This window comes from Phallusia mammillata, chromosome 1 (genome assembly GCF_965637545.1).
Source record: "Phallusia mammillata chromosome 1, kaPhaMamm4.hap1.1, whole genome shotgun sequence".
In the NCBI taxonomy this organism is placed as follows: Eukaryota; Metazoa; Chordata; class Ascidiacea; order Phlebobranchia; family Ascidiidae; genus Phallusia; species Phallusia mammillata.
Window position 1 is genome coordinate 18,013,946 of NC_137252.1, and position 70,145 is coordinate 18,084,090.

General features: G+C 37.3%; 7 protein-coding genes across 8 annotated transcripts; 4 read left to right on the plus strand and 3 right to left on the minus strand.

Annotated features, from left to right (window-relative positions):
- Window positions 1–1,360: 1,360 nt before the first annotated feature.
- LOC145208206 (IgGFc-binding protein-like) lies at window positions 1,361–22,132 on the minus strand. Its single transcript, XM_080078893.1, has 42 exons — window positions 21,930–22,132; window positions 21,367–21,563; window positions 20,840–21,096; window positions 20,391–20,579; window positions 20,021–20,159; window positions 19,845–19,935; window positions 19,401–19,556; window positions 18,880–19,021; window positions 18,628–18,739; window positions 18,367–18,461; window positions 17,439–17,623; window positions 13,653–13,781; window positions 13,491–13,576; window positions 13,153–13,318; window positions 12,718–12,892; window positions 12,259–12,404; window positions 11,990–12,097; window positions 11,248–11,419; window positions 10,880–11,000; window positions 10,155–10,290; window positions 9,823–9,952; window positions 9,557–9,664; window positions 9,273–9,364; window positions 8,692–8,836; window positions 8,059–8,324; window positions 7,710–7,874; window positions 7,377–7,549; window positions 7,048–7,189; window positions 6,686–6,849; window positions 6,480–6,601; window positions 6,151–6,287; window positions 5,779–5,873; window positions 5,418–5,577; window positions 5,022–5,143; window positions 4,568–4,729; window positions 4,035–4,450; window positions 3,871–3,968; window positions 3,517–3,655; window positions 3,235–3,357; window positions 2,982–3,149; window positions 2,365–2,527; window positions 1,361–1,836 (listed from the first exon to the last, which is right to left on the minus strand). Exons 1-42 carry the CDS (start codon window positions 21,993–21,995, stop codon window positions 1,722–1,724), a joined length of 6,273 nt encoding a protein of 2,090 aa, XP_079935019.1. The 5' UTR covers window positions 21,996–22,132; the 3' UTR covers window positions 1,361–1,721.
- An 8,023-nt stretch (window positions 22,133–30,155) lies between these two features.
- On the plus strand, window positions 30,156–32,786 carry LOC145206897 (tubulin gamma-1 chain). The gene is made up of 3 exons (XM_080078554.1): window positions 30,156–31,076; window positions 31,255–31,531; window positions 31,892–32,786. The coding sequence occupies exons 1-3, from the start codon at window positions 30,241–30,243 to the stop codon at window positions 32,177–32,179; spliced, it is 1,401 nt and encodes a 466-aa protein (XP_079934680.1). The 5' UTR covers window positions 30,156–30,240; the 3' UTR covers window positions 32,180–32,786.
- A 408-nt stretch (window positions 32,787–33,194) lies between these two features.
- Window positions 33,195–42,309, plus strand: LOC145238133 (uncharacterized). Of its 2 annotated transcripts, none has more exons than XM_080101209.1 (19): window positions 33,195–33,409; window positions 33,647–34,285; window positions 34,750–34,947; window positions 35,009–35,140; window positions 35,256–35,440; window positions 35,682–35,868; window positions 36,165–36,323; window positions 36,414–36,644; window positions 36,756–37,036; window positions 37,373–37,516; window positions 37,629–37,848; window positions 37,994–38,089; window positions 38,209–38,330; window positions 38,481–38,650; window positions 38,966–39,219; window positions 39,667–39,777; window positions 40,024–40,203; window positions 40,313–40,482; window positions 40,754–42,309. In XM_080101209.1, exons 2-19 carry the CDS (start codon window positions 33,677–33,679, stop codon window positions 42,129–42,131), a joined length of 4,827 nt encoding a protein of 1,608 aa, XP_079957335.1. In that variant the 5' UTR covers window positions 33,195–33,409; window positions 33,647–33,676; the 3' UTR covers window positions 42,132–42,309. The 2 variants fall into 2 exon arrangements, with proteins under 2 accessions (XP_079957335.1, XP_079957343.1); XM_080101217.1 differs by having other exon boundaries at window positions 33,212–33,409; window positions 38,999–39,219.
- Window positions 42,310–44,074: 1,765 nt separating this feature from the next.
- LOC145203721 (cysteine desulfurase-like) lies at window positions 44,075–51,518 on the minus strand. The gene is made up of 9 exons (XM_080076001.1): window positions 51,210–51,518; window positions 50,875–51,027; window positions 50,301–50,383; window positions 50,117–50,225; window positions 49,139–49,306; window positions 47,482–47,640; window positions 45,662–45,851; window positions 44,962–45,127; window positions 44,075–44,643 (listed from the first exon to the last, which is right to left on the minus strand). The coding sequence occupies exons 1-9, from the start codon at window positions 51,381–51,383 to the stop codon at window positions 44,490–44,492; spliced, it is 1,356 nt and encodes a 451-aa protein (XP_079932127.1). The 5' UTR covers window positions 51,384–51,518; the 3' UTR covers window positions 44,075–44,489.
- A 2,086-nt stretch (window positions 51,519–53,604) lies between these two features.
- Window positions 53,605–54,099, plus strand: LOC145204104 (gamma-glutamylcyclotransferase-like). Its single transcript, XM_080076571.1, has one exon. The coding sequence runs from the start codon at window positions 53,605–53,607 to the stop codon at window positions 54,097–54,099; it is 495 nt and encodes a 164-aa protein (XP_079932697.1).
- A 152-nt stretch (window positions 54,100–54,251) lies between these two features.
- LOC145203700 (transcriptional adapter 2-beta-like) lies at window positions 54,252–57,640 on the minus strand. Its single transcript, XM_080075979.1, has 10 exons — window positions 57,438–57,640; window positions 56,916–57,037; window positions 56,709–56,768; window positions 56,408–56,651; window positions 56,025–56,183; window positions 55,826–55,964; window positions 55,570–55,721; window positions 55,304–55,411; window positions 55,045–55,184; window positions 54,252–54,458 (listed from the first exon to the last, which is right to left on the minus strand). Exons 1-10 carry the CDS (start codon window positions 57,490–57,492, stop codon window positions 54,342–54,344), a joined length of 1,296 nt encoding a protein of 431 aa, XP_079932105.1. The 5' UTR covers window positions 57,493–57,640; the 3' UTR covers window positions 54,252–54,341.
- A 6,706-nt stretch (window positions 57,641–64,346) lies between these two features.
- On the plus strand, window positions 64,347–67,765 carry LOC145208254 (uncharacterized). The gene is made up of 2 exons (XM_080078895.1): window positions 64,347–66,784; window positions 67,094–67,765. The coding sequence occupies exons 1-2, from the start codon at window positions 66,660–66,662 to the stop codon at window positions 67,485–67,487; spliced, it is 519 nt and encodes a 172-aa protein (XP_079935021.1). The 5' UTR covers window positions 64,347–66,659; the 3' UTR covers window positions 67,488–67,765.
- Window positions 67,766–70,145: the final 2,380 nt, after the last annotated feature.

Consider the following 70,145-nt stretch of genomic DNA (forward strand, 5'->3'; position numbering starts at 1 on the left):
GTAAAGCGTTTTATTGGTGTCTGTTGTTGGTTGCTGGTTGACATTTAATATGTATATGACTAAAGTTTTGCCGAGATACAAACAATAAAACATTCCTCAGCATTGTGACTTTTGTTTCTTATGGACATTCAAATTTTCTGGCTCATATGACATGACCTCATTTTGCCCCCTCCATGGGGCAAAATGGGAAAAAAAAGGACTTTTTTTGTTTTTAATTTTCTAACTTTCTACAATTAATTTTTTTTTGAATTTGTTGTTTTGTGTAGTAGATGAACTGTTTAAGATGTTGTGCAAGTTTGGTTGAAATATTCCCAGTGTTTATGACGTCACAACACTTCCCGCTTAAGTGGCCCGTTTTGCCCCGCTCTCCCCTATATAGGCCTGTGCCAAGAATCCAAATGTCATTTTTTGTGTTATATAATAGTTTAAGCTCTTGTGCCAGCTAATTTAAATATCAACAAAACATGCAGCTTTTAAAAAAGCTTGCAGATCATTAAGCAGTTATATTCGTGCAGGTAACGATTAAACCACATGAAGTCCCATTAAGCATTAAGAAATAAGTGCCCCGTAGCCTATTCAGCGTGAAGAATTAGATAGCCTACACGTGTAAATTATGTCATCCTGCCGCACTAAAAAAACTTATAGGACTGTTGGTCGAATATATAGGTACTTTAGCAGATGGTTACCTTTCAGTTCTTAGTCGCTATTAAAAACTGATTAAACTTCCCATAGGCACCAAACACCGCTATGCCTGGCACATGCTTCATACGTTTGTCAAGCGTTATTTGCTTTTGAGAAACTATTCTGAACTTCTACGTAAAAAACAAAGGTTTTTCCCAAGCTTAAACTCCCAAGATCTGGGAGAAAATCCTGTCAAGTGGCGCAAAAGAGCATTTGCAAATATCTAAAATGCAATTTGTGTAAAAAATGCTGACGGTTAGGGCTATTAGGGTTGGATTGAAGATTTATGATAATAACTTAGTAACAAAATTAAACTTAAAACCCTGATCGTTATGTTAAATTAGTCCCCAATCCTATCCCACATTTCTACTGTGAGTTCTTGTGTCAGTCGCAGTTTGACAAGTTTGTTTTAGTTTTGTGATTGTTTCATTAAATATAAAATAAGTTAGTTTTTGTATAGTTTGCACCGTTATAGTAAATTTTAAACATTTGCTTTTTGAAGTTTTTTAACATGTATTTAGGAATAGTGACGTCATTATTTTTACATTGTTGTGATTACAGATCAGTAGCCTACACACTTAACATTTTGCTAAAGTAGAGTAAGACATTATAGCTAATATTTGCAACATGTTTACATCTTTTCATAACCACAAGAATTAACTATATTTAATTTTATTGTTGTAAGTTAGTTACGGCATAATTAGCAAGTATGACACAAAGCGACACAAAATAAAGCATCCAAAAATCGACTTGTTTAATGAGGTTGCAAAAATGCAGGTAAAAGGTAGCTGTATTCCTTTGGATCCAGTATACATGCCTATCACACAAACGAAAACAATAATAAGGGACTTGTATGTTTAACGCCCATTAAAAACCGACATTTAGCAGTTTGGCACATTTACATTTGCATAGATATAAGTGCGGTAGTTTGAAGATTAGGTTGTTACAGGTTTTTGTGCTTTGGGGACGCAACAACAGCAAATATAGTTTGTCGAATACATATATAGACTACATGTGTTTCAGTTTTCGAACAACTCGACTTAAACCTCGCAGAGGAATCTCACAGCAAAATCCGGGCAGAGTGAACCTTCTGGTTGTTTTGAGTTGTCGCACAGGACACCTTCGCTGGCTGAGTTAAGGCTCAAGTTCAATGGTCTGAAACATAAACACGTGTTGTAAGTTAGATTGTAGAGAAATCGTAAAATTAATGTTGTGTACTCAAAACTGTCGTTTCCTATTCAATTTTGTGTTATTGTGTTGCAAAAAAGCAGGCTAAACAGCTTAACTTGCTAAACTTAAACAAAACGGGACACGACAGAACGTAGCTCGGCGATGTACCAAAGGTTATCTAAACAGAAAATTTTCGCTCTGACCAGATTTTATGCCGCTGGAAAAATGGTATAAGAGTTTATTAGTCAGGCAAGTTTACAGATTAAAGATGCAACTTGTTGCTTGGATTAAATGAAACAACAGCGATAACACAACCTATACACTTAAAAAGAAGCACATGTTAGTTTTTGTCTGTTTAAAGGGTTGTCGTTTTACCTACTTTTCTGGGTTTAATAGTTTGCTAATACAGTCCGAAACCAACTTTCTAAATTCAATTTGCTGTAATTTGATTTTTGGTGTTTTAACAATGTTTTTAAACTTTAAAGTAATGCTAATTTTGTTTAAAAATCTTACCCAGTGATGGGGGCGCGAAGAAACACCACAGTTCTGTCCACAGCAATAGGGTTCGCGCAAACTACGTCAGGATGCATGTAGCGAATCCTCTCCAAACTCTCATCATCACCACAACCAGTCGCGTTGTCAGTGTCAATCCATTCAGTCCAGGCCACGTTACACACTGCGTGGAGGACAACTCAAATGATTGATTGTTTGCTATTAGCCTCTTGCATTAGTAATTGTGACATTTTTTTGGAATAAGACTAATAGGTCTACGTTAGACCAAGCGTGTTCAAAAGATGTCAGACTGCCGCAAAACTTGCTTGTCTAACTAATTTTACTACCTCAAAATACTCTTCTTAAATATTTAGGTTTATAAGGAGGTCACATTGATCACTGTACATTTGGGGGGAACATTCAACTTTCGTTCCTTTGTGTCTTATTTTGTCTAATTAACAATCCGTCACTATTATTATCAATGTTTGTTTGTCACAAAAAAGTTCCCACTATACGTAGAGAAAAGTTGTCTGGACTCTCATGTTTACAGATTTTTGGGAAAGGTGAATGGGCAAAAAACACGAAACCTTTGGTGTTTTGCCATCCAATGTTGTCGAATTTTTATTTGTTCAACTTACTGGATCTACTTTCGCCAGGAAACGTGAATCCATGTGGGAGATCAGCACTCGATGCACATTTACCGGATTTCCAATCCGCAAACACCTTGGTCCACTCGTATTGGTAATATTGGCGCCATTCTATGTAGCTTTCTCTCCATTCGGTAAGTATTGTCGAGCATGATGATGCTAAAATACATACACACAGGATTGACGGATTTATAGGAACAAATGTAGTAGTAAAATGCTTTTTCTTTGCAAATATTTAACTTACTGGCTTTAAGACAGGTCTTTCCATCTTCAGCAAGTCCGTATCCAATAAAACAACTGCAAACCGCTGTGCCATTCACTGATGTACAGTTTTGACTACAGCCGCCGTTGTCGTACTTGCATATGTCTGTTTTAAAAAAGACTTTTATGAAAATGCCGAAATAACAAAAAAAACATTTTGACTCTTGTTATTTCTTTATGTTTTGAAAAACATCATTACTTTAACCAAATGTTGTTTTCGGTTTAGCAACATATATATTCTGCTGATCCTCTTAATAAAACCTACTAGTTGAGTGGCAAGCCCATGCTCCTTCTCGCAGGCCACAATACTGATCACTTCTGCACGGTTCTTCCTCGCAGTCCCATTCTCCATTGCGGCACTGACATTTGTACTTACAAAGTTCATCAACTTGACATTCTCCGTGCTGCCACCGTAAAAAACACATAAATTTCGTTTGAGGCTAATATAAACAAGTTAAAATAGGTAATATACTTGCGCACAAGAGCATTATGGCAGACAATAATTTAACGTTTTGTTTGTATCAGAGTAATTTAAAGGTATTGCTGCATTTGTAAATGTCAGCTAAACCAGTTTTTATCGAGAGTTTATGAGAAGAAAAACAAGTTTGATTTGATTTACCTTAAAATATAGACCTGTTGTTGGTGACAAACATCCACACTGGTTCGATTTAACACATTCTCCTGCGCTGTAGATGTAACCCTCGTCGCAAACACAAGCTGAAAAAGATAAATGATTTGGAGAACCAACGGTACATAAAAGTGGATCAAAAACTTTGCACTTACATTCAGTGTCAGGTCCGGTGACAAACTGTGATACTGCCATGCATTCTGAACCGTCTCTGTCACTGCATGTTGGCTGGCACAAGGTACTGTACTCTTCATAATGCGAATTAGCAGGGCAAGCAAGCCTGATACCACTCCAAGGGCGAACGCCCACCGGAAACAAACCACCGCGGATCACGCATTCCGTCACAAATCCAACAACTGTGCTTTCTAGACTGTCAATAAAATGACCACCTCCACAACGCCCTCCGTTGCACAACGTGTTTACACACGCCCTCTGGTGGGCAATCAAATCAACATGTTCCCGGCATTCGCTAAAAATGTCGCTGGTGAGCACGCCGCATCCATGTGAGCCGTGGAAGAAATCGTAAGCCCTCTCGTTCTTACATACAAATTCCCTGGTTCCACCGCGACATCTTAGAAAAAGTGTTTACGTTATTTCTGTTTATTTGCTGACTTTTTAGGTTAAGATAACAATTTATTTAGTTAGCAATTACCACCTTAACAGCATTTACAATTTGCCGAAAACTTACTCCTCCTCATATCCGTATCTCCAGGCATCGCCAAACTGAACGACATCGACTGCTGGTGTACTGTGTTCGTCAATAATGAAATCATTGTCGGGATTGCTGTCGAAAGTTCCGCACAAACCACCAGTTCGTCCTCGCAGCTGTCCGTTCACGGTAATCAAGATTCTTAAAAAAAAACATTATAATAAACCTGGTTTATCAACCACAAACAAATCCTCTTCGGATCATTTTTTAGTTTAGAAAACAAACAAGGCAAATGTGTACCGCTGAATCACTATATCAGGGTTTCTTATTAAGACTTAAAGCCCTATTGTAGCGCTGTTGCATGCCCAACGCACATTTAAATATTGTTTAAAGTGTTGATGTTTATAATATATGAACATATGAGTCGTAATTAGGACCTTGCTACCAAAACTAACTTAACAATAAGTTTTGGACAAACTAAAAAATCGCCTACCCTCCATGTACGCTCATACGCAGTGTGAGGCCGAACTCAAAATAGAGTGTGAGGAAATTGCTTTGTGAGATCACCTTCACTCCTTTGTAGTAACTTCCCGGATAAACAATCAGTCCATTGAACTGTGTAGAATAAAGTAGTAATAATAATAAGCAAAGGCTTTATTGGGTAAGCAGTGTAATTTTGAAATCACTTTTTACAAAATTTATGCACATTTATTTTAATACATAATTTACATTTTCTGTGCAGGCTTCTTTGAGTACTGCTTTAATGTATGTCAACTTATAACTGGTTAAAACTCTAAACCTACATAAAGCATTTTTTGTGCGAAAATGTACTCACATCTTTTTTAATAAACTTTCAACGAAACGAAGGTAGGTTAACTACGAAATTTACCTTGGCGTATTGCCACTGTGAATGAAGTTCGACCTCCAACGGGTATTCTCCTAGAGCCGAAAGTTTAGCCCAGTAACCGCTTCTGCCACATGGCAACTCCACGTTGCGGTTCACCAAAACGCCAAAGGATGGCCAGCTGTCACCTTCACCTCCCCTTGCGCTGCATAGAAACCAAGCAGTCAAATAAAAGTAGATTTAATGGATCGTCGTTTCATGGGATTTCAACTGATTTTTTGGTCTTTATGTCTTTATTTTTAAAAAGTTTTGATTAAAAAATAATTTGGATATTCGACCAAAACTGCTACCAAGTATAACCAGCAGAAAATAAATTATTTAAAATATTACGATGAATGAACCTTACCCGAGAGCAAGGTAAGTGCACGTTCCGTCAAAGTTGTACTGGCGGCGGTCGAAGGTGGAAACGTAAGAGGAACCCCATACTAAGCACTCTGCACTCTAAAAAATATATTCACCCATGAATAACTGTGCTTTACCGACTTCAAACATAAATGTGACGTTTTTATGTTTAGCAGCCTTTTTGAATTATCGTATACCTATACCATTGTAAGTAGGCTACATGGCTTTACTTTAAAGGTGTTTTTAAGTTTTGTTTTCTAGCTTTTTTGCACTGTTCTTTATTTTGGTAGTAACTTAAATTGCAGTGTAATCTCAATACACGGGTTACTTCAATAGCACTTCAAATAAACGACTACTCCGGAACATTTAAACGTACCGGTACAAGGCATTGGTAGCTTTCACCGACAGCCAAGCATTCTTCTTCTTCACCGCAACTGTATTCACCACATTCCCACCTGTTGGGACCGGTACATGCACAACGGAACGTACATGAGTTATCTGACTCCACAAATCCTGCAAAATTTTATTGTTTTATAACGTCACTAAAATTATAGATGACTTTCCGTCCAACATTTGGTTGGATTTTGCTTATTTTACCATTTAGAAAGTCACACCTTTTTGCCTCTTGCGTTTTGTTACTACTCGTATTAGTGTAATTGTATCGAAATTCGATAAGAACCAGTAAAAGTTTTGTATTCGTAATACCTTGTGGAACGAAGGGACGGTCATCAGGGTAACAACCACATGATTCCTGACGCACACAAGCTCCATTTTCCCACAAATGCCCAAGGTTGCAAACACATCCATCCACCACTGGTTCATCACACCTGAATTCGAGTTTCAGTTTAACTTGGTCTTTTCTACTGCTGCTTCACATTTACCAACAATTTGCTTAAATTTATTTCACTTACACGGTCGAGGCAAAAGGATTGGCGCAGGTGTTCGGGCAGCCGGACGTGCAGATTTCAAAATGAGAGTTCTCTGGACATACTGGTACCGGTATTTCGGCATCGGTTCTCGCATCGCACAGAGGAACTTCCGCCTCACGGCATTGGTCCAACACCCGCATAAATATCTAGAAAAGGACACTTTTATATTGTACCTCGTAAAAAATAGGCGACTCAACAATAAATAAAGAAAAAAAGATAAAAAATCTTAAAAGTCTTTGGTTGTTTTGACGTTTGTGAAATGTGACAATGGGCGTCTTACAAAATTACGAGCAAAATCGCAAAAAAGAGGTAATTAAAACAACTAGTAAAAAACAGCAACTTACAGACTCGATGATTGAGTCGTCACCACCATTTGCACAAACATCGTATATGCAATCAGCATACACTGTAGCAAGATCGACCGCACCATCACAACCAGCAAACACTGTAGACACTGTTGTGTCGAAAACAGAACAGACCGTTGCGCTGCGGAAAAGCATGTTTAACGATCAGCAAGTAGAATCCTTGTTTCTACAGTTTAAACATTTTAAGTAGCTACTACTTGTGACTCTGATGTAGCGACTTTAACTCTATTTATTGGGATTGTTTTTGTATTTCATCAAAGACGGAACATCAAGTTCAAGTTCAACAGAACTAAAATCCCACAACTTACTAGGTTGCGGCATCTTCAGGCGGGCAAACAAAGGGATCTGGTGGTACTGGAGTATCACAATCTCCAACTTGGTAACTCTGACCAAACATATTCACGTCCGTTACCAAAGTTCCGTTGGAGGCTTTGAAGTCATCATCCAACACACCGTTGTAATCTCCACACAACCCACTGGCCTGTTAACAAAAACCAACAAGTAAATAAATAAACATTTTTTCTGTCCATGTTTCTAAACGTTTTCTTTTCAAATGTTGACTGAGAGCTGCAGTATGTTAAGGTATAAATTATAGAACGTAATTTGTAGAATTATAAAAATATCAAAACCAAGCTACGTACGCGTCCAGAGAAAGCTCCAGGAACACGGACTCGAACGTCGCCACCATTAAACTTTACTCTCCAACTTCCCACCCTCAAAACAAGGTATCCACCATTTGTGGTGATCCTCATGTTTCCAACTGTTCTATCTCTCGTGACAAATGTCGTGTTAAAGAGCCCGGATACCTTAAAAACGTAATAATTAGGAACAGGGTTAAAATGTTGTCTGTTCATATATTGTTATAAAGTTATATTATATTGCAGAATTAAGCTTGGCAATGTTTGAATACCGATATTTTGTATCGCTTTGACCATAAAAGAGGTCAGAAATGTCATGATTTTTTATCTGTGGTGTATGTTTTAGTTTTACCGTGGCAACGACGCCGCTGTCGGTACGTGACATCACCACAGTGACATCATATCCGTTGAGGACGAAGGAAACTTCAACATATTGGAGCCAAGAAACATGAGTGACACCGTTTCGAAACTCGTTTTGTGTCAATACACTCAGTTGATGTCCGGTGTCTGGATGAACTCCACTGAACAATAAATACTTGCAAGCTCCTTGGAAGTCGTAAAGTTTTCCGTCAAAGGTTCGGTAATGAGGATCGCCATGTGCTTGGCACTCCGCGGAATCTAAAATTAAATGTTGCATGCTATTACAAAGTTGGTGAAATTTGATGCCAGTTGACTGCAAACGCTTAAAAGGAGCAACGTGAATATCAATAGAAAATGAGTTTTCTACCTCGTGCCCCTGGAACAAAATGATTTTAAACCGGTGAACTTAAAGCTGCAGACATCGGTTACCGAATCCCGACGATCACTACGTTAATTTTGACTCTATTTGCATAACATACGATAGTCACATGGGTCATCACATATATCTCAAATAGAATAGTTGCTTCATTGCGTTACTTCTTATTTTCAGAGATTTTAAAGTAGTTGTTTGTACATACTCTAGATTTGTAGTGTGTATGTACTAAAAACATTAAGAGTTAACAACCTGTTGGCACGCATCCGAGCTGGTTAGTAGCAGGGTCGACATCACACACTTCACCCGTGCCGCACGTTGATGCCGTACACGTCAGTACTCCACTGGCACACGAGCAATACTCCTCGCATCCAGGAGTGTAGAATGAAGCTCCGCTCTGTTGGGTGCATAAATAATACCGATGGGGTTAAATTGGATGTGTTGGTTGAGACACAGTTGTAAATCGGGCTTTATCGGTCGGGTTTGGACGTTTTTTTAACAAACGGGCTTAATTCGGCATTCACATTCTTTGACAAATAAAATTACTCAGCTTACTTACTAGTAGCTGGACAACCTAAAGCCCAACATCCCTAAAATGTCGTGTTTAAGCCATTGACTATGATTGTCCATTGTGTATGTTTTCTTTAATAAATTGGGCCTCAAACTGTCGGGCCTAAACGGTCCTTTCTAAAACGTTTCGGGTTTGGATTTAAACTTCGGGCCCGCTTAGAACGTTGAATTGAGACAATGGCAATTACCACATATCATTTAACTTAACAAATTTAGGGATTCAACTGTAACTGAAAACATTTCAACATACTCCTATTTCCTACCTCATAATATCTTCCTTCCGTGCCGCACCCGCACTCAGTAAGTGGGACGCATTTTTCACCGGATAAAACGAATCCCTCGTTACACACACAACCTGAAGCACGGAATTATTATTATAAACACTAACAACTTTTTCCAAAATCTAAAGGTGACGGGCTACTTAAGATGAACATAAATTCATAACTGAAGCGTCTATGCAAACCAGCGATCACGGCACACCTAGTTAATAGTTAGACCCAAAAATTATTTAAAGCAAAACTTGTTTACATAACATCCAAATTAATACCTGATCTGGGTGGTAAAGTACAACGGGCGGCTTGGTTTGGATTGAGGCAAGTGTCTGTACAACCTGGTCCTTCGTGTTCATAGTGTGAGTTTGCTGGGCAGTCGACGGCTAAGAAACGAATGTTTTCATTTTCATTTTCACATTTTTATTACAGCATGATCTTTTGCATTAACATTTTTCACGCTTTAGTAGTAAGCTTAGTTAATAATTTTAATTAAACCCTTGAAAACTAAATAGCCCTTTTTTGTTTTGTACACTGGACTTACGGATGTCAAGAACATCTCTCCAATCGCAGACTGTGTAACCTGCTCCTTGACATCTCTCAGCATATTGGGAAACAGCTTCTTCAATTGCTGTTAGCTCGCCCAAAGTGATACACATGTCGAAAACGCAGTTCTAAAGGAGAGAAAGACCATTTTCGTTTATCACTTTGGGACGGGAAATACAAAATCCTAAATTTGAACAAGCTGGTTGAACGCTTATTATGTTCTCATAAAATGCCTTGTTTTTTCTTGTTATACTACAATGGATTGCATTACTGTGATTAAAATCCGTTTCAATAGGAATTATGTGACATTTTCATGAACTGCCCACTGACCTGTACGAGATCGGGAACTGAGAGTTCTCTTCTGCATTCCTCAAAACACTCGTTTTCAGTAATGCCACAAAGTGCTCTGTATTCATCAATGGCCGCACATTCACCTATGCCATCGTCATCGTTGCCATCTTTACAACTAACAGCAAGGAAGAACATGTTAAAGTGGAAAATAGGTTGGTTATGTGAACAAATAACATCACTGTATCGGTAAGTGTTTAAACCTACGTCCAATTAAGGCCTTTCAAATATACCTTTCAAATCGTGTATTAATGGTTTAAAACCCTTTAAAGTTTCGCATTTCAACGAAACATTGGATTTGCCAACACTGTTTTAAAACGTTGTTGGACTTAACCTAATGCCAAACAGGCCTAAAACGTCATGTTTAAGCCTTGTTTCTTATTGTCCATTTTTGTATGTCTTCTTTATTATATTCTGCATACCCGTTCTCTTATTTGGAGGCTTTCATGTACAGATCTGTCAATCAAACTTTTTAGTCTAAATACGGGCTTCTCAAAAACGATTAGGGTGGGGTTTGGCCTCAAATTTTGGGCCCGCCTACAGCAGTGGAGCGACATTGTAAAAAATATTGTGAAAAATGAAGGTAATCATGTAATGTCAAAATTTAGTTTCTAAAATCAGTCACACTTCACAATACATAACGTTACAAAGTTTATTGCAATAGAATACAATATTTAAGAATATTTAATATGTGTGTAATAGCTTACCCAATCGCATTGCCTCCGACCTTAAAGCTGTTGCCAACATCAACCGCCGACGCTATTATACTGGAGTTTGTGGCAAGGACCAGATCGTCACTGGTGTCGCCGTTCATGTTTCCACAGAGACCTGAACACAGATCATAAGAATCATAGTTTATAAAAAAAAAAAATCATAAGAATCATAGCAGAGAGTATTGCTGTAAAAAATTTAGTTTTGTTTTTTACAGTTTTTAGAACATATTTTGAAGGTTGTAAATCATGCGGATCTGAGTAGTTTATGTGACAAAGCACCTCTCAATGCGTTATTGAATGAAGGAAGGAAGTAACGTGGTAATAAAAATTTACCAAAACTTTGTAACATTTAACATACGCACCAGTTAGCCGACCAGCATATGAACCAGAGAGTGTGACGAAGAAGTTGTACCTTCCGTTGTAAAGTATCGCCAACCCGAAGGAGGTAGTCAGCTGTATATTTCCACCCACCCTTTCAAGAGTTAAACCTTGACTGGGCAGACTAAATGGTGCGTTGATCTCGATCCCGTTAAACTATACAAGCCGGGAACATATGGTTAGATATTGAGTTTATGACATTCTAGAACAGTGGTTCTCAAACTGTTTCATTATTTTTTTCAAAACGGCCCCTTCGCCATTATATCGAGGGCTCGCGGTCCCTAAGTCTGAATGTTTATTTTAGAAAAGCGAAAGTTGATTGCAGGATTTTAGCTAGGTATGCAAAATTGCGCATAACAATGATCCAAATACAGCATGTGACATCACAGACAAAAAAAACATTACGATTGTGCGCGAACAGTTTCATTTTTGTTAGTTGCGATGCAATAAAGGCTATTGTTTAACAATGGAGACATTCGATTCTCAATTCTATTTTGATTTAAACTATTCAGTGGCACAAACTTACGCTAAAACATATTATAGAATTATAGAAGAATTACTTTAACCTTTTCGCGGTCCCCCCAAAATTGCCTCACGGACCCCTAAAGCCTAAAGGACCGCGGACCACAGTTCTAGAATGTAGAACTTTGCGTCTTGCACATTTTAGGTATAGGAAGACTTACGCATCAATTGATTGGTGAGTATCACTGCGCAAAAGTTTCTTACCGTCAATCGCCTTCCCTGCAGAAACTGGATTGTGTCGTTACCAATTTTGAAAAATGCTCGTTTAAACCAGGAAACTCTGGTGTCTCCTCCCAGATGTTGGTTTTCAATCTGCAAACATTTGGCAGAAATGTTTTGAGATTGTTGAGGATTTAGCAAAGAATATATAATAGATAGTGTTACTGTATAAACATGAATATATAAAAAACATTTGGAAGCACTATAAGCCCTTCCAACTTTATGAAAAGAATAATAGGAAGATTTTGCTTTACCAAAATGGAGAAAGGTTGCAAACTGCCGTAGCCGACATCAAATGTTGTTTCAACCAGTGTGTAGATACACGTTCCCATAAAGTCGTAAGGCAGCCCGTCAAAAGTTACAAAATGGGGGTCGCCTGTAGCCTGGCATGTTTGAGATCCTAGTAATAACATCATATGTGTTTGTTTTTTTTAAAAGAAAAAAATATCTAATAATGTCATGATTCGCGTTGGTAATCAACACAGTTTTTTGTATTGTAACTCCACACGGCATGTACAATTTTTCACCAAAGCAATAAGGCGGAGGTTAGGTCATTTTGTTAAAATTGGACATATTACCCGGACTGTACGATAATAATCTGTCAAAAACTGTTTTTAATCACAACAAACCAGTGATGTTAGATGTAGGTCGGGAAAAAATCATCCATTATAGGTTGGTAGTTAGCCTATTTCCAAATCTCAGGGTCGACTTACCAACATTTCGACATCCGAGAACAGACACTGACCAGACTCCAGTTTCTAAGCATTCACTGTTTTCCTCCGTGTCGAGGATGAATTCTGGGGCGCATTGCACAGTACAGACTGACCCAACGTTGTTGGAGGACGTGCAAGTGACTGTGCTACCTTCACCTGACGGCAACCTGGGGCACTGCGAAACAAGGTTCTCACGTTTTGTATTCAGTTGAACTAAGTTAAAATACATGCTTTGGTGGTATGGTCGCATTACCGTCCCCGACTACTTAATTTTTCCACAGTTGATTTGTGTCTGTGTTTTATCTTAAACCAAATATTTTGAAACAAAGTATAAGTTAAAAATTTAGGTTAAATGCTTTCAACAATTTCTAACTACTAAACACATCAATAAAACCTCGTCATGATAATTAAATGTTTTTACAAATAAAAACTTACCCTGACGCCAGAATCGCGAACCAGAATGTTAAAGCTCGTGAAAACAAATTCGCTGCTGCCAGATGGCGTTGCTGTCAAGGTGGCACGACTTAGTGAACCTGGTGTAGCGTCAGAAGGTATTGTGACTGTGATCACCAATCTGATTGTTGTAGTGTTGGCAGGAACTCTGTGCATAGCATAGAAATGCATGTTAGGTAACATAAAATTTGGATTATATTTTTTAAAACCAGCTATTTTTCAATTTAAATGCTGTTAAGAAATGTTGTGTTGTATTGTGTGCTCCTTTTTAACACATTTTGTGCTTGGGTCACAATCCCACAGCTACTTGAAATACTCACGAAATTATAGTTGTGGCATATAGTAAAGGATCCGATAGATCGAAAACAAAACTCGTTCCCAAATCGGAAGTAAGCAGTGCTGTCACCTGAACATCAAAATATAAAGATCGTACTAAACTTCTCGAAGCGTAATTGTTCATATTCTGCATCGTTATGTCTCACCGTAAAAGTCTCTCCTGCGTCAAGAGTTAGATCGCTGATTTTTTCAAGATCAATGTTGGCCACTAGGGGTGATACAGCGCAAGGATCGACGCGGACAAATTTGTATCCATCATTCACACCGTTCAGAACCTAAAATAAAAACGACATGTTTAAAATACGAGTGCATGAGTCATTGCTTAGGATTTTTCTTTATATTATTGCGTTATAGGGCAACTCTATATAAGCCGCCCGAACTTTTTATGACGGAACTGTTTTATGTAAAGCAAGGATTGTTAAATGCATAAAACAGCGGAAGTCGTAATAATTGTTACCGACCCGGCGTGCTAATAATATAATAAATGTGGTCTACTGAGCTTGAATTAAATCTTGGACAAAAATCTTCTAAGGCGTGGTGCAAACTAAAGGTCGATATGTTTTATTGCTTTTAAAAAGTTATTTAGCGTGTAAGAAAACGCCTCTTCGGCACCCTATCGCCCTTCCTGTTGGCATTGACGAGCATTTGCGCGTATCTCGCTATCCCTCCTCGTTGATACTTAATTGAGGCATTACTTCGTTGTGGACTTGTTTTTCTTTTGTTAAAAGTTATTTTGACTTAGCATTGCGTGTGAGGTTGTTGCATGGCAACTAGGGAGTCTAAACATCCATTTAAGGCTCGCAAAACAACTGCAATTCTAAGAAATGTATTCCCGACTCCTGTTAAGGTGGGCTAGGTCACGCCGCTGCGACGTTAGAAAGAAACTTGTGCAAGGGTAAAAAGTGACGATGATTTTAGAAACTCAACTACATAAAAATCAGTTTCTCGAATACTATTGCTTTGCCGAGATTTTTATAATATAGCATTTTTTACATCAACACTGTTTTCAAACCGTATAGGAAAGTTTTATTTTGATTGTCGTGCAAAATATTTTTCTGGTGATAATTTTATACTTCGCTGCAAAACGAACCTAAGATAATTAATTGTGTATCGCCATAAATGATAATAACATTTATTTCAAATTTCATATCTTATTTCATTTCGGAGATACAATTATTTGTTGCGCACATGCCATATTGCTATTTAAATTTAGCGACATGGCCTTTGCGGGAGTTGGAACTAAATTATATTGTTGTCTCTCTTTTAGCCTGCACACATTTTATGTATAAATTTCTGATTCCTATACGACAAAACTACATAAGGCGTTTGTGCTCCCAAAACGGTTTCAAGTTGTCCGTAACAGAGTTGGTCTCTTGATCGCCCACACACAGTACATGCATGAGTTAAAATGCGAAGTCACTGCTGACTATTACTGCCAAATGAAGCTACTTTTGGGTGCAAAATGACGGCTGTTAGTAGATCGAAGACTCGTAACAAACTTTAAAAACAAGAACGATTTGAAACAAGTATTCCTAGGCATTCAAAATGACTAAGTTTCTTAAAAAAGGTTCGGTAAGTCTATCACCCAACCAAAATCACAGCAAAAAGTGGAATTGTGTATCGAAAAGAAAACACTAACTGCAACATATTTGAAACGTGCGAAACCTTATTTTGGGGTTAAAGTCGACAAAAAACTGGAAAATTTATCCGCGTTGCGCGCCACACCCGATTTACTAAAACGCCCACCCGCTCTCACGTTCACGATGTTTAACTTGTCGCGGTCATTGCATCTCACTGGGACAAGAGGGCTTTCTGACTGAAAGGCAATCTTATTACCCCTGTGGTATCCTGACAGACGTGTCAAGGCCCTGTTGAATGAGTGGCGACGTCCTGAAGTAAAAAATGGCGTTTCCTAGAGCTATTGTTACGCATCAAAGTTATCGGGTTGCTTGAACCGGGCATGTCGGTCTTGCGAAACCATCGTTTGCGATTTGTCTATAGGTGTTGCGTCACAGAGGCGGCGAATGTTTTGTTGCCTTTAAAAGTTGTTGTCCATTTTGACCGCTTTGGGGATCAAACAGGGGTAATGACAACTTTATTATTCGAAAAACACCATTTTATAAAATAAAGTTGTGAAAAATGTGTGGCTGGTTTTAATGTTGGCTATAACCGTGTCGATAAACGCTGATGTACTTCGACAGCGTTCTATGCAGTAAGTCAAATTTCCATCGTAACATGTCGTATCAATCAACAACGGTTGCTAATCCCACAACTTTTGTTGAAAGCTGGTTTGTCCACATCACGAAAACATGAACGCCAAAGTATAACATTTTTGAACTTTGGCATTTCCGCATTCTCCGACACTGCTGTTTTTGTAAAAGACAGACAGTGTGTCGCGACGAATTGGTGTAACTTCCTAATGCGCACATATGGTTAAAATCGTCACCGTTCTGGGAAGCTACATGACCCCATTCAAGCGAGTTGGTTGGTAAATATTTGGGTATTTGTTTTATATTTAATAAGCTGGTACAAGTGAGGTTAAAGGCGCAACAATACTCGAATTTTAAAATACGAAGTTCCATGTTAATATCGCAGGAAAACAATATTTTTTGGATGTTTATCGGCAGCGCATTAAGGGACTATTTTAAAATAATCGCAAGGTAAACTAAGGTGGTCAAACTTAAAAGCGGCATTACATAATTGGAGAGTATCTCTTTACATTGGCAGATAATTTTTGTTGTTAATTTCCTTCAACAATACCATTTCACTTATTCCGTGACTGTCTCGCATTTGGATGAAGACTCTACGATTTTAGATGTAAGCAAACCTTACTTTCAAACGATAATGGTGCGGTTGTGCTTTTTTACCACTTGATTTTAATGTGAATTTGAACAAATAACACTAAAAATAGATTAACATTCGTGGCTAACATTTGTGGTTAAAGCGTTTTTTTTTGTGTTTCACGTTATTGTGTGTTCAACGGTGTATTTTGTTGTAGACTTATATGCGCTTCGTATGACTTCACGGCCACACCTCAGCCAGAATGTGAGCAATGCTTTTTTGTGTGGGGGAATTCGCGCACGAGCGAACGTGCAAGGCAGAACGTAATCGCAACCTTCTCACTTTCAACCCCAAAAAGCGTTTTGGATGGTAGAACAAAAGAAACCCACGCATCCATCAGTGATACGGATCATGCCAAAGCAATTTTTTTACCCCGGAGCTTTAAATGTTAAGTGCGTGGATTTAGATTGCCGGGATGATGCTGCGACGAATTTTTAATTTCAGGTGCAGGTGGATTTTCATGCTTGTTTCGTTATGGAAAGACTACCAATTTCGCATTGGTTATAGTTTTATATGAAAGAACAACAAATACTATTCTTGTTTGCCCAATCGTTAATGTAACTCCATCTAAAAGTGTTCACTGAGGCAGAGTTGTAAGTCGGGGCCGGGCATTTGGGGTCGGGTTTGAACATGGGTTCGGGCCTTGTTCGGGATTGTTTTAACAAACTGCCTTCATTCGGACCTGACTTTACATTCTATGTCAATATTTTTTAAATATCAATTTCCTAGCTAAGTAGCTATATAGTTGCTGGATATTACCTAATGCCCAACAGCCCCTAAACTGGCTCAAAAACTGTTCGAATTACCACTCTGCACTGAGGTATGCGTGGTCCGATGACTTTTTGTCGTGTTTTCTTTGTGGTTGGGGGACGGGGTTATAGTGTTTGTGATGCAAAAATTTCGTTAGTTTTGGGCTAAAAAGAAGTTGCCACTTGCAATGTGTGTCAAAGTCGATATATATTATTTGTTTACAATACATTGCAACACGAAAAACACGGATTGATTTAGGTGTACTGAAAGCTTCAGTTACTAAGTGGTGTGTCAAAGTGTTTCACAGAGGAGATAGGTATATTTTTTCTATTGAAACTTACGATAAAGAAGCGATCTTCGGGAAGTATGAACGAGTCCGTGGTACGAAATTCATCAATGCTTGCTCCGCATTGGTTCATTTCGCGAGTCAAGATCTCAGTCCCATTGGTTGTGACAAGAGTGACCGAAGTCAAACTGGCGCTCTCGACATCTCCGAACATGTGAGCGAAAATGTGAGCCGGCGTTCCTGTGTGAAAACATGCAATTTACATTTCACTTCGATTGCCACTCTGACTTTGACCTTTTCTTTATGAGAACAACATATACGCATCTGTTTATAAGTCTTGTACTTTTCCGGTGAGCAGCAGTAATAAGTTTATTGTGTTTTTTTGAGTTCGTGTGCGTTACCACCGCCGGAACGATAATGTTATCAAAACATACCTACAAAAGGCAGATATGAGTCATTTATCTTACACGTCCAACCGACAAAGTAATTGATTTACCTAAGCACGAAATCAAAGTTTATGTTGTTTTGACCCCTTCGCATGTAAATTGACGAGTATTTATATAACGTTGGCAGCCTTTGTTACTGGTACATTATTAATCGACGCAACAGGCGTTACTGCGCATTTGAAGCGATCCGCGTCCGTTGCACTTACGCATTGTTGTTGATACGTTAGCTAAATATTGGCACACCCTGTGGTAGGATTTAGCTTCTAGCAAACGTGCTAACAAATCGACTGCCAGCGCAGAAAAGCACGATCGTACGCTTCGTGGTTATGAAGCTGTTGAAATGTTGCGAACAGGCTCTCGGGTCTTACCGTGGCACTTATTTTGTATTTGGCCTTCAGGCAACAATTATTTTGACACTAATTTTTCAACATTCAATTAATTTAAATCGGAATAAGAAAAATCGGAAAATCATCAGAACATTGTTTAAGTTCAAAATCAAAATCGAAAACAAACATGTCACTTAAGCGTGAAACCTACCTGCTTTCGGTTGTGTTCTGTGTTGAAGTTCGCCATCGACCTCTTCAAAAAGGGTGGGAATCGCTCCAAAGATACTTAGTGCTGAGATTTCAACACTGTATGCAATCAAATCAAGGGTTTGGGTACATAAACGAGATTTTTATTATTGAAAGTATGGAAACATTGTAAAATTCCAAACACGTTCAAGTAAAATTCCAAAAACGTTTAAGCCTATTAGACTGTAATCTTTTTACACCGTTTATTGTTTTTCACATTTCCTACCTATAGTCAACTACCGATCCAAGTACAAGTGTATATTGGCCAGGTTCCGTATTATTCAGACGATATATCTCCAAACCATTGGCTGTTGCCACTTCCTCCACAGCAAAGACAGCTGAATATATACAATCACATATAAGTCATAACAAACATAGATTCGAAAGTACCTCTACAATAAATGTGAAACCATTCACAACGAATGACTTTTATAATGTCATCTGATATACATATTTTGATAGCACAACATTCGCCTACTGCCTGTTGCATTTCTTTCAACTCTGTCGAAGGTGAAAGAACCAGCTGCACCGGAGAGGAGAATGGTAACAGTGTCGATGTTTGCGTCGACATAGAATTTCACGTAGTTCTCAGTGCGATCCACAGCGTTATAAAGAATGATCTAAATTGTTTAAAAAAACTTGTTACAATTCTGAACAACTGAAATAAATATTGTTGCAATTCACAGATAGGCTTTCAAACAATTGGGCTGGACTAACACGCGTCTAAGGGGCATGTCAAGCATTATAGTACCAGGGAACTTTAAAGACATAAGAATTTTTCACAAAACGTTTTTCTTAAATTTTATCTATTTGTTAAATTTTCCTTTTATCAAGTTGTTTTGTTATTTTTCAGTTTATTAACTATTGTCAATGACGTTTGTATTACTATCTGGTTCTACCCCTGTAGGCGACACAAAGAGTCAAGAAGTGCCACGCTTATGATTTTTTACCACAACAAGAATAGTTCAACACCAAACGTTGAAATGTTGATGCACTTACCCGTCCTTGCGTGGTGAGGGTGGTAAAAATTTCGGTGACAGTATCAAAATCATCTTTACTTGTCACCGTTACCAAACCTCCAGATGCGCTCGCAATCCTTTGATAGAGTACGAAGCCGCTTGGGCCTGGTAGATTACTCGTGATTAACGAAACAACCTGTTGCAAGAAAACATATAAAAGTGCATTATATCTATAATTGCACCAACATAAATGTAAGCCCAACATATAATAAACTGTTTTTGTCTAAACTTTAGCTAACCAGCAGTGTACTTTGTTTGTAGCTTACTGATATTTTACTGTGCTTTTTTGTACCGCCGTGGTGATAAATAACAAATTAACCTATAGTGGTAAATACAAAAAGTCTGGACATATTTCTGAAAACTAATATTTATTCAGAAATTAGAATACAAAAAAGAAAAAAATAGCTGCAATGTCGTTTCATACCCGAATTTTTTTGATAATAGCAAGAGCAATAACTCGACTTTCCAGATCTACATCTAATGCGTCTGCATCCGTAATCATAAACACGATGGATCTGCGTAAAATAAAAAGTGTTAAATTTTGTTTTCATAAAAGCGAACTACCAAATCGTCCCAACTAAACGTTGTGGCGCCATTTACCTCCTGGTGCTGACAAGAAGAGCTTGTTCAATTCCCTTCAAAGCAAGTTCCGGGAAATCGCCTCCACCGCTTGCTCTCAGGTCGTTTAATGCGTCAGTGATCACGTCTGGGTCATCAGTTACAGTGAGTGGACCATACCCTACCAACAGCAAAGACTTATATGTAATCAAAATTAGGCAAAGTAGAATATGGCATAGCAAAAATTCTCCACTGTTCGACGGCGTCAATACAAAAAAATGATTTGCCTGGAAAAATACACACAAAATACAAAGGTTTGTTTGCATAAAGTTTAAGGATCTTAATCTTTGAAACGGAAAATTTGTCTTCTACTTTATTTAGGTTAAAAATGTTTTTAACCATCAAGTCATACCAGGATCATTGAAGGGGCTCAACACATACTGGATCGGTTGATTGATGGTACCCGCGGTTGACGCGATGATGCTGGTGGTTCGTGTCTTGGCATCTTCAATTTCACCGGCCATGCTGCCCGTGGTATCAATTGCGAAAGACAATGTCGTTCCAACCGCCAAACTTAGGAATAATTCGTAGTCTTTGATCTCTAAACAAATATTGAGCACACTTTCAACTTTCTGTAAACGCACTCACGTATAAAAGTTCAGGTTTATGTATTGTTTTGTGAAATTTTTTTAGTGATTGATATTTAATCGCTAGATGGGGACATTTGCTAAAATTTAAAAGTCAAACATGCAAATTGCACCGGACAACAAAACTCAATAATATAGCAGAATTCTAAGATGCAATAAACGGAGTTTTTTTACAAAAGTGTCGTGGATGCAGGTAATACGCTTCTATACTTACCTAAATCGTCTTCGATGCTGCGGTAAATTTCGTCCAGTCTTGGGCGAATAAGTGCCACTTGCTCGTCGGTGATGGCATTTAAATTTGCCTCACCGGCTGGTATGGTCGCTATGATCGTTTCGAGAATCAACCGAAAGGTTTCCGCCCTGGCTTCGTCATACTCGCCGATGCGAATGAGGCCTATCACCTTATCGAGGTTTGCCGTTGTTGCCACGGTAGCGGGAGCATAGATCGAATCCAGGAACGAGTTTAGAACGCTGATATAGAATGTGCAAATTGTGATAAACCGACACCAAAACGCCTTTGCTAAAAAGCTTTGTAACAATGAGATACAATTGGCGTTAGCTCATCTGATCGCTTTACTAAATGTTAATTGACGTTTCGGGTTTTTATCATTTGCTGTGGGCAACCCGCATTTTGAGTTATGTTCAACGCGTTGGAGTCTGACTAATTTGCTGACACGTTGAACTGAAGCTCCAATTAAACTCAAAGAGTTTAAATATGCCTTTAGATAAGATTACACATACCTTGCAGTGGAAGCACGTGAACCGTAAACCTCAGTAAAGAGGTCGAAGAGTTGGTACTGTTGATTAACCGAAACTGGAGGGAATCCATCAGGTCCAATTACCGTGCGGGCAAAATGACGTGTTGTAGCATTTACAAGATTTTGCAGCAGCACAGCTTTTAGTGAAGATGTACCAGCGGGTTGGGGGCCACAAAACGTCTATAGATGTAACAAAAATGTTTTGCGAGTTTCACAATATACTGTTCAAGGCGCATGTTTTGTCCCAAAAATTTGCACGCGTTTCTTAAAGTGCAACTGAATAATCACAGGTTAGGAACGCAACATACTTTGGTAACAACAAACTTACGTCCACGATATACAGAACTTGCCGTTGTCGCAACGATAAAAATATTATATTTGTGTTGGGAGGGTTCTCCGAAACTATAAAGATACTGGCATGCTAGAATCCAAACCGCTTTTGACAAATTTGCAAACAAATATTTAACTTGTCAGTCATTGAAAAACTTTTAGGTTATCGGTTTCACCTATAATAGTGTGTATTTGAGGAAATTCTTGTCAACTTACTTGAGCCCCGACGCCGAGAATTGCGCCCACAGTTAGAGCAAATAAGATTCCAACCGGCACCTTCATGACTAATCTACTACAATGGTTCAATTGAACAGGCGTACACACAACGCTGCAAAGATATGTTTAATTAGGACTTTTGGAAATGTTATGCCGTTTCTCTGACTCTACCAAACACATAATACAAGAAAATCTGAAACAAATCTCAGTAAAAAGAATTTTTGGAAACGTAGTCCACGTTTTCTCTTATTTAGAACTGAGTTTAATCGATCTTTCGAAACGGTACCAGTTGATTATTTCCCTGAACGTTTAATTATATTTTCGCCAATACATTATTCTGCGAACGAAAAAAATTTCAACGTAAAGTTCAATTTTAACGAAAAGTAAGTACAGACATTCTTTGCAGACGTTCGATCCACGAGTTGTGACCGCTTCTCTCCCGGGCAGCTTTTATACGCTCCCCCAGTTTTTCTTCACGCTGGACCCATCGTTGCATACAATAGCCGCTTAGAGAACAAAAAAACCCGGATATTTCTTAGCACACACTAATACCAAGAATTGCAGGAGAGAGAACTGTGGATTCTTATGCTTAGAAGCCTATTTGTCACAAAAATGTGCTTCATCAGCCGATTCTCTGCGCGGAAAAAGGCTTTAGTTATCTGTGTGGCTACTTGTTTACTTTAAAACTTTTTGGTTTGCGTTTCAGTTCCGATAAGTTCAAAGTACATGACGTGTAGACAAACAACGAATTAAAAGCGTTCATAATCGGTTGAACTGACTATGAACGCTTTTTTTCTAAAGAATTTACATCATTTAAACCGTGAAGAAGGGTGTATGGAATGATCTGCAGTACACGAGAAAAATTCTTGGCTAACATGCAAGCCGGCTAATCTGTGCAATAAGCCATAACGAGTTTAAGCCACGTCTCGTTTCTAGCCGGATTGTGATTTCTAAAATAAGCCACTTCTGACTTATAACTTGCCCATTTTTTTATGACCATTTTTAATCCAACTGAATCGATCCATACATCTTTAAGCCAATACTTCTAGTTAAAAGCCAACGTACTGCCTTAAATTTGACTATGGTTGAAACAAGACATTTTTAAGACTTAGAATAAGGCAATTCCTTTTTGGGTTTATTTTAGGCCAAAATGACTTAAAGCAAGCCACCTTGGCCTAAAATAAGCCAACATTTTTTCGAGTGTAGACTTGATTCAAAAGATGTAAACTTTGAAGAAAACCCCTATTGGAAGGCAACAATGTAAAAGCAAAAACGCAAGAAACAAGTGGATTGATAAGCTAACAAAGTAACAACCGAAAATATAATCAGTTCATAAAAATACGTCAGTTTTTAAATACACAAAACGATGTCGCTGCACAACTTCAAGGATCAGTCTACCGTCGAAATTGGAAGATGTTTTGAACGAGTCATTTTTAAAACAAAACATAGAATTAAAAATGCATTCCGTTCTGGCATTGTTTATTGCATACATTAACATTTATCACATAGTGATGATCATAAATCTGACATATGTTTATCTGTTCAACTTTGATAAAAGCATGATGGTGTGTAATTACGACAAAAACCAACACATCTAGTTGTAAATTTAATTTTTACGTTGCTTTTTCAGATCCCACAACATATAGGCTAGTCTTGATGTCTATTCCATAGAGTTTTATTTAGTGAAGAAGTCAAGGCAAGGTTTGCTTGCATTGTCACTTCATTACTTTTATAGGTTTTCGAAAATCGGAAATCCCAGCCCCAATTACAAAGCGGATAATTTTGATCGGGATTTGATTCACCCTCTATTATTCACATTACGGAAAGGAATAAATTTGCATTCATGACAAAGATTCCGAGTACATGTTATTCAACGGCATATTACACTCCCAGTTGCTTGGCTTCAATTTTAGGCGTTAGATATATTAGGTTGCTTCAAGATCACTGTTTGTTTACCATAATTTGGAAACAACAACTGTAAAAATTAAACAACGTTACGGGCGTTACAATGCGATGTATAGTATAATAGTAAATCCGTTACAGATGAGGTTACCATAACATAGTTATGTTGTTTGCTTGTATAATTTGTCACAAGCGCAGTAGTCATAAAAGAGGTATCCGCATTTAATTTAGCAGCCCAAATTGAACGTGCGAATGATTTATTGACTTTCAAGTCACAGGAGGCGTAAAAGCCCATCCTTTACCGGCCATTGAAATCAACACGCGAACAGATGCTACGGTAACATACCATTAATTTTTCACACGAACCTCCTCAGTTTGTTTTAATACTTACATGTTACCGAGTTAAAGGCGTTTGATTTTTACCCTTTAAGCCAGTGGTCGGCAACCGCCGGTCCGCGGCCCGGTACCGAGGAGTTCGTTACCGGGCCGTATAGGTTTTCAGGTTAAATCCTATTAAACATTTTGCCCATGTATCCCGGGGATGACAAACTAATTTAGGCGTTTTTGTTGCTAAATATATGTAGTTTTTTGAAGACCGGTCCGCGATAAAATTCTAGTTTCAAAAACGGTCCGCAGTGCAAAAAAGGTTGCCGACCCCTGCTTTAAGCTACGTAGTGACAGTGTGGCAAATAATTAGTTCTGTGATTGTGCCAATGAAAACATGTAATGCTTAAACTAGCAGTTTTTGTTTGGTGTTTTAGCGGACAAATTTTCAAATTTTCAAAAAGAATGTTTTGGGTCTTAACCCCCCCCCCCCCAATACAGGGGTTTCTGGCATTTGTTGCTATCCAGGCAAGTTTCAACCAACCCTTTTTCTCCTTTACTTAAAAATACTCATAACAATGCCCAGCACGATAGGAATTTTTTTGGATGCGAAATACCAACGTGATTTTGAGCAACTTTGAAAGCTTCATCGCACGCATTTTCCACACCAACGGTTTTCGGGCCTACGCACGTACGCATGCTGGAGAAAACTATGTGAACCCTTCAACCTGAGCACAATTGCGGCCTTGACCTAATCAATGAATCATCATTATACCTATAGTAGGTTATTTGCTGCAGTTAAGCGGAAAATTGCCCTCTTGTACTAACTTAGGAAGAAATTTGTGTTTTTTTGGTTATTTTTTGTAAAACTAACGCATGAGAAAACATTTTTTTTGAACAAAAAACAACAACCTGTTGTTTAATTTGTTTCCACCGACGTGTTAGTAAAATCAACTTGTTAATGAGAAAAGATTTACACTGATTTAAGTTTCATTATTTATTTCACCCTACCCACTTGTTTTGCTCGAAATGCACGAAAATGTAGAATTGTTTTGCGCAAGAAATATTTTAAATTTTTTTTGGCGCATCCTGTTGTTGACCGATATGAGATCATTACCTATAGAACGAGTGGTGAGTTCCGTTCCGCTACAGAAAACGTCAGAAGCAGTGACGCCAGCGCACGTGTTTGGTCTATCTCTACGTTGGCTTATAATCTTTCCAGACACCCACTTGCCACGTAAGGAACACACGAAATACTTCAAGAGTGACGATGACGACTTACCAGCCTGCGTTTCGGTTCTGAGCATTGACGGAGAAATAAACTATTCCTGCGGTCACCAAAACTGACACTCCCTTTGACCTTACGATTCAAGCGAAATGAATCGTAAAAAAACAACCAGAACCTTTTTTTAGTAAATTAAATTGCATTAAAGACCTAAAAAAACGCTGTTTAATACCTAGTTCTTAGGTCGAGTTTAATACGTCTAACTACTCTAACTATACAAATAATCCGATAAACATCGTATGGTTATATGGTAATCTTTTGTTTAACCCATTTTTTATAATCTAATCTAAATCATACATGACGGCTGTAACTTTTGCAGTAAAACAAAAATACCACAGTATTTTATTGCTACATGTGCTTAGACTTAAAGGATTATGTATATCTTATGACGTCCTGAAACGATGGATTTAATCAATTTTGGTTACACAATTATAGATAGTTCCCACGCATTTCAAGGAACAGTATGTCCCGCCCAAAATTTGTGACTACCAATTTTTTTCGCCATTTAGCATAAAAACAGCAGGGTAAGGCATTGTGTAATCCGGTCGAACCACCCACACAGCAACCTGCATTCCTCGATGGCGCAATAGCGTCTGTGCTCGACCGCAAAACAACAGGAACGCTTGTGTCAAAACACTAGTATGTAACATTTTGAATGTCAGGGGTCGCTTGGAATAGAAAAGTGGACTCAATATAAACAAACACGCCTTGGATCAACATTTGGTTGACGCACATTTCTATTGCCTTAAAATAATGAACACAAGTTTAAAATGCATTACAGGTGCGAGAAACGAAACTTTAGTGGACCGTTAGGTTTATCTGTGTAAACATAAATAAGCAGCATTAGTTTAGCAACAAACTGCAATGATAAATTGTACAGATAGAGGTTCCATTGTTTGTTGCGCAAAAGTTTGTTAGTGTTAACAACAACGAACGTTCGTCAACAATCCAACCATCTGAACTGCCATTTCTCAATAAATAATCGTCAAATATTCGTGCATCAGCACCTAACTAGGTAAATACGTCTGTTTGCGAAATCAAATGATTTTATGACACTTTACTGGTATTTTTGCCATCATTGGTACAAACTCCTTTAGCAGAAATTAGGGAGGCATTTCAACCAGTTTTATTAATCACTACTGCCACCACATGTCGCTGGGCAATTTATCAACATTTGTTAGTTCAATGACGCAGCTGATTTAAATCACATGCACTTATTCCCATAAACCAGGGGCGGGCAACTTCTCCAGTCGGCGGGCCTGATGTGGGAAAATAAAGTACTTGGCGGGCCGGATTCCCGAATCGATACATTAATCGCGTATTTATCCAGTGATTTAAAACGGATTTTTGACCACCTAAACCAGTGGTCTTCAACCATTTTAGCGAAATCGCCCCCTTGCTAGGGCACTGACTCAATATCGCCCCCCATTATATCGTTTTTTTTTTTAAGTTCTTATGTTAACAGTTAAAACCCAATTTAATTGCTACAACAACACTGAGGGTCAATTTCACGCAATTCTAACGCATCCAAGCAAAGTTTGTGACGTCATAGACAAGATAACATCATACGATTATGCGCAAACAATAGCTATTTTTGTTATTTTGATTAAAAGTAATGGGGCATTACTCGGCAAAAGAGAAACCTATACATTTCACATTAATAACTTACACTAGATTTATCAAATTTAAGGATGATACAAAAACTTCGCAGTTTTTGAAGCGCTAGCAGACCTATAGAAAGTGTAAAAGTGAAACAAGTTTGAGGGAAAGCTCGTTACCGTTATATTAAAAAGGTATAGCCGGTCACCATACATAGTGCATACACCAATTTAATGCATACACCACAGACTTAGATAGTTTTTTTTTGCTTAGATAGTAACGGCGGGAAAGTTTTTTGCTATTGGGGAGCGTTACTGTCCGTTACAACTATATTTTGACGTAGTATGCAAGTAGTGGGGGTTTGCGTCAGACTGTGGCCGCGGCCCACATTACCATGTATGACCCGGAAACTGTCTGCGGGCCGGTCAAAATCCCGTCGCGGGCCGGATCCGGCCCGCGGGCCGTTTGTTGCCCGCCCCTGCCATAAACTATGTGTCAATTGTATTGATGCAAAAGTCCATATTTCTCAATGGCAGGAGCGAAAGTCCACATAGAATTACTTACTTGGTTGTACGGAATAACTTTCTATTAATGAGATAATTTTAGTCTCACACGGCGTTTTTTTTTATCTTGTACCAATGTAAATTTCCCTGCCTTCCAAATAGAGGCTACGTTGGCGCCAAATTCTACACATAATTATTCGTGGTTTGTAGTATGAGGGCTACATTTAAGATGTGAGAAATGTCTGGCACGTGCTGTTATGCATTGCACGGAAAACAATTGCCATTCTAATGCTTTACTTGATATATTTACTACTATGTTGTCGTAATGATTTCTATTCGACCGTGAATGCATGGAGCCTAGGGTTACCATATGTGCGCGGGAGGATTCCTGGCGGTTCCAATAAATATCTTTGGTCAAACCTAAGTTGCGTTCCAATGCGTCATACGACATGTTGTTGCACGTTACCAACCTAAACAGTTAAAATATCATTACTATCACAGAGATAAAAAGCGCAGTTTTGTTTCTGTGTAAGTTACAAAACAAAGTTTTACGAGATCCGGTCTTTTATTGTTTTGTTAGCTAACAGTATTGTTAACTTTCAAGATGGGTTGTTTCGCATGAATGTAGTCTACTAGGGTGCATCGTAAATCAAAATCGGCACAGACAACAGTTATAACATTTAATTTCCCTAAAAAAATGAATTGTGAAAACTACCCAATTCTGGACATGTCCGGGAAATTCCGGACGTCATGGTAACCATAAGTATAACGTACATTTATTCACAACGGGACTGCAGGGAATGCTATTAATGCAATAAAACAAAATGAGTCCTTTTCGTTGGTTATCATTTGAAACATGGTCGCCTTTTGCAGCACGAAGTCCCAATATTTCTGTACGCGTTAATGCACGGGTGTACAACCTTTTTGCTATAACGGCCGCATCGCAGACCCTTATTTCACCAACGGGCACCAAGTGCATGCCTTTCTTTGTTTGAAAATTACTGATGTAAAGAAATTGATTTGTCTCTCATAAGATATGCCATCTAATGGCGCCTGAAAAGCCCAGACAAATTTCTAACTTGATGCATAGAAAAAACTGACTTGTGTAAAAATACACACGCAATATGTACATATGGTTTTGCCAAATTAGGGAGAATAATTGAAGCTTGTCTCTATCTGTACTAATTTATTATTTTAAACAGAAAAAAAGATGTAGCCTAGATTTAATGACTAAGAGCTTACAAAATTCGTTTAGTAATTTCAACTATCCTTATTTAATAATGACTCTTGGTCTTATGTTTTCGGTATTGTAAATTATTTGAATTATTTGATTATTTGATTTGAAAGGAAAAAAAATTATTTGATTATTTGAAAAATTATAAACCTTTATTTGATAACAGCCTTAAAACTGTGTATGATGTCATCATGTATATTGTGAAGCCAGTGGTGCCTGTTTGTTTGTAATTTGTATGCATCATGCATATTGTGACGCCAGTGGTGTTCACTTTGTTTGCACATATTGGCCGAACAAAATTCTAACGCATATGGCGAGTTGGCTACTAACCTGGTAATACTCTTTTTAAGCCCCACAAAATCTATTTAGAGCAGTACTTGAAATCCAAACATTTAGCAAAATAGTTTATTTGCGTCACGGTCGCCAGTACATACATTGTAATATATGTTCATGGGCGCATTAACCCGTATCTGTGGCCGCAGGTTCCGCACCCCTGCGTTAATGGGTCGAGAGCGATCACTCGACGATCTACCAAAAAATGAGTTTCAGGTTTATCGGTTAACAAGCATCAGCAACCTCACCATGTAATAAACATGTGACTAATATTTGTCGAAAAAGTAGGTTTAAAGCATTTTGAAAGGATGGTTGTTGGCCTCTTTTCAAACGTGTTAGCTATTTTGTGAAGGTTTGGTCAAAGTCACCAGGATCCATGCATTGGTTTGGTCAAAGTCACCAGGATCCATGTGTGACGTCACAACGCCCGTTGACGCGCGAACAGCGCAAAAGCAAACCGGTAAATATTTTGATTTGCAGTTTGTTGTTTACGTTTTTTAGTTGTATAAATTACTTGTTTATCTTGTTGCTCGCAAATCGTTTTTAGATTTGATAAAGAATTCTTAGTACCCCATGGCTCATATCATTATCAAACATGTGCCTGCAACGTGTCATAAATAACGTCTATCGCTGACAAAAGATATTGTTTTTAAATCTGGAACTTAGGAGTAGGCCTTGCTGTAAAACATAAATGAATTTTTCCTTTTTCTATCCATAATATGTTAATTAGTGCATTTGGTGATAGTTTATATTGGATCTTTTCAAGTTTAGAGTGTTAGGAACTTAGGAATAAAGACTTGACTATTTTTCATTTTAACTGTTGTTTAAAAATGGTATCTACAAAGCAGATTATTTCCCTTGGGTAAGACATATAACAAAAACAAACCTATTTTTACAAAAGTACTTGATTGCAATGCATTTATGAATGCATTGTTTTGTAAGAAACATGAATTTGTAAGAGATATTCTATATTGCATAGAATGACTTCTGCTCATACAATGAATTTTACAAATGTAGTAGGTTGGCAATGAAATAATATGTTAGTTACTCAATTAACATGTTCTTACAATTAACATTTGCATTTTGGGGTTGTCATATTTTCCAAATCAAAAAAGCAATGTGATTTACTCTATGTTCCTTCAGTTCAATTTGTATGTAGTTTTAGAAATAAAAATGCCACGAGAAATAATAACTCTGCAGATTGGCCAATGTGGTAATCAAATTGGATTTGAGTATTGGAAACAGCTTTGTCAAGAACATGGAATAAGACCAGATGGAATTCTTCAGGACTTTGCAACAGATGGAACAGACAGAAAAGACGTATTTTTTTATCAAGCAGATGATGATCACTACATTCCTAGATCAGTATTGATCGACTTGGAGCCAAGAGTCATTAATTCCATCAAGAATTCTGAGTTTGCTAATTTGTACAACCCAGAAAATATATACCTTTCTGAACATGGTGGTGGTGCCGGGAACAACTGGGCTGCTGGGTTTCATTCGGGAGAAAAAATTCATGAAGAACTGTTTGACATTATAGACCGTGAAGCAGATGGGTCTGACAACTTAGAAGGCTTCATGCTTTGTCATTCAACTGCCGGTGGAACCGGTTCTGGCCTTGGCTCTTACATGCTTGAACATTTAAATGATCGATATCCTAAAAAGTTAATACAGACATATAGTGTGTTTCCAAATCAGGATGAAGTGTCAGATGTAGTAGTGCAACCCTACAACACAATGCTTACCATGAAGCGACTAACGTTACATGCTGATGCCACAGTTGTTTTAGACAACACTGCATTGAACAGTATCGCTACAGAAAGATTACACATTCAAAACCCATCATTTTCACAAATTAATAAGATGGTTTCAACAATTATGTCTGCAAGTACTGCCACCCTTCGATATCCTGGCTACATGAACAATGACTTGATTGGACTGGTAGCTTCTTTGATTCCAACACCAAGGTGAATATGAAACATGAACCATTATATGCAGACCTAATCTATGCATTTCTATCATTGTTTGTTTTAAATCAAATGCAGTACATTCTGAACTCAAAATGTTATGACTGTTGAGATAAAAATGAACATATTCCTCTAATTACTTTTGCCCACCAGTTTGCAATATAATGTTTTGTTTTAGATTACACTACTTGATGACTGGTTACACACCATTGGTAACTGATCAGGCAATGGCCTCTGTTAGAAAGACAACTGTGCTGGATGTTATGCGACGACTCCTGCAACCAAAAAACATGATGGTGTTCACTGGCCGGGAAAGAATGAATCAACATTGCTATATTTCAATCTTGAACATAATTCAGGGTGAAATTGACCCAACCCAAGTCCATAAGAGTCTTCAAAGAATCAGAGAACGCAAACTAGCTAACTTTATTCCTTGGGGCCCAGCAAGCATTCAGGTGGGGCTTCTCTTTCAAAATAAATTGTTTAAATCAAGCACCACATGTGTTTATGAGATACACTGATAAACTCTCTTGTATACAACACTTTAAGTGAGTGTGTTGGTAAGCATGAACTTTTCAGAATAAATTCCAGAAATGAGTATTATGTATGCCGGAATTTATTCACAAGCTAATTGGCTACTTGTTGTACAGCAACCACTTGTGTATGTGATTTTACCTTTTTTAAGGAATTGACAACTAATAAACTTAGTTCGATGTTAGTTCAAGAATATATGCATGATGTTTTGGCAAAAGATAAATACAATAATAAATGTGTTATGAGTCATCTTAAGATTCTAACTTGACTTTCTTTTGAAGGTTGCACTGTCAAGAAAGTCACCATATGTGTCATCTGCGCACAGAGTAAGTGGTTTGATGCTTGCCAACCACACCAGCATTGGGGCATTGTTTAAAAGAGCTGCAAGGCAGTTTGACAAGCTTCGCAAAAGAGAGGCCTTCCTTGAGCAATTCCGCAAAGAAGCAATGTTCACAGAAAACCTGGATGAAATGGATGCTTCTCGTGAAATTGTTCAACAACTTACTGATGAGTATGAAGCTGCCGCAACACCAGAGTATTTAAACTGGGGTGAAAGAAGCTCTACCTGAATGATGCTGGTTTAATACCATTGAACTAAACTGACACTGTTGCCTCAAGTAAAAGTTAGCAACCCAGGTGCAACTGTAGATGAAGTAGTCAATATTCATTGAATTTTTTTTCTATTTGTCACCAGCAAAACTGGTTTTGTACAATTGTAAATGTTGCTTTATTCCACATTTGAACTTAACAACTAAAAACATTGGCAGCATTTGTGTGGATGAAGTCTGTTACATAATATTGTCACAAAAGTTTCAGTTTGTGGCCGCACCGGTTTACTTCATCAAAGTTTCATTTTTTTATGTTTCCTAACTTATGAACGGTGGTTGGTTCTTGTTTTCATACACATCTGCCCATTTTGTTTGATGTGAGTGGTGTGCCTGCGGTTCTGTACCAGTTCGATAATAGCCAGTTGAAAATTAGTTAGCAAACTACTAGTCTGTACTTGTTGGCTTCTTCCAACACTGTAAGGACTTTGGAAATTGTTGCACATCTAATGACAGTTGGTCAACAAAATAAAATTATGTACACTCTATCACTTGATCTGTTTTTATTTTTACAATTGCAAACAACATGCAATCTCCAAATCTGTTGCAAAAAATAAAAATATTAATTGAACATTGGTCTGTTTCATTAGCAAGTTACAGAGGGGTGTGGTGGAGGCCAAATCAACACAGGTTGTGTGGTAAAATATACCCATACAAATTGCATTTCGGAGGACCCTTGGCCTCAAAATTTAAAAACTGACCTTTTCTGACGCAATAAGCATGGATGGTGTGCCCTGGATTGAGTGGATTTCTTGTGAAGCTTGTCCGAAATTGGACGCCACAGAGTGTACCAATGAATGTATTGATACCAGCATCTCAAGTGTTCAAAGTTCATGAAAGCGTTTTCTAGGGGTACTGTGATGAGTCTACTGTCTTTCCAAATAATGGGAGAAAATGTCCCTGAATATGTGGGATAAACCACTACAATTGCCAAAAGAGGGCGATTGTTAGGGAACCATTTTTTTCACTTTAGTTTTGTCTGTGGTGTTAAAACTGACTTTTAAATAATTAGTAATATGATTCATTACTACACGAATTCCACAAAGTTAAACTTTTGTTTTCCGGATGTAAGTAAACAACAAATAAAAACAGACACAGGAGGGCGAACATGAATGGTCACGTGTTCCCCACATGTAGACAGTCTTTGAAAAAAATTGGAATCTGGCGGTTTTGTGCTGTCTACAAAAGTTTCAGGTACGTTACTGGCTATGGTTTGTTACAAAAATACAAAACCCGAAGGTAAAGTGTTCGAATCAAAACTTAACTTTGAAAAATAATTCACCTAATTGAGCCTAAAATATTGCATTGATGGTTTATGAATCTAGCTTGGTCAACAAAGGAGTACAACGACTTAATTGCAATGTGAAAAGCTATGTCATAAACGATACGCCTATATCCAATGAAAGATTATCTTTGTTTTGTCTAATGTAGGGTTTGTTTTTGAGTAGAATATTTAAAAAAATGGAAAATCTGAAGTGTTCAAAATGTTTGAGAAAGTATGTTAAACCCAGAAAGCCCAGTGGAATTTTGGTGACACAATCTGTTCCCATTCTTCTAAAATGTGGACATACGTTCTGTGAAAAATGTGTAGTCCGTGATTCTGAGATTGAGAGATGTTTTAAGTGTCCCAAATGCAAAGTAAAAACGATATGTGACTGTGACAAAATACAGGTCAAAGACCTTTACCCTAACCTGGCAATTCTTGGAATGTTGGGCATGGACCCAGGAGCCCTCAATTTAATGAATCTACGTAGTCTTATACAAGTGATTGACAAACGAAAAAGTCAAGGAACGAAGCGACCAACTCAGCAGTGTTCAGAATGTGTCAAGGATACAGCTGTGATGGGCTGTTTGCAATGTGGTGTTGGCTTTTGCGGACACTGCTTTGAAATTACTCATCAGAGTCCAAAGGCTCTACGTTTACACCAGGGTATTCCACTTCATCATAGTGAACATGATCTGTCATCACTTAACTGCCCAAAACACAATTCTCTAATGGAACATTTTTGTATTGAAGATGACAAACTCATTTGCAGGGAATGCATTGGGGCAGAACATGCAGAACACAAGGTATAAAATGCTAGAAAAATCTTCCTGCTTTGCCTTCTTTTTTGCAAAACTGAATTCGCTTTGCAGTACAAAAAGTACGGTCACGTCTAAAACTGCGGGCCCACTTGGATCACTTGGCCCGTTTGGCCCAGCACTTCATGTAATTGAAAAACTGCGGGCCCACTATATCCAGTGCTTGTCGCGTCTCTCGTAAGTACAAAAACTGCGGGCCCACTACATCCATTGCAAGGAAAAACTATATCCATAGCTTGGCCCGTCTCTCGCAGGGAAAAACGGGCCAAGTGCTGGGCCAAGCGGGCCCGCAGTTTTAGACGTGACCCCAAAAAGTATGGGCAAAGGCGGGATTAAAGTTTCTAGATACCATTTTTCACAAAATATTCCAACCTAATAATTTGTTATATAGGCATGAACTAATAAAAGATTTGAAGTTCAGTGTTACAGATAACCATCAACATGCATTTCAGATAATATCTCTTCATGAAAAGTCTGGTGAAATGTCTGATCAACTTCTTGAAGCCGTTCAGTTCGCTGCACCAGTTATGAATCAATTAAAATTACTTCTTTCGCAAATTGATGAAGAGGTTAAAGATGTAAAGCTGGAAGCACAGGAAAAAGCTGAGGCCCTTATGCAGCAGTTTCTGTATATTGTTGGCTCAGTGCAGGTTGTTTTGTATTAATGTGTGTCAGTTAGTTTTGTATAACAAATGAACTAAATTTGTTTAGGCTACATTTTTATACCTGATGGTTGAAATTGACAAAATCTCCACAAGCCATGTCAAAAAGCTTCTTACTTTTCGTGATGCTGCCAGTGGAAATCTTCAAAAACTTCAAAATTCGTTATCAGATGCCAACATGGTAGGCCTGATGTAAATGCTGTTCACTTGTGTTTCTATTGCATTATAAGTAAATAATTTATTGAAGATTGTAATGTACATTTTTTACTACAATGCAATTTTTGATTTGCATTCAGATTATCAATGTGGAGAATTCACCAGAACCAGTTGTGATCAATCCATTTAAAACTCTTGCTAATTTGATGGATGCCAATAAAATACCATGTATCCTAAAAAAGATTCCTAATAAAACCCATGAGCCAGCAGAGTCAGAAAGTACTGAAGACTCTGATGCAGGAGAACGAATCTTTAATGATAAAAAGTTTGACTTTTTTGTTTTATTTTGAAAATAGTTTGTGGTACTTTTGTCACCTTACATAAACGAAATGAACTTGTAATTGACCTAGCAAAACTAAGCTGTTCTGCATTTAAAAAAATATGTTGGGCATTTGTTTAACGTTGTCTTAGCTTTAAAAAGGTTTTTCAATATCCTCAAATTGTTCAAATATTTTATACACCATTGTGTTGTGTTAACTATACGTACATGTGCATGCTTGCTTTAGGCTCCTGATGCAATTTCATGAAGACACCATTGATGCAACAAAGAATTGGGGATCAATTGACAACTCTTGCAACTTTAAATACTCTATTGCTTGTCCAAATGTTAATGATTTAAAAGCTACCTCAGAAAATGATGACACTAACAGTGTTTCTGACACCAGTTCTGTATTGTCTGAGAATCTTATTCAGGTACAAGACCACAATATTGTGTATATGCCTTGCCATACAACCTTTCAAAAAACAGCCTAATTTGACATTGAGCAGCTGATATTCACAAACAGGGTACCAAGTATATTTCAATTCAATTTTCTTTCTTTTTTGTAATAAAATTGCTTAACATCAAAAATGGTCAAAATGAAGTTGAAATTGAAATTTGAAAATTCTCACTAAATGTTAACAATATTCAAACAAGGTGGCCATATGGCAGTAATGATCATTTTTTAAATTGATAAGAAAGTATTACTAACTTTTTTATTTTTAAACAGATTGATATTGGAGCAAAGCAGAAAATTAGAATTATTCAAGTCCCCCCTGCAAATAATCAAGAACTTGTATATGTTAAATGGTTAAAAAGTCCCAGCGAGTTCTATGTTCAGCGAGCACATGATGGAAAGCAAATTTCATTGATTGAAAGAACACTAATGGTAATTTTTCTTTACAGCTTAATAACATTAAAGTAGACCCACATGCCAATTGTATCATATCTCATTGCCAATGAGCTAATTGATTTCCAGGTGTTCAACACACGACCTGCAAAAGAAGAGGAACTTTTAACTAGTATTAGGATTGGTGAACTTTGTGTTGGGCGTTTCAGTGGTATATGGTACAGAGCCAGGGTTGTAAAGGTTTTTAAGGCTACTGATGTTGATGATCCTGATGAATTGCTGTATGACTCTGTAACTGCTGGTGAAAAAGATGAAGTTGAAATTCATTATGTTGACTATGGAAATAATGAACGAACCAAAGTAAGGATAGTAACACAGTTTGTAGGTAACCAAAAAATAAAGTAAACTGCTAAAGAATCTGGCACATCGTATTTTGGTGAATAAAAAATACATTTATTATATGTTGTATAGGTTTCACGTCTTCGTAGTCTCCCCAAAAATCTACATAGAATACCTTCACTTGCCATTCTTTGCTCTTTGGCTGGAATAGGACCGGTTAGTGAAAGAGGCTGGTCGCATGAGGCTCACATCAACTTCTTCAAAATGGTCAATAGCCGGCCCATTCTAATGACAACCTTTGCACGTGAGGCTGGGCAAAGATTTGTTGATCTACACAAGCCAGCACCAGAGGAAATTGATAAAGATGTACCAATGTCAGTTCGGGATGCCCTGCTGTTTTTAAACTTGGCCAAGTATGAAGTTTTGATATGTATGTTAAACACACAGTTAAACTAAAATCCACCTTGTTGTCAAAAGTGTAGGTGAAAGCGTAATTATATATAATTTAAATCAGTTCTAAAAAAAGTTTCTTTTAAATATTTTTCGTATCCAAATCTATGAAAAGATTTGACAGCAATATTTACCTTACCAATAATCATCAAAATTACCTTGTGTGGGGTGTTTTAGCTCACCCAATCAGCATTATTCAAAGCATCCAAGATCAAATAATATTTTTAAAACAACAGTTTACTGTGCTTATTTGGTTGATTGCAATACGATTGAAGCACAAAACCCATATTTTTGTGCAGGTACAGCACCAAACAAATACCAATGTCTGATGTTCAACTTTCAAATGTAAAATCAGTGAGATCGAGAGATTATTTGCAACCTACTGTTCTCATGCCTCGATCCTACACCAGTGTTACATTGAGTGACTTCAGATCAATTAGCAGGTTACGTTAGTAAATAAAATACTTTCTGATTGGCAAGTGAGACACATATATTTAAAAAAAAATTAAAAAATATTTTTATCAAGATAATAAATGTAGAAATACTTTTTTTTAGATTTTTTGTGCAACAATTGGACGATCATGCAGAATATTTGGAATCACTGACTAACAAAATCCAAGCTTTTGTGAAGGGCAAAGTAAAAGGAAAACTTGACCCAGCTGCCCCATTTACTATCTTGTTTCCATATGAAGGAATGATTTGTTTGGCAAAGTATGCACACTGTAGTGCTTGGTACAGAGCAACCATTTTGGAAGTTCTAAGAGAAGAAAGAAAGGTAAGTTTGACAGCCATGCAGCAAATAAAGATAAGATGTTTCATTTTGTTGTTGTTTTTTGCTTAACTTTGATTTTGTAACATGCTTAGCAATTATTTTGTTATTGCAACTATTATAAGCGCTAAAGATGAAATAATTGGTACAGGTTAAGGTTGTATTTGTTGATTATGGAAATGAAGACACTGTGAAGTTAATTGACACACTTAAAATTCCTGATGAGTTTTTGAAACTTCCCAAACAGGTAACACACATTTGAAATTATGTAACAGGGTAACATGTTTTGGAACAATATATATTCTTCCAACAAAGATACATAGACTAAGAATTTGTACGCCAAGTTATATTATGTACTTTTTGTAGGCACTGGAGTGTAAATTAGCTGATATACGGCCAGTAGGTGAAAGTAAGGAATGGCCAAGTGAAGCTGATGAAAGATTTTTAGACCTTGGGGCAGACAATAGATCTCTACTTATGTATGTCAGGTAAGTTGAAACTAACCATTCTCTGATGTTTGTTTGTTTGTTTTTTGCCTTTTTTACATTGGTTGTCACACAAGCATGTTTTTATACTGTATAAAACACACATGAAAAATACCCATCACTGAATAAACATCATAAAAAGTTATATGTCAGGTCAGTGAAGGATGACTGCTACAGTGTGGAGTTATTTGACTCATCAGACTACCAACAGAAAAGTGAAGATGTTTTGTCAATCAATGAGAGACTTGTTTATGAAGGGTTGGCTGTTGGATTAACTGTACGTAACATTACACAGTTTGGAGGACCCACTACTTTGTGCAAAGGTAATGTTTGCTTTTATGTCATATTGTCAACTCAATTAAAGTTGGGAATGTAAAGGAAAAAATGCAAAGATTATAATTTTCTCTCTTTTAAAGCTTTTTTTTAAAGTACAAGTTATAATTGTGATGGTATCAAGCATTAAAATTTGTGGGTTGTTGATAGTGTTGGATAAACATGGGCCAAGTAAAGCTCGGTATATATAACTGCAGTTTTTTGGCTTTGAATCTATTTGAAACTAGCAAACTATAATGTTCTAATCTGAATTCAACATTTTAGTATGTAATTTTTTTTTAATTTAAATTAGTTTTCCTTCCTAGGTGTATTTTGTATTCAACCATATGATTTATTAGAACCAGATGAAAAGGAGAAAAAAGAAACAAAAAATGATGAACCAAATTTGCTTGCAACTCCAGAGGTTAAATCATCTTTGGCAACTATAGAAAATGGAAGATTGGTTGTAACCATCACTTGTGCTGACATGCCATCAGAAATTTATGCACAAACAGTAGATCAATGGGATGAATGTAATCATCTGATTCGAGACATGCACAGATATTTCACAAGTTCAGAGGTGTGCCAGAAATGTTTCTTGAAAAGTTTCAAAAAAATGGTAGTGTTTAGTTGTTTGTTCCAAAAATTCCAATGTCCTTTGTACTGTAACCACAAGAAACAGTGCCTTTTGGGGCATGCAAACCAATCACCATGTTGGCAATGCTGATAAATATATTATTATATATCCCAACATTCAAGCTTAAGTTGGAATTTTCCTTTCTTTGGCTGTAAATCTAATTTAAACTACTTGGAAACATTTTAGTGGTTGTTCAACCTAGGAAAAATGCTGCAGTTTATATTTCCCAAGAAACGGACAATGTCACAAAAAAACCTTAAAGGAAAATCAAATTAGATACATTGATTGAGTTGCTGCATAACAGAATTGTCAGTCTCACCTTTTCATCATCTGCACAAATTGTGTCACATTGAGCAGTTCCATCATAATGTATCAAATGTGTTTTTTAAGGATGCAATGTTGGGAGAAAATACCTGGGAACTTGGGGATCTCTGTGCGGTTTATTCCAACATGGAGAAGAGATGGTGCAGGGGAAGAGTGGAAAATAAACTTCCTGGAAATGTAAATGGCTGTTTGAGTAGTTTTTGTAAAGAAATTTATTAAAACTGCTGGTATAATTAACAACCTTTTACACTAAAACTATTTTACTTTTAGATGTTTTGTTTAAAATCTGATTCAAACGATATTTCCAGATGATATTGAAAGCAATAGTGCCAAGAATATTTGACATGTGGTTAATTTTTGATTTTGTACAAAAGTTAATATTATGAATATTATTTAGTGAAACTTTTCACAACATTTGTGCAGAATTTTAAGGTTCGACTTGTAGACTTTGGTACAAGAGAAATTTTGTCCTCAAATTATCTGCGACCGATTCCAGATCAATATCTGCAAGTAGATGCGCTGGCTACTGTGTGCAGTTTAAAGTACATTTATCCAGCAGGTGGCAGCAAAGAATGGACAAGGACAGCATGTGAGGTTTTGCAGGTATTGTATGATGCTTTTTGCATTATATATATTACTGCTCTGGGCAAGTCTGATGATTTTTGAAATTTGGTCATGAAGACATTGAAGGCCTGTGTTTTAAATATTACAGGAAATGATTTTGGGTAAAGAATGTGATTTAGCTTGTGATGAGGGTGAACTGTCCAAAAATCCTGCTCAAGTTGAGTTGTTTATTACAAGCGCTAAAGACGAAATAAACGTAAGCAAAGAGTTGGTGATGAAGGGAGTTGCTCTACCCAGAAAAATGGGAATGTTTAGAAGGTAAGAAGGTGTTTTGTTGTTGAAAGGTAGAGGTTGGTGGCTTGGAGCTACAAAGTACTGTTGCCTTAAGCACTCTACATACAACACTTTTGGTTAAATCTTTAAAGTGTTGTGCACTGCTTGGGTAGCACTTAACTTATTTTTGTTGCGTTTCTGATGCAAAAAGGCACCTACGTACCTGTTCGAAGTTTAATACTTCTCCAAAAAAATCATAACAATACGTTTTTTTTCCAAATCTTCTTTCCAACAACTTATTTTCTGCTTTTTTAAGAGCGCCAAACACTGGTCAGGTTCAGAACTACTTTGAGCTTGCTGATAGCTCAAAAAACAACAAAACAGAAGTGAAGAACCACTTCCAATCGTCATCACGAAAATCGACATCAAAGCATGGCAGAGTTCGTGATTCAACTCGCACTGAAGTTTCAAATAGAAAACCATCAAAGTTTAAGAAGCTGTGCATCAGTGACCTTGTCGACCCAAGTGACGAAAATCTCAACGACAATGATGCTGCAACAGCTAATACCAACGAGGTCACATTCCCCCGTATCTTGTCTCTTAACGAGTCGTTTTCCAGCATCAGTGAAGACTCGGAACTTCTCCAAGCAGCAGAGCCTGACCATGTTTTAACAAATGCGACAGTCGTGCCCAATGATACGCAGCGAGAGACTTTATCCAGTCCAATCAGCGAGTTTTCCGCACCTGTTGAGACTTTCGTTGAGGGTGTAAACTCATTGGATATATTTGATGTCACTGAAATTTCGGACGCCAACCTAGACGCTTCAATTAACAGTTCTGGCAGTTACAAACGTACCAGTTCACCCGATGACTGTCAACTTAAGGAAACCCCACAGACGCCTACCGTTCACAGTGACACATCGGTGTCTGATATTGTGTTGAAAAGCCAGGACTTGGACTTTCATGAACCAGCATCTTCACCTGAAGAGGTTGCACCACCTGTTGCAGAACAGCAAGATCATTTGAAGCCTGTGCAACAATCTTGTGAGCCACGTCAAACAGAACAAAGTTACTATCCAGAGAATGAGTTCAAACAAATTCCACTGAGCATCGGAAAGGCGGTTTTACCTGATGCAACCAGCCAATTTCGTTGCATTGTCACGCACATTGAAAGGTACAACGTAGTGTTTGTGCGGCAAGTTCCGGCTAACGAGTTTTGTCCGGACGACAATGATGTAAAATACCTCACACCACTGGACGACTTGCGGCCTGGATCGCCATGTGTGGCTCAGTTTACCGATGACGATCGCTGGTATCGCGCCGAAATTGTAAAGCACTACAAAGGACAGGATCTTGCCAAAGTGCTTTATGTCGATTATGGGCTTGTCGAGGTACTTCCAGTTCACGATAGGCTGCGTACATTGACCAACGAATACTGCAGGCACCCAGCACAGGCAATTCGATGTCGTTTGAACGGAATGCCTCATCCAAAGGATATGTTCCTGCCGGAGAATGCCGTCATGAACACCCTGGCAGCTCTGATTGGGCAGCAAGTGCTGGAATGCTACGTCACAGAAGTGTATGAAAAATACGGGAAACCCCCAAGCATCGGGGTCGAGTTGAGAACGGTCGATGGTGAAAAGACAACTCTCATCGTGGATCAGGTTTTGGCTGCTTTGCACGTTACTTTGTAACGTGTTCGTAGCACGAATTGTACATTGTGGTGTTATCTCATTCGTTTTCTTTTCTGAAACAAATGTGTTTCAAGTCTCTAAGTTCCATCGTGTTTTGGAAACACATTTTTTTGTTTAGATTCTTTCAGGTACAGTTCTTCATTTCTTTTCATTTGATCAATACAATGATTCTTTCCAACTTCGTAATACCTCATAGATAGGTTCAGATTGCAAATTCTTATTCCCTAATATCGAGCAACACCAAATATCAGAAGTGATTTTCAGTGTGGCAACTTCGAAAGTTGTTTTAACAGGGTTACCGAGGGTATGGAAAACCTGGAAAGGTTATGGAATTTAAATTTGTATTTTTAAGGCCTGGAAAAGTTTTGAAAAAAGCTAATTGCTCGATTTTTTTCGAATAAGGTGAAATTTGGGATTTTTTGTTGAAAAGTCATGGAATTCATAAACTAAAATTGCGCGGGAACCCTGTTTAAACTTAATGATTCGAACCAACTACCGGACTTATTTAGTTAAGGAACCAATAGCTAATAGTACTGCTCATATGCTTTTGAATTGGAGATTAGGAGCACCGTTTAAATTATCTTAACAGGGCCTTTAGCCAGTGTTTTTTTAAGGTGTTTTGGGGGACCGAAACGGTCCCCCAAATTTCTCCAGCGGTTTCCCAAAATTTGGACTTGCAACTACAGTAGAAAAGTAATGGTTGTTTCTCGCTATGTCTTGTCGATAATACGAATATAGCCTACGATCAATAGTTCACGTCCGGAAAAAAGAATAAGTGGAGGTACAGCTAACAGCTGAATCAAAGAGTTTTTCACAAAAGAAGTGCACCTTCGATACTCGTCAATGTTTATTTCTGATTTATGGCGCATAATGATCAGTTTTAACGTGTGGAAACATAACAAGCAGAAGCCAACAAGCACACTTTGTTTGATTGTGCAGCAAACTTGTTTGGAGGCCGTGATGGGCAGGCTGTTTCATTTTATGTTGCGTTGATTGTATGTAGTTTAAATGCCTAGGTTTGTACCGCATCTTTAGAGATTAATGTTTGTCCTAAAGTAACCTTTGAAATCAGAAATAACGTAATAACTGCTTTTCTTGCGAAACCTAGATTCGAGTTAATTCTATTCCTTCTGGACTCTTCTCTTACTTGAACTGAATATTATGAAGCTTATGATGTCATAAACGTATTTACTCAACCTGACGTTTAGTTTTAACAATTGTTTGTGACGTAACTTAACCGAAGCTTCTCGTAGGTGGGAGAATATTTTTGGCATTATATAAGGCGGCATATTTTGAGTGTAAAAGAGAGATAGGACAGAAATTAAGAAATACGTTGAAGTGCTGACAGTTGCTATCAAGTTTTAATGCGTTATTTGCAAGTGCTATTGTAGATTACATCGCCCTTTTTGCCAGTTCTCTGAAGATTTTGATCAGCGATCTCAGAAGTAGAACTATTCAGTCGTTAATTGATCAGCGATCTCTTTCCTGGTAAAAGAAAAGGAAGACGTGACAGTCGCTATCTTGAGCATTTTTGAGATAGAAAGATTGTTTTTGCGATAAAATTTAGAATAGGCTATTTCTTAAATACTCTTTCTATTTTTTAACTTAAAAATTTTAAGTTTTTGTGAGTTATTTCAGGTGAAAATGTCGTTCTGTGATTGTGCACTGCCAGTAGCCTAATAAATAATTCGTTTAAGCAAATATGTCTATTTTTTGGTATTTAAATGAAACACTTGCGGTCTCTTAAAACTACTTAGCGGTCACCCAAACCAAACCTTAAAAAAAACCTGCCTTTAGCTATAGGGCGCATCTTAGATCTCACGATGTCATTCGCTACGGCGCATTTTGGCCAACAACTGGCTTCATCGAAGTATATAGTGCATATGATATCGCTAGTGTAAGCTGTGTAGTTTCCATAGTGTAAAGAAAAGCTAGCATGGACATTCCAAAGCATTAGTGTTGTTTATTTTCAATGGCTTTGAAAATGGAGATTACGATTTACAACAAACGACACCATAAGCTTGTAAGAAGAAATTACCCTCGCACAACAGCCAACACAATTTGTTCTGCAATATTCCTCAAGAGAATGTGTAAATGAGATGGAGGTAGCACATCTGTTACTACCAGCGAAAAAGCAATATAGCTTTAAGGCCTTTAGCAACAAGCGTCACTTTGCTTTTTTGTCAGAATACTTTTAAATGTTTGGACGTTATTATAAGACATACTGTTTTGGGACCACACCTATGTGCATAATAAATGAGTGAATGTGGGACTGATCAAGTCCAGAATAAACACTTCACCAACCCTAACATACTGGGGTTGAAAGCTTCGCAGTTTTGGGAGTTTTAGTCATTTTCATCAATGCTGGGTCCATTCGATCTTGGAGAGGTCGATTCCCTCTTGTTCCATTTCCCATAGAGGACTGAGTTCTCGGAGTTTGTTAACTTCCTCAATAACTCGCTTCACAGTAAAATCAACTTCTTCTTCAGTTGTAAAACGACCAATACCAAACCTTAAAACATTTTAAAAAAACAAAATGTAACACAGTTAAAGGTCATGTGCTGTATGGATTTTGTCTATGTCTCTCTGCAAAGAACCCTTTAAATTTTAAAAGCTGAGTGAAAAGCAAAATATTTTGCATGCCATGTTGTTTGTGTCTTGTAGAGACAACGAATAGTTTATTTGCTCTTTTTATTCGTCTGTCATAAAACCTAAAATATTCACCTGAGGGATTGGCTGAACAGAGCCAGATCTAACATTGCCATACAATTCACAAAAAATCATATTTACTCCAAACTAAAAGAAAATTTTTAGAGAAGCCTTAGCATACCTGATCGAGGAATGTGCAAGCACATCATCTGATCCAATTGCTCTCAATACATAGGAAGGTTCAAGGGATGCTGATGTACAAGCACTGCCCGAAGAAAGAGCAATTTGCTTCAATGCCATCAACAAACTCTCGCCCTCAATGTGGGAAAACGAAAGATTGACACAACCTACAAATTATTATTTTTTGTCACACAGTTGTAACTGAGAAAGCATTACAATCAACAAAAAAGATACTGTAGGCATACTGGTATTAAATTGTAGCCTAAATTCAGGTAAGGAATATGACTTAAAAGAAATTGGAAAAACAAAATGTTCCAAGATTTTATAGTTATTTTCTTGCTATGTGTAAGGAACTATGTTATGACAGGCAAAGTGACAAATCACAGTTACAGATTACATTGCTTTGATTTTACTTTGACATTGTTCTTTTTCTGGCATTTAGTTTCCAGTGTGATTCTTGACATTGTACTGTAATAAAACTCTATTTAAAGAGAAACATCAATGGCTTTCTTGGAAGTTGTTTTAACCGCTTTGATACAAAATTTTTAAAACTGGATAAAATGGTCTTTAGTTACAAACAGCTTTTGGCAATAGTAGTTTATAAAGAAGAAGACAAAAAAGCAAATGCAATTATATTAGGAAGGTTTGTTTTATCCAAAACGGTTGCAGTTCTTAGATGCTACGTTCAAAGATGAACATACCAGGATATGTGGAGTCATTATCACCATTCCAAATAACACCTTGGAGAGCTGCAAGAATCTTATCTCTTAAACGGTTAGACAGCTTGTCAATGTGTTCCTTGTCGAATTCCATATCTTCCTCACAAATTCTACAAGCCTCACCAAATCCAATGATCAGTGGGGCAGGCGCTGTACCACTGCGCAGTCCTCTCTGTACACAACACAGATTTTTGTAAACATACAAGACAAATCAAACTAGAAGGGTGGCTTAGCACATATTGCCATTGCACATACACTGTGACCTATTTCTTAACATATATTTACATCCGACACTTATTTTATATTGGGTCCCATATTATCTACTGTCTTTATAACAGAAAGTTTGGCATTGTAACGTCAAACACAGTGATCGGTGCTGCGCTTAAATAAATACGCTGTATGGAGTACAGACTATTCAAATTCATTCCATTCATACATTTATTAAGGTTTTTCTATTTTATGAATATCTGAGAAAAAAGTGTTAAATAGTGAGAAAATAGACTAAAACACAACAATCAGCTCCTATTAATGGTGAATAGCACTTGATTGTAGGGGTTTAGTGGAGTAAATGATAGGTACTACACAGTTTACCAACACCTACAAATGGTACACTCTACAAACTGTCCAAATTTCATTTAGTTTATGCATTGTTTAAAAAAATTGAACCATTTTGGGGGGCTAGTGGGGTAAATGTTGGGGCAACAGGGTTAAACACAACATTATACACCTATAAATGGCACACTCTACAAACTATGTAAATTTCATTCAATTCTGACATTGTTTACAAAATGGACCCACTTTGGGGGGCTAGTGGGGTAAATGTTGGGGTAACAGGGTTGAACATAACAAACAACAACTATAAATAACACACTCTATAAGCTGTCCAAATTTCATCCAATTCGGACAATGTTTCGAAAATTCACCCTTTTTAGGGGGCTAGAGGGGTAAATGTTGGGGTTACAGGGTTAAACACAGCAATTGACACCTATAAATGACAAGTTTTGCAAGCTTTTCGAATTATACTAAATTTCAAAACCGTTTAAAAAAACTCACCCATTTTAGTGGGTCAGTGGGGTAACTAATGGGGATTAACACCCAAAAGTATAAAATATGAAACCGCGATGACCCAATCAACCAATCAGTCATGTAAAATTTTATACAAATCAAACAATGTTTAAAATTCTGACCACTAGAGGTGTTATCAGCAACATTCGTCAACGCTTCTAACGTCATATGCCGTTAACACCCCTCTGACTGGCATGTGCAAAAACTTCCAGCAAGTAATGCACAAACACAAGTACCATATGTACTGGTGCCTTTATTATACCATTACACCACAGAAATCTTTCGTTTGTGGTGCGCAGCAACATACAAAAATGTTTTACACTTTGGGGTCTAGCGGGGTAAATAGTGGGGTTATCAAGTCAAACAAAGCAAATGGCACCTCTGCACTACTATATCTACCATCTGTGAAAGCTTCATCCAAATTCACCAAACATTTCATGCCAAAAGTGCATGGACAAACTTCGGGAGAAAAAAGAAAAAAACAGAAACAAAAAAAAAAACAGAAAAAAGAAAAAAACAGAGTGAAATCAAGATGTGTCCCCTTCAGGGAAGGGGACCAATAATTAATGTACCATGGTGCTCATACAACACAAAAATTAAACCTTTTAATGTTTTTAACCCCCTATATAGTGGAACCTAAATTTTGACATAATGGCACACATTAGCATGGAACTTACCTAAGATTCAAACAAAATGTGAATGCTTTTCACAAACAAATTCAAAAACCAGTCTCACACCTCTTGCCCGCCGCCACTTTGCAATGGTTCCAAGCGCACACGGGGTCGTCTTCTTACATACAAGCCACCAATACCTTTCGGACCATATATTTTGTGGCCACTTATTGACATCAGATCAATTTTCATCTCATTTACATCAACTGGGATTTTGCCAACAGCCTAAAAGTACACTGTTTATATCACTGTATAATTGTTTAAAATAGAATCCTTATATTTTTAGCCATAACTACAAGACTTAACAATAGTTTGCTGAAAATACAGTACCTGTCAATGAATTCAAAATAATCAAAATTCCTAAATGGCCAAAAATTTGGCGTGTTGCTATTAAGAGTGTGTATTGATATTACACCAATCACTTAAAGTTGAATATTTAACTGTAAAAGCAGCTTTTCCATATGTTACTTTTTTATGTACACTCATAACATTTCATAGTTATCCACATATACCATTTGCTATACATACATTGGATATAAATTTGTTGCTGCATTACAATTAGGCCTTTACCTGGCAATTAACAATATAATTGTTTGGTTATGAGATTTTTAGAAAATAAGACACCCATTTGACACCAGAAAAAGATCATTTCACATTTTTTTTTAAATCTACCCAGTTAGTTTGAATGTTTAACCCAAAGGTAAGTACAAAAATGTTTTTAATTGAAACCCCTAATACTTCGTCAAAGTGGTTTTAGTGGGTGGCTTAGCACATTTTACTATAGCAAATACATTACAACCTATTTTGCAACTGTAATATAATCCCTATGCTTTTTCTATACTGGGTCCCATGTTTTTTATAATCTTGATTTGTTTCTGCAGGCAGAAACTCATGGGTCCCCAAACTGCAAAGTTGTAAACAGATAACCATAAGAAACGGTGTTATAAAGTCAAACACAGTGATTGGTAGTGTTTTTTAAATAAACATGTTGTGTAAGTGAAGTACAAACTGTCGAAATCTCATGCAATTGAGATATTGTTATAGGTTTGTGGGCCTTAATAGCGTGAAACACTGACATAGGGTAAAACACAATAATCGACAGCTATAAATGCCAAATTCAACAAACTGTACAAATCTCATCTAATTCAGACATTGTTGAAAAAAATTAGGGGGTAAATATTGGGGCCACAGGTTAAAACACAACAATCGACGGCTTAAAATTGCACAATGAACAAATTGTCCAAATTTCATCCAAATCGGACATTGTTAAAAAAATAACCCATTTTAGGGGGCTAGTGGGGTAAATAGTGGGGCTATCAAGCCAAACAAAACAGATGACACATCTACATAACTACATCTACCATCTCTGAAAAATTCATCTAAATCCATCAAACATTACATGGCATAACGAGGTGGACAAACTTCGGGAAGAAAAGAATAAGAATAAAAAACAAATCGAGTAAAATCAACATGAGTCCCCTCCAGGGAAAGGGACCCATAATAATGTTTTGTATAAATACAATTTTGGAAATAATATTACAAAATATTTTGTACGACAAAATATTTTGTTACAATGCGAAACAATGAATTGAATTACATCCTTCCTTGTTGAAACTAATGTAACATTTGTTGGTTATCCAATATTGATTAAAAAAAATTAACTGAGGAGTTAAGTTCAATTAGGATGTTTAATGCTATCAGATTACAAATTGCAAACACCCACCTGAGCAGCGTCAGTGTGTAAAAAAACTTTTCTTTCACGGCACATTGCTCCAATATCAGCAATTTGTTGCTTTGCTCCAATTTCATTGTTGATAAACATTATGGAAACGATAGATGTATCATCTTGGAAGGCATTTTCAAGATCTTTCAGATCAATAAGCCCATTGCTCTGCAAATTCAATTGTAATGTGTTTTATAGCAGTAGATCATTAATAAGTGAAGGCCATTTTATTCTTAAAAAGAAAACCATAAACATAAGACCAATGATTTACCTTTCAGGCCTAACCAATAAATACAACACTACATATGTGAAATAAAAAATGTAACAATTAAGTCCAAAAGGTTTAAAACAAGGTCCTGCAACAATTGTTGGTTTTAATTTAATGGGTAAACACTGAAAAATCATAATTCATTCTTAATACAGAAAATATAAATTTACAGCGGATAAATTGACATATTAGAGAGTCAAAGTTTGCTGTATACTTGGTTAAAAGTGTTCAGATAATTTGCATTGGAACTATTTTCAACAATTTTCGAGCATGTGTGTGTTTGTGCGTGCATGCATGGGTGTGTATATATATATGCATTCAATATGTACCTTGGGTTTGTACATTAGACCTAAATGGTCTGTGAATGACAGATAAAACAGGTAAATCCAAAACTTAGAAAATACTTTAGAATACTTTGCAATGCATCCACCAACAGTGTATGGAATTCTTTATGTGCTGGAGCAAGTATATATTTTAGTTTTTAACATTTATATTTTGGAGTCCTTTTGGTCAACTGCTGGTTAATCAGGGGCAAATTTTGAGAGGAACAACTTTGGGCAAACTGGAATGGGGCAACAATGCTGATGGATGCATTGATAAGCAACCATATTTTTCAATTTATCGATGATGCAACAACAAACACAGGAAAATTAGTGTCATGTAACAAGCTGGCCAATAAAACCCAGGCACTTATCAAAAGAAATAATCACCTTGACTGGTAGATAGGTTACTTTAAAGCCTTCATTCTCCATAGCTCTACATGAGTCAAGGACACACTTGTGTTCAATTTGTGATGTTATAATGTGTTTCTTCCTTGATCTTCATACACAAAAGAAAAACTTTTAATCTCCATCTATTATCAAAAGACATTATTCCCAAACAACCCTTGCTTACGCATAAAATCTTGCCACACCTTTCACAGCAAGATTATTGGATTCGGTTGCCCCACTAGTAAATATGATCTCCCTTGGATCAGCCTGAAAAGAAAAAGCAAGCAGTAAGCTACTCTATATTACAAAAGCATATGGTCATTTACCGACTATTTAGCATTAGAGAACTAAAAATCAAAAATGTAATGCCCAGTACAGTAGTAGTAGTAGTAGTAGTATGTTTCAGACATTATGTCTGCCAGTTGTGTGTAAACAATGCAAATTATACCTGCAACACACTAGTTAACAAAATAAACGGTAATGCCATCAACAGTTAAAAATAATTGCCAAACTATTCAGTTCAATCTATGGAATATTGGCATTTTGGACTTTCTGGTATGAGTATATTGATTATGAAGCAAATCGCATTTCTTTGCATGTGCTATTTAAAACCATAAAAGGACACACTTGGTGCCCTTTGATAAAAAAATAACCTTTTATGTAGCTAGCTATCTAATAAATCCGGTGTCTTGTATTGTTAAACATGGCATCAATACTTAACAACTGAATCGAATTGTGACATAGACACATAGAATTACTTTTATTAAACTTGCAACTTGTTCTCTGGCAACATCCATCGCATGTTCAGCTTGCCATCCATAAGCATGTGTTCTGCTATGAGGGTTACCATAGTAACTCACAAGGTAAGGCATCATTTTGTCTAAAACACGTGGGTCTAGAGGTGTGGTGGCCTAAACACAAAATTATGTTAAAACTGTTTTCAATGCAGGTTTGGGACTTAAGTTCATGGTTGCCTAAACTATTTTAAAGCAAAACAATCAATTAAGTTCTTTTCAGAGTTGGCCTTATTATACTATTTTATCAGTCACCAAGTGGTAATTAACTACAACAGTCAACTGCATATGTGACTGACCTGTGAATCAAGATATATTGGTCTGAGATTTTCATTCCATTCTGTGTGTCCTTTGTCAATTGTTGCTTGTGCAATTGTTTTGTTGTAAACCACGGAAGTTGAAGAAAATGTGGCTTTGTTTAAAATCGTGCCCTTAACAAGCAGATTGCACGTTTTCTTTAACAACCCTTTCATTTTTAGCAGGTGAATAGTACTAATACCGGAGTGATACAAATTAACAGTCAACTTATTTCGCGAAACCAGTTTTAGCTGTTCATGAGTGTGAAGTGCAAAAACTATGATGCAATAACTGCAAAAGTGCAAAACTTGATCGCAAAAGTGCAAGTCAGCGTAATGTCACGTGGTGTCGTATCAAATACATGCACCATAGAAATATTACGATTGAGTTGAGTTGAGTTTATGATGGCAATAACAACACGACTTTTCAGCCCTAGTTAATTGCCGAGAGCACGACCATAGGCGCCGAGTGGGCGGCGGCGGCCACCTTGGGTTTGTAAAGCACGGTGGCGGTCACCGTGGATATTTTGGTTTGTTTGTAGCGGTATCGTACGAAACATTGTAAAATCTGAGAAAAATCAGGAACGATTTTGCTTCTTAACAAGCGTGCTGGCGAAAAAGCAGCAAAAAACTGCAACCTGTTTCGATTAGTGCCTTGTTTATGAGGTCAAACACACAATTGTTGCCAGTGAATGTTTGGCCATTATTGTGTACAATTCGACTGTGCTGTAATAAATGGTTAGGCTATTTTAGTTGATACAAAGCAAAAACAACATGACAAAACATTTTTTTAAACGCTGCTAAACCAATGATAAACGTTACACAGCAAAGTGTTCCAAATAAATACTATTTCAAAAATTTCTTTTTTATGATTTTGACAAACGTTGCATTCTATGGGAAGTTTGCTGGGCTTTGAGTTTGAGCTCATGTAGTGGCACGCATTAGTGACATCACATAAAATGACGTCATATTTCAAGTCCCCCACCTTGCATTTTTGCAAAACTCGGCGCCTATGAGCACGACAGACACCCATTCTTAGTTGTTACTTACAAAAACTTGCTGCTGGGTATCGGAATTGTATTTAATTGTTTTGTAATGGTCTTATTTGATCCGATCCTTTGCCTTTTTTTTGCACAAAATTTTGACCGGTTGCTAATCTGACAAAACAAGTTTCTTTAACAAATTTGTCGTTTAACTGGTGTAATGCTAAACAAAATACTAATTGTTGTTTTTAATAACTTGTATTTCGCTAACGTTTCGCCCACCAGAACGGTAGGGCTTCATCAGAGCAATGAACGAAATAATGCGAGCACCACAAGCGAAAATGCACAAGCGCAGCGGGATATAGCGTAAAGTAATTATATGAGAACAAAGGCTTTCCGTGATGGGTTGAGTGTGCTATATTGTGACAGTGCGTAACTAATGTCCGATATTTGAAGAGGAAGTCGGACGCAAAACAAGTTTCGTTAATCACTGCGCCGACCGTGAACTGGCTTTTGGTTATTACTGTATCGTTCCCTTACGTGTTACCGGTAAGTAACGTCGTAAACGGTTTCGACATGCGACGCTTGTGATTTGCATTGAGCATGATAACAAAAATAAAATGTATAGTTTTGACGTTTTTAGCTGATTGGAGCTTATCGAGGTAATAAACACACAGCAATTACACCATAGCGGTTGTAAAAACGTCAACCCCCAATGTAGCCTAACGGACATCGTCATTTGTTTGCACAGTCTTAATAAAAATATGCGTGGTGCTTTGATGGGAACAAAGTAGGCCTAGTATGACTCTCTTGGTGATGGCATATGACTCTCTTGGTCTTCGGTTTGAATTGAGCGATTGTTGGTGTTGAATGTATTGGTGACGTCGCAGTAAATTTAGTTTCGCCGCCTTGTTTTGTAAAATCCTACGGCTAAGTTGGGGTGTCGAGGTAGACGCTACAGGGGCGCATTCGCGTTAGATGAAAAATGGCTGAGAAAAATAGTCCGTAATAAACACAGTAAAAAATGTTACTCTTGTGGCTTTGACCGGTTGGCCACCCCTGACCTTGAGTATCCATAAAAATAGAAGAGTTATTTGTATTTACGAGAATGGAGTTGTTTGAAAGGCGAAGACTAACGATTGTGTGGAAAAATACGACCGTAGGTTGCCGGTCCCTAGGAGGAGACGTTTTGATTTGCACAACGAGCGGCTGCACTCTGTTTTCCCACTTCCAATTGCTTTTAACCTAGACTGCCGTTTAATATTTAACTTACATGGACGTGGTGTGTTTTGTGCGTGAGAGAGATGAATATGCACCATTCTTGCGTATATTGTAATAAAGGCGCAAGTTTGTTAAAAAATTTAATAAAATTACGAATTTGTTCTCACAACAGCTACCAGAAGTTAGTAAAAGTCATGGCAACAACCCTTTATTTTGCTTACCTTAGCAACATGTTGCCTAAGCGCATGCATCAGTCTTGTCCAAATGCAAGAGTTGTGAGCATTGGAAAGCTGCAAGATTATAAGCTGGTGTTTGTTGGGTACAAAGAAGAATGGAAGGGCGCCTGTGGAAACGTTGTTCCGGAGAAAGATCAAGAGGTTTGGGGTGTTGTGTGGGAATTACTAGAAAGTGACATGCCCGGTCTTCGAGGCACCGAAAAAGGTGGGAACATCGACTTTGCAGTACCCACCTTTGAAATCGTTTCTTCTGAAGGGAAAGTCTTCAAGTGCCTGTTGTTCAAACGAGAAAGTGAAGAATCAGACATAAATTTGCCCTCGCCGCAATACGTCCAGATTGGCATAAAAGGCGGCGCTCACAACAACTTACCGAAAACTTACTTGGACTTTATGAAGGAAATTAAAACCAACCAAAATTCTTGCACCACCGAGGCGATGAAAAAACTTCTGTAATAGTTGGTATTTGCAACTTACTGAGTGAATTTTCTAAATTTACTACCACGTTATGTACAAAAGTTCTCGTAAGCCATGCCGTTACGCAAGGGTACCTTACTAAGCATCACAGTCAACACCTTTCACAAAGACGACACAAAACAGGATGAAAATAAAATAATAAAAATGGTCTGTATTAAACAAAATAAAAGCAAATAAAAGACTGTGTTTCAAAAATGAGATTAGAGTGCATGAGATCAAAACTATGGCAGCCATCCACGTTCTTGGAGAAAACAGGAAAGGCGCCTTCGTTGGGTTTTGTCTATCACAGTGGAATATCTTGGTTTCATCTGCAGACCACATTGTTTGAGGGAAGCATCCTTCAAAACAAAAGAACAATACATATATTATGCTGGGGCTGACAAAAACCCAAAGTGCAATTTTATAGTTGCAGTTACTAATGAGAACAAGAATGATAGTTAAACTTCACAAACAGTGCCTATAATATTTTGAACTTAACTTATAATTTGGGTTTAAAAAAAACGTTTTGTCTAAATCAGTCAGTTGTGACATTCTTCAAACAAACCTCGGGACCATGAAGTATACAAGTTAAACGGGTCTCCCAGTGGCCTCAATGATAAAACCAAGATCGAATGGGAAATAGTTGATTAAATCACGAATACCAAAAATACGCATCTGCTCGTGATGAAGTCAAAATGAAAAGATATTTGCACCCCCCCCCCCCCCCCTAATTTTGTGCATTTCAGAAGAAAATAGGTTACGAAACAATGGAAAAATGGTCTAATATCATTTGGGGAGTGTTACTAGTGACCCTACATCCCAAGAATTCAGCTCCGGTTTAGAACCGCTGGTCTAAATATTTTCTAAATGAGACCTTGTCTTTTTGTATGTACTGGATTGTTGTACCCAAATAGATGTAAATTATCCACTTAATGTAGCACATACTTTAATGATAAGACCTTTTGAAGTAAGGTATTGAGCAGGAGTCATACTGAGAGACTTGCACTGCAGCTTTTCACTCTGGCACAAGTAGTTAAAACATGGATATCCACTGAGTTGTGTTAAATCATTTCCGTCATCAACATCTGCACAAAATTTAAAAATTAATTTTCACAAAGTTCACAATTCTTGTGGTGTATTCATGTTTTGATTAACCATGCCCGAGTTTACAAGTGGATTTCATAGTTTTAATCAATCAACAAACCTGACATTAGGCTTAATGTTTTGCTGTTTTCATCTGATTCCACCCTTATTTGGAAAACCTTTTTTTGCTTGATTCTTTTAAAACAAGCAGCTTCAAATTCGCACCCACCTACAGAAAATGTATTTTTACAGCACAAACATAAACATTTTTCTACATGTTACTACAAAGTTGTATAACTTCACTATTTATGATTTATTGTAACTAAATAAAAGTACACTACACCTATAGAATCTGGTAAAGCAACTGACTAATTTAAAAATTGTTACCATCCAATTTTGTGATTCCATTTTTTCGGTAATTCTTTAGCCTGTTGATTTTGTGCTTTAATCTACGTTCTTTGTTTACTCCCTCAATAAGTTTCTGCATTTGCTCACTTTTCATAAATTGTGAGCAGAATCTAAGGTTTGAATGTATTTCCCTGCAAAGAATATATGTTTGCATGAAGTCACGTGGTTGAGGTATATGATATGAAACTGTGAATGATGATTGCATTCATGAAATCAAGTTTCAAAATAAATATACCTTCCAAATTTAGTCGAAAAAAGATGGTATTGTTTGTTAAAAAACTTCTCAACAAGCTTGTATTCTCTTGCAATGTCTTTTCTTCGCTGACGTTCTTTAAGCTTCATATGATATGCTTCAACCTTAGCGAGCTTCAAAGCTGTGAAAAATACGTTGTTTTCACCATCTTAGGTACATGGATATTAACCAGCTTTCTTACCCTTATCTAAATCATCATCATCATGATTCATAAAGATGGAACTTATCAAACTTTCAGCATCATTGTCAAATTCATACTCAAAGTCATCTCTATTGGGCATGTAAGCCAATTCCAGTTGATTGCTTTTGCTCACATTTACTTGTGGCAGCTGAACCGAATCTTGAATACAAATTTCAACCAGATCATAGGCTAAGTACATGGGTTTCCTGCTTTATTTGACTTATAATATAACTATATAAATAACGATTCAATGAATCAACATATAATATATTAATTTAGCATAGGTAACTCTGTCTCAAAAATGTACCACAGTGGCAACTTTAAAACCAAAATAACCCACAGAATTCCCATATTACCATCATCAAACGCAAAGATATCCATACCATGGATTGATGGAGTGTGGTCTGTCATTCTGTTTGGTATGTCATGTGGGACAGTGAACCTTCCCAAAATGTTGTCTATGTACACAGTCATATAATGGTCTTCAACCTCCTTTGCAGTTTTACTTCCAATGTGTTCAGCAACATCTTCCCAATTACCAAGACCAAATTGTTCCACACTGTCGATGAGCTTTTTTTCTTCAAATGCAGACCACTCAGGTTCAAAAAGTGAAAAAGTTCCATTGTCCTAAAAGTGTTTTTTTAAATTAAGCCTAATTATTTTTTTAAAAAACATACAACTTACGCAAAACTTGTATCTATGAACCCTTAGATGACCATCGAACTCAGCACCAGATGCAAAGCACTGAAAACGTACAAAATCATTTAGCAACTTCGTCACAATAGTTATGTAATTGCAAATAAATTTTGCTTGGCTTGACTGCCATATCCATATCGTACTGTCTTCACATTCACACTTTTTTTGGCTATTCATAAATAAATATTAACAAACCTGTAGGCAAAGTTTTACATTCTGGCAATCAACACAGTTGATGTAAAGTTGAGAAACGTCTACATTACAGTTGCTACAAACTACTTTGAAGAGTTTTGGCGAGTCAGCCATTGTACAAGCACCTATAATGTAATCACTTAATACAGTATAAACCAGTGGTTCTCAAACTTTTTTGTGCACGACCCAAATCTGAGCTTTATGAACATGCTGCGACCCAAGCCTCAAACATCAAAATGTGTATTTTTCATTTCTTGTTACTTACGAATACCTACTTGTCGTTGAATGCTAACTGTTACATTCCATGTTTAGTTTCGCATGATTTATAACCTCCTATCATTCCCCGTGCTAACACGTTACAATCGCCGAGTTCGTAACAGAATATTGGAAGCCTATGGTCTGTATGTTGTAATGATTGGCTCATTTTGCCGAACAACGTAAATGAGTGAGGGTGTATTTCGCTATGGTAGTAGTGTATACACTACTATAGCTGGGTGCCATCTAAACTCTCAGAAAACCACTTACTTATGATGCAATACTCCAAGGTTACGATAATAAAGCCACATAAAATGCCAGTCATGACAAGGAATTGAAAATACTTGAAAAATGAAATGAAAAAAGTTCATTTAGGCAGAAGTGAATCACTATAGCGCGACCCATTTTTTGACCCTTCGCGACCCATGTTTGGGTCGCGACCCATACTTTGAGAACCACTGGTATAAACGAACAAACATCAACAAAACTGAAACATCAACTAATGTATTTGTTACATTTTAATTTTGTGTGTTTTCTCAAAAAACAAACGCTAAGCGGCGCTTAGTAAGCGCTATGCATGAATGACTACCACTATAGACCAGTGCTCTTCAACCGGTGTGCACGGTGCGGATGCACCAAAAATATGCATGTGCATGGGGTGCACCAGTACGAAAAGGTATAAAAGGGTGCGTCACAAACTTTTAATGAACCATTATTATTTGACTTTCAAATTATTAGAAAAAAGATGTAGGCTTCAACTTATGTATAACCCAGGTAAACTTTTTCAATGGTTTATCCCCGTGTCTAGTTTGATAGTGGCTGTGTTACATTCGGGTGATGTTAGGATATCGAGTGTTTTTTTTTCGCCGATGTTACATGGAAAATTCGGGAACATAGGCTTGGAGTTAATTGAAATGATGCATAATGATTGTTCATGACGCTTTTTATCTCAGTTTACCGTTTAAGTAAACAGGGTGCATGAGTTCGTCACAACAACTTTAAGGGTTCACCGCACCAAAAAAGTTTGAAGAGCACTGTCATAGACAACCTAATAATAATTATAATAATCTATTCTCACCAAAGCACAAGATACTAATAATGTTTTTGTCTTTCTGATAAGTTTAGTAGAATTTAATTTTTTTGTAGTCTAAAACTTAAGCAGTATCATTGATTTACTATATTATTTTAATACACTTAAAAAAACGTCTGTAGGCTAATACCGGTAACCCAGGAATATTATAGCAGTTGAACATAAAGTTGTTGAGTTTTAACACCATGAAAAGAAACGCCGCAGTTCGTACAATTCAAATTTCAAAATGATACACAACTAAGTAGCCTGTCAGAAGCAAGCAAACAACTTACGTTTGCAGTACAGCAAGCACGTAAACTTTACGGCTGAGCAAAGCCTAAAATTGTACCGCAACCGCAATCAAACAAGCATGGTACATGGTCCTGAAACATGGTGAAGAAAACATGTCATCGGATTTTAGCAGCTAATCTATTGCTTGCTTGTAGCTCTATTTTTGTTGTTTCATCCGCTTTTGCTTAACAAGTTTAAATTGGTGTTACAAATAAACAAATGTTTGCAAAACACTAATCAGGAATCAAGCAATACGTATGTGGCGTTTGGGGTACATCAAAAACGATTACTAAATGCATTTTAGTCCGTAGCCTACATTTGCAGGATCAATGGAAGCTCTGAGTAGGCCTATATATATCCTATAAGCTTCGCGTTATTGGCGACATACCTAGTTGTCAGGTAAGGTTTCTGATTAGGCTAATCAAAGAAAAGTTTCTTATCAAAATTTTGGATAAGAAATAGGACTATTCGTCACATGATTTGGTGTCGTAGAACAAATGTTACTAGCAAGGCATGCGGGAGAACTAGTTTAAGATTCACGTTGATTTTGACAACTCGGTGTTTTTCAGACGCCTGGCCTCACAAAATGGGTTTATTATCAAAAGTTTATTATCATTTTTTTGGAATTCGACGTCCTCTGTTCTACCAAGGACTTAATTACTATTTTACCGCCCAGATTTGACAGCTTTTTGCTCTGTGAGGAAGATGAACAGTGTGGGCGTAGGGAATTGAGAAACGATATAGTTCTTGGCATCGCGCTGGAAATTCGAAGCGACTTTCTCAAAACTTGGGCGTTTTTTTTTCTTTTACCCATCGTCACAATATAAATGCCGAAATAAAGCTGATAGCCTAAGTATAAAAAAGGTCACATCATTTGTTTGCATGGTAATGGGCTATGTTGTTTTTGCAGAAAGTTAATTTTAATTGCTTAAACAATATCACTAGGCAAGCTAGGTAAGTGTTGTGTAGTCGGCCGCTTATTTGATAAAATTTACTGACAAATAATTTGGTGCTTTTTTGATTAATTACAATCCGTAATGTGAAGTGACGGTCTGCTGTGAGCAAACAGTAAACAACAGACGACCAGATTTATGTTTGCTTCAAACATAAAGGTTGCCAGGAGAAATTTAATATTATGTCTGAACATTTTTTAATATTTTATAGATTTAAATATTATTCAAAACAACACGTCAACAACTAAACAACAATAACAATTGTCAGTGCGTCTAAAACAAAATGGGTACACTACACATACAGTTTCCTGGCAGTAAGTTTTCGACGTTGTAAAAATAATAATCAAGGAGATGTGGATTGTAGTTGCTACATTTATCTGGCGTATCAATTGTAAGCTTAAGCTTACAATTGTCTACACTTCGCGCGCTAGCTACGCTCTCTGAGATAGCTAACACATGTTGCAGAGGCCATTGGAACAGCAAATAGCGAACGACATCATCCTACTTGATTATGTAACGCGTGCTACAACAATTTGCGGGTCGATTTGGCGGCATGCGCAAGTTTCGTTCTTCGAAGACTGTGAACACAGGTTAAGGTTTTAATCCGTATAACTTTATTTGGTAGTTTAAAGCTGTATACCATAGTATACCAACCCATTTATTTGATTAGATATTGCCGTCGTTAAATCACATAAGCATGAGCGTTAACAATAAATGGACGTGTTTAAACGGTGAAATTGTCCATCAAGTCACGTTAGCCAAAATGTGGCACCGCCAACGAAGACGTGCCGTTACCTTAAGAACCGGCGAAAAGCGTGCTTGGAAAATCTGGAAGTCAACAAGCGACTCGAAAGCGATTTTTGGCGTTGCTGACGAAGGAGGAATTTTGTACTTGGCCATGGTACAACGAAAGACCGGAACGAGGAGCAAAGAGATTGTTGGAGTTACAGCTGGTGAAGAGCCCTCCAACGATACGCCTTATGATGACGAGAGAGCGTTTGAGTGTGTAAGAAGCAGTTTGGCACCCTCTAAACATCTATTGCGTCATGCGGCTTCCGGTCGGTACCTGTGTTGCGGCAAAGGTGGAAAACTCGTTTTTACAGATCACGAGTCGATCGCAGATGATTGGTGCATAGAAACATAAATATTATTTGCATTTTATTTGTGTAGTTTCTGATCATGAGAACTGAGAATACAATCATTTCATATTTGTCTCTTGTATAAAATACTGATTGTTTGTTTTGTATATTTGCTGTCACATAGCTGTCCCGTAGCACCTGCTAATTGCTTTTTTTATGTCGCCACATAGCGCACGATAACGCAAATACAATTTCGGTAATATTATCTGTAAACCCACATTTACATTAACATATCTTACCCAGAAAACGTATATACTTACGTAGTGTTTTACTTGTGAAAATAACACTGACTTCGCCAGTCAACATTTTTGTGTGAGTAAAATTGGACAGTAATCAGAAAACAGACAGGCGTCACCAAACTTTTTACAGCGGGCCGTATAACATTCAAAATAATACGCGAGGGACACATAGATAAGGTCCGCAAAGAGCTATTTAAAGTCCCGACCAGATCCGGCCCGCGGGCCGTAGTTTGGTCACCCCTGCTGTAGACTGATAACAAACGCAAAGCTAGCATTGTAATAGCTCAAATCATTACAAAAGAAGTCGAACTGATGAATCACTTGGCTTGCCATAAATAATCACTTCAAGTGCCAACCTTGGTACGCATGCCAGGGATGCCCGACCCGTGATGTATGTTATAATACGGGCCTAGATGAAAGAAAGGCAAGACAATAACTAGAAGAGTGGCTTTCTGATATACTTCCATTTTATATATTCTATACGATATTTACCAATTTACTATACACATCATTTGATCTACACATATGATTGTTTTTGTAAACAAAAACTAATGGGTCCCCACACGCATGTTTGTGCGGATTTACGGTAAACAAATGTTGCGGTGATTTTTACATTCTTAAGGACAAATTTTTAGAAAGCATTAACCCAACAATAAAAAAAATTGTTCGTATTCTTTTTGCACTATTCATGTAATTACAAAAACATTAAAAAAACGTAACAAAGACTTAAATCTAATCTCTTGCTTTAACCCAGATATAGTCCTCCAAGGTCGGGCAATTTTTTTTAGAAAGCTGTAACAGTTGTGTTACAGACACTTTAAATTAAAAAGCAATTTGCTACAAGTGTATACATAACAAATTGTTTTTCATTTAACTTTGTTTCGCAAAATGAGTACCATTGACCTGTAGTAACCTCTCAGGGTGCACACGCCAAACGACTGTTTGACCTTTTGACACCGTTTTCAATAGCACGCCGTCATTCGTGTGCAACAATACTGTTAAGCCTAATTTATACATGCCTTGAGTATTGACTCCTAAATTGATTGTTAAAAAAACGCTACGTTATGAAGAAAGTTCTGAGCTGTGTTTGTAATACCGACTAGTTGACCTTAAGTAACCCGTGATCATGCGGCGGCCAACCTGACAGCGAGCATTTAAAAAAACATTTATTTGGCAAAAAAGTCAAGTTAATTTTTTCATCTTAACTTTTATTAACAAAGTTTTTCTTGACATATACAAAACCGAAGCACGGTTATTAGGCTTAAATCACGTCATAGGTGTAAAACCTTCGCCAAAACTAAAAATGTGAGTGATAACTTAATAAAACGACATAGCATTGCTGTGCAAAACAGCTGATTTCTAATCACTGAAACGATGTCTCGTAAAACGTCTGTCCGACGTCAAGCTGAGCCCTCCCGCTATCGTAAACCAGTGAGTTACTCTCTTGGTACTTCTGCCTACAGTGTCTTTCTTGACCAAACGAGCGTTAGACACATTTACGTTTCGGGGGCCTGCGGGTGAATCTCTGGGTCATACGGGGTCAAAATTCACATGGACCATCTTTAGACCAATATCTGTAATGTGTATAAAATTGAAAAAGTTTGAACCATTCTTTCTTGACCAAAACGTGGGAACAATAGCCGTGCTAAAAATTTCACGTTTTGGGGTGCTGTGGGTGAACCGAGGGATCAAACGGGGTCAAAATTCACATGGACCATCTTTAGACCAATACCTATTATGTGTGTCAATTTGAAAAAGTTTGAACCATTCTTTCTTGACCAAAACGTGGGAACAAATCCGCGCTAAAAATTTCACGTTTTGGGGGGCTGTGGGTGAACCGAGGGTTCAAACGGGGTCAAAATTCACATGGACCATCTTTAGACCAATATCTGTAATATGTGTAAATTTGAAAAAGTTTGAACCATTCTTTCTTGACCAAAACGTGGGAACAAATCTGCGTTAGAAAGAAAAAAAGAAAAAAGAAAAAAGAAAAAAAAAAAAAAGAAAAAAAGAAAAAAAAAATATAGACAAAAACAATATGTGTCCCCTTCAGGGAAGGGGACCCATAATTATTCGAGTGCACAAACGTGTCGTGCGTGAAGTGAATTATGTTACTATCGGAACCAATCAGTTATCGATAACACATGAGGCATATTGCATTGTCAGCTTTCATAACAAACTTTGCGGATTTGTCGGATTTCAACATTGCGTTTAGCTGAAACTAGACTTGAAGGATCACCACTAACTCTCTTTAACACGGCCTTTCGTGCGTTTAACAGTTTTAAGCTGCAATTTGATCAAAATAACAATTGCAGCCTAAAAGTGATGCATTCTATGCCAATTGTACAAGTGATGCATTCTATGCCACAGATTCTACATTCAACATCTTGTTAAAGAATGGATCGACACGAATTGATAGTTTTATTTCATAGTATGATCCCCAACCAGGGATTAGCGAGTTCCCGAAAGTAGGCATTTTGAAACTTCCAAAATGTTTTCAAAATACTACACTTAATTCGTATGAAAACTAACTGTTTATTCGACAACAAAGATAAATTTTGGTGTCGGATCTTTTTAGTTCATTCTTGCTATTCTTTGTTTATTTGAAGAGATTAAAACTAATTATTATTTGTTGTGATTCAAAACAACATTGACAGAAATGCTTACTGATGTACGGTGTTGGTCTTTTTTAACTTGAAACCAATAAAACCACTTAAGGAATCAAATCAGTCAGTTCTGGGTTAAAGGTTGAACAAGCAATACCTGAAGATGCTGATTAGGCGACACATATTCCTTTAACCCAAGACTGACTAGTGTTGTGTTCGGCCCCGGTTCATTTTATACCTTCATTGTTTGTTGTTTGATGTCCAACTTGAAGTTTACATGAGAGCTTCGGTTAAATTTTGCGACAGGGCGGCGGAGTTATGAAATTTTTAAAAGCAGGTCTGAGAAAGCAAGCAAGTAGGTTGGTAATTACAATGATTTTAGTACAAAACTGCGAATAAAACGTTTGTGACACTTGTGTAAAAAAACATTACCTTTAAACATTATTTGTGCTTTGGCTTATTGTTAGTTAAAATTACTTTTATTTCATCATTGCCATTCTAGCAGAAGCTTATTTTTTTCCTTTTTGTTAATTGTGTTATTTCGGACTCCTTTTTTGGTAATTATTGCATTTCTTGATTTATTTATCTTTACTTCATTTACCATCAAAGGTATCGATTGCGACAAAACTGCTATTTCCCAAAATCAAGAGAGCATTTCCAGGTTAAGAGTCCCATATGGTTCATCAATTATTCATGCGGGCGATTGCTAGTAGCCTGGCATCGTGCCTGCACGTCTTGCGAAAGGCAAACTCTGCACCCTTGGGAGACGAATAAATTTACTATCAAATAAACAAGCTTCACGCCAGCTTCGTACTGCTGCAAACGTTATGTAGGGAAACCAGCGGGGGATTCGTAGCTGCCGAAATCAACACAGTAGTTGCTAATCCCTTTTGTTTGGCGTGTTCCATTTGGGCAGCCTCTTTATTTCCTAGTTAGGACCAGGGTAAGGCGATACAGGCATTTAAAGTTTGCTTTGACTGGTTCAGCAATTGATAATACAGTTGACAAATGGTGTGTTAAAGGCAGTTATATCAATTGTAGCTCTGACACGCATTAAAGTGTCAGGTTATGGTAGGGTTGCCATATGGCAGGATTTTCCCTGACATGTCAGGGAATTTAGTGTTTAAATCTGCGCCAGGAAGAAATGTTAAAATGTACTTAAAAGTCAGGAATTATATATAAAAAATATACATATACTATGAAATTAATATACCAACGGAGAAAGTTTCTAGTAGTTAGCTACAACCGCTTCTATACCATGAAACGTAAAGAGGTAAACTGGCGGCGCGCAGGTTATTGTTTTGATTTGCAGTGTGTGTGCGAACATAACAATACTTGTTTGTTATTAGTTGTCTAACAATACGCGTTAAACACACAAATAAAAATCCGCGTCTCAAGAAAACACAGCATTTGATGCTACGTTGGAACGTGGGAAATTTCATTTGGTTTAACTGTGTACCTAATATGCAAGGAACCAACTGACAACAAAAAGTCAAATGTCGTGAGACATAAAAACGTTTTACAGTGGCATTTTATTTCAAATTTAAAAAGGTCTTTGTGGCTCCTGTTGTTTGTTTGTTTTTTCTGTGTGAAATTGGTCCGAATGATTTTTTGAGTGGTAAAAGTTGGCGACCCCTGATATATGTGCTTATAGTTTCAAGGATAGTGAGAGTAGTGAGCTTAGCCTAATAAACTTGACTGAACAGAAGCCTAATCAGAAAGTTAATTAACAAGGATCAGAGTATCGTATCTAACGTTTTCTAGTGTCGCCGTCCGTGTGACTTTCGAATATTCTAAATTTATTCCGGAATAGAATTTATTCCGGAATCACAAAAAAGGTTAACGCAGCGGTTCTTAAACTGGAGTCCGCGGTCCTTTAGGGCATTTTGCGGGAACCGCGAAAAGGTGGAAGTAATTCTATATTCTTATTTGGCGCCAGTTTGTGCAACTGAATAAGTTTAAATCAAAGTGAAAGTGAGAATCGACCGTCTTCATTGCTAAACAATAGGCTTTATTGCATGACAACTAACAAAAATGCAATTGTTCGCGCACAATTGTAATGCTTTTGTATTGTCTGTGATGTCAGATTTGGATCATTGTTATGCGCAATTTTGCATAACTAGCTAAAATCCTGCAATCAACTTTCGTTTTTCTAATATACACATTCAAGCTTACGCACCGCGAGCCCTCGAAATAATGGCAAAGGGACCGTTCAGAAAAAATAACGAAAAAGTTTGAGAAAAACTAGGTTAACGCAACCGAGATAAATTTTGTCAGGGATTGTGTATCATAAAATATGGAAACCCTAGGTTATGGTGCTAATCAGTTATATTGACAAACTTAGATTTGAAGGGTGCAGTGAAACAGTGGAGATTTGAAGGGTACAATGAAACACAATGTTCAACATGTACGCATAGGAAGAAAAGGATAAGGTCGTAAACTGCTATCGTTTTAGTATAATTTTAACTCCGACAAGTTGCTGGTTGTCATCTTGCATTATAAATGGAGAGATTTTAAGAAAAAAAATAACTGCTGGTTATCTGCTCCAAATATGGCCTACAATACGACACATTTTTTCACATATTGTTTATGTAGATTTCGATTTAGTACGAATAGACAAATTACGTAGCATCACATTTGTCTCATCACGTAATAACTTTTAACCCCCCGTTGTTGGTAGAACTACTAACACAGTATCACAACTGACAACCAAGAGTCACTAATTTTCGATAGGTTATATCTCTAAAAGTGCTCACGGTTAGAGCTATTAGGGTCGGGAAAGGTATTAGCATTTAAAATTCAATAAAACTAACCCACAAAAATAGTTACTAATGTAAAAATTTTAAAAACTTATTTCCCAACCCAACCCATTTATAGCCGCTAAATAAAAATTCAGTTCTTTACGCCCCCTTGTGAAAGCTAATCTCCCGACGTTGTCAGTTGAGTTGGTCGAGCTACTAACACTGGAATTTGGCTGGCGCCTGGTTGAAAATTGAGCAATCATTCTTACCATAAACCCAAATTTCTGAGTCAGCACCATAAACGCCTATGCTCCGTTGCGCCACCTACCAAACCGGGCGCCAGCCAAATTCCAGTGTTAGTAGTTCTACCAGTTGAGTTACGGTGTTAGTAGCTCTACCCCCGTTGTTTCGATGTTTGTTCAGCTCTCAGTAGGGAAGCATTTAACACATTGTGATGAATGACGACGTATCAGTTCGGGAAAAATGTTGCCCATCGCCAGAACTTCTTGAACGTGGAAACTGGAATGTGTTTTGCGCCGAATTGTCTCAATCGGTAACAGCTCGAAAGCTTTGGCCAAGGTACTATTTATTCCGTATTGTTTTACACAAAACATCACATTGGATGTTAGATGTTTATCATTATACGACTTGCTATTTCCGTTATTTTCCGAAACGGTTCTTTGGTTTGTTATCTACTGTCATGCCTCCTCTTCTATTCTTTTTACCAATCTTGTGCTACTTCACTATGCGTCATCGTGTGTGAAAAGTGGGGCAGGCAAGTCGCCATAGTTAACGCGCTTGGTTCAAAGATACGCGCTGATAATAATACATACCAAACAGTTAAAAAATGTTGCTACTTAACAGTAATCTCTTGTACATTTACTTAAGATTCATGAAACGACGAGCGCAGGTCACAGCTGATATCTTTACCGAGAAAAAGTTGTGGACTATTTGGGAAAATCCTAACGGAGATATTGTTTTTGCGGTATCGGTTTGTCCTTGCTCCAACAAAAAGCTCTACTTAAAAACACGCAAAGGACTCAAACGTACTCGCCTTGTGATTGGCCGCGGTAAAGTTCCAAGCGACGAAACTTCAAGCCGGGACAAACGCATTTTTAAGCTTCACGTCTCACCACTGGACAACCAGCTTAAGATTAAGCATGCAAAGTCAGGGAAATTCTTGTACTGCGACAGAAATGGTCTTCTGCGCCTAAAAAGGAGAGAGGAACAGGCCGACTCATGGGATTTAAACAAAGCTGGTCCTGACACAAACTCGCTGTGACTTTTCGTTGCATTGTTGCGCACGTTATTGTGTGTGTGTGTAACACCGTAGAAGCACAACATACTTTGACTAAATTTGTTTCTTTCCGTTGGCTGGTTGGAAAAATTTGTTCAGTGTTTTGTGACTTAATTTTATACTTAATGTTTTATGTTCTTCTTATTGTTTATCATTGTGTTGACGTCCCTCTGATACATGCTTGTACTTAATTATAAGGTCGGTGTTGGTATTGCCTGCTTGGTGGCGTAGAGAGCAATAAACTTTTTTTCAGAAAAATGTAAGGATAGACCTGAAATTTTTACGAAATTTCGATTTTTAAGAAATGCCTACAAAAGTCTAAAACAATAGCTTAAGTATAATACCGGAATTTAACGCTTATGCAAATAAATATCACCACACTTAAATTTTTAACATTTTTTAATGACTTATTTTAAAGGGTAAATTTACAACTCTATAACGGTAAAAAAAACTCTTTGAAAAATACAATAACTATAAATAAATAACGGCGAAACACTATGTTCAAAGTACACACAACGTTTGAAACGACCCTAACAACAACAGTAACATGATTGAAATGCGCTGTACAAAAACATTGACCAGTATCAAAAGTTTTGTGTCATGGAAAGCAAAGATAAAGGACAGTTTAAAAGTACAATTATGTCAAATATACAACACACTGTATACAACTACTTTCATTCTTAACCAGCAACCAGAGTGCAAACTTAACAAGGAAAAGGAATATTTACAATTACACCAGTAACTCAGCAAAGGTTCTCGTGACAATAGATAAAACTAAACTTAAATTTTGGCGTCGGGTGGGTTTGCGGTTATTCGGGTGGGTTTGCGGAGCATTAGAAGTTGTTTCGACACCAGTGCGCTGTTATTTATAGTACATTTTTAGTCTTTCTTTTAACAATATGTTGAACTACTTCCGAACTATTACCCGATTACGCATTTTCAATTTAGTGCATGAACTCAACCGCTTTGGTGACATCTGTTACCAGTATAAACTTCTTGTTTTCGTTGACCCCAAAATGTTTACCGCTCTCCTTGTGTATTACATATGCGTAAGCTGATCTTATCGTTTTTATCCAAAAAATAAACGGCGATGTGTTTTGGCCATTGTTTGGCAACGTTTTCAATTTCAAAGAATTTCTGTTGGAATTTGCTTTAATGTATTTTGATGTGCTTGGTTCCTGCAAATAGCCTTCACTCCCGATCGAGTTGGTAAAAATAAAATTCCATTTAGGCGGTGTAAAGTAGGTGTCTAGAAACAACGAACTTCTGTTCGGTCGCGACCAGCAGTATTCATTTGTGTCAGCTTTTTGAAGAGCTCGCTGCTCCAAGGAAGAGTTGCCCACAAGTTCAAGCCCCCTAACAGATGCATTGTTTTCAGTAGAGAATTGCCACCACCGAGACTTCGGAGGTCTCACTCTGGCGGCCACTGTTGTCGTTGCTGTGTTCACTTGAACCGTTCCACAACTTTCGCTGCGCAAATGCGATTTTGAAAAGGTTTCTTGTCCGTCAATACTCTTCGTTCGTTGATACACCATTCCATTGTTGTTGTTTTTGTAGCTCATGTTTCTTCGCAATTAGTTTGCAATAAATTTTGTACGCTTTTTGCATAGGATCACAAAGTATTTCAACGATCTGTCCTGTTAAATATAATCATACAGCGTTAAGTTAGTACACCTTTTATCAGTCGTCAAGTTCAGATTATTGCCCATAATCTCATGCATGTTAACGGTTAACAACTTCCTGCATTTCTTACAAAATTCATCTTTTTTACCATCTACGCTATAACGTAAACTTGCTTCTTGTCAGCTTCAATCGACGAAATCGATGTCATTTTGGTATGGCGTTCATAGTATACTATCATATATGACACAATGGCAACTCTGTGCCAATAATACACGCAAAAATGTTTCGCCAAAGGTTGTGCGCTGACATACAATAAACTATAGACTTCGCTTGTAAGAGCCTCTTATCATGATGGGTGTATTATGTATAGGCTGTCCGTCCCCATACTTACGCGATTGCTATACCCTAAACTTAAAAATTGTACAAAAGCAACATAATAATAAAACCTGCAACAGCTTTATCCCCAAACAACTATTTTATTAAAAAACTGCACTACACATGCGACGGTGCAGATTTCTTTCATTGTTCTTAAAAAACCGTACTTGAGGTTTGAATAAAACTCGATTAAATAACTGTATATGTAGCGAGAAATGTATTTCGCCACAACGGAACCAACGTTGCACAAACAGAAAGCGGACCCATTTGGAACATGGACAACACTGACATCATATAAAGCCTACTCATTTATTCCAATCCAAAGGTTTTTGGAATTTTTCCGTGCATCTTACCGCACTGAATTACTTGGGTTTTTTATGGTTGGTGGTTTTACGCAACTTTGGCCAATGCAGTTTCTGGAGTTTCAGGGTTGCACATGGCCATGACGAAACTGTGCTGCCAACGTTGACACTGAGGGGACGAATATAGAATAACTTGGAATTTTCTGGTCGGTGTTTCTTTGAATCTTTTCCGTAATAAACTCCAAATCACCAGCACATATGACATTTTTAAAAGCGATACTAACTTATCTTTATTACATCTATTGAAAAGTTTCAAGAACAAAAGTACATTGAATGGTTAAAT

Bases quoted from the DNA above. Each gene is read 5' to 3' on its own strand.
- LOC145208206 (XM_080078893.1), bottom strand. From the start codon at position 21,995: ATGAAGGTGCCGGTTGGAATCTTATTTGCTCTAACTGTGGGCGCAATT. The intron at 12,893-13,152 runs GTAAGTTTTTAT...CTTGTTTCGCAG, and splicing joins TTCGCGATTCTGGCGTCAGG to TGCCCCAGGTTGCCGTCAGG. The intron at 4,451-4,567 runs GTAAGTTTTCGG...ACTTTTTCTAAG, and splicing joins AGATACGGATATGAGGAGGA to ATGTCGCGGTGGAACCAGGG.
- LOC145206897 (XM_080078554.1), top strand. From the start codon at position 30,241: ATGTTCCTTCAGTTCAATTTGTATGTAGTTTTAGAAATAAAAATGCCA. The intron at 31,077-31,254 runs GTGAATATGAAA...GTTTTGTTTTAG, and splicing joins TCTTTGATTCCAACACCAAG to ATTACACTACTTGATGACTG. The intron at 31,532-31,891 runs GTGGGGCTTCTC...TTTCTTTTGAAG, and splicing joins GGGGCCCAGCAAGCATTCAG to GTTGCACTGTCAAGAAAGTC.
- LOC145238133 (XM_080101209.1), top strand. From the start codon at position 33,677: ATGGAAAATCTGAAGTGTTCAAAATGTTTGAGAAAGTATGTTAAACCC. The intron at 35,441-35,681 runs GTTTGACTTTTT...TGCTTGCTTTAG, and splicing joins CGAATCTTTAATGATAAAAA to GCTCCTGATGCAATTTCATG. The intron at 39,220-39,666 runs GTGTGCCAGAAA...GTGTTTTTTAAG, and splicing joins GATATTTCACAAGTTCAGAG to GATGCAATGTTGGGAGAAAA.
- LOC145203721 (XM_080076001.1), bottom strand. From the start codon at position 51,383: ATGAAAGGGTTGTTAAAGAAAACGTGCAATCTGCTTGTTAAGGGCACG. The intron at 49,307-50,116 runs GTGATTATTTCT...TTGAATTTGCAG, and splicing joins TAACCTATCTACCAGTCAAG to AGCAATGGGCTTATTGATCT. The intron at 45,128-45,661 runs GTATGTTCATCT...AATAATTTGTAG, and splicing joins TAATGACTCCACATATCCTG to GTTGTGTCAATCTTTCGTTT.
- LOC145204104 (XM_080076571.1), top strand. From the start codon at position 53,605: ATGGCAACAACCCTTTATTTTGCTTACCTTAGCAACATGTTGCCTAAG.
- LOC145203700 (XM_080075979.1), bottom strand. From the start codon at position 57,492: ATGACTGGCATTTTATGTGGCTTTATTATCGTAACCTTGGAGTATTGC. The intron at 57,038-57,437 runs GTAAGTGGTTTT...ATTACATTATAG, and splicing joins CTTGGAGTATTGCATCATAA to GTGCTTGTACAATGGCTGAC. The intron at 56,769-56,915 runs GTTTGTTAATAT...GTACGTTTTCAG, and splicing joins ATGTAAAACTTTGCCTACAG to TGCTTTGCATCTGGTGCTGA.
- LOC145208254 (XM_080078895.1), top strand. From the start codon at position 66,660: ATGAATGACGACGTATCAGTTCGGGAAAAATGTTGCCCATCGCCAGAA. The intron at 66,785-67,093 runs GTACTATTTATT...CATTTACTTAAG, and splicing joins GCTCGAAAGCTTTGGCCAAG to ATTCATGAAACGACGAGCGC.